This window comes from Pleurodeles waltl, chromosome 1_1 (assembly GCF_031143425.1).
Source record: "Pleurodeles waltl isolate 20211129_DDA chromosome 1_1, aPleWal1.hap1.20221129, whole genome shotgun sequence".
Lineage (NCBI taxonomy): Eukaryota > Metazoa > Chordata > Amphibia > Caudata > Salamandridae > Pleurodeles > Pleurodeles waltl.
Window position 1 is genome coordinate 249,271,747 of NC_090436.1, and position 71,752 is coordinate 249,343,498.

Consider the following 71,752-nt stretch of genomic DNA (forward strand, 5'->3'; position numbering starts at 1 on the left):
GAGAGGAGTCACAAATTTCCTTCCACCCAGCGTTCCCCCAAGTCTCCCGATAAAAATGATACCTCACTTGTGTGGGTAGGCCTAGCGCCCGCGACAGGAAACGCCCCAAAGCGCAACGTGGACACATCCAAATTTTTGGAAGAAAACAGAGGTGTTTTTTGCGAAGTGCCTACCTGTAGATTTTGGCCTCTAGCTCAGCCGGCACCTAGGGAAACCTACCAAACCTGTGCATTTCTGAAAACTAGAGACCTAGGGGAATCCAAGGAGGGGTGACTTGCGGGGCTCGGACCAGGTTCTGTTACCCAGAATCCTTTGCAAACCTTAAAATTTGGCTAAAAAACCACATGTTCCTCAAATTTCTGTGGCAGAAAGTTCGGGAATCTGAGAGGAGCCACAAATTTCCTTCCACGCAGCGTTCCCCCAAGTCTCCCGATAAAAATGATACCTCACTTGTGTGGGTAGGCCTAGAGCCCGCGACAGGAAACGCCCCAAAGCGCAACGTGGACACATCCAAATTTTGGGAAGAAAACAGAGGTGTTTTTTGCGAAGTGCCTACCTGTAGATTTTGGCCTCTAGCTCAGCCGGCACCTAGGGAAACCTACCAAACCTGTGCATTTCTGAAAACTAGAGACCTAGGGGAATCCAAGGAGGGGTGACTTGCGGGCCTCGGACCAGGTTCTGTTACCCAGAATCCTTTGCAAACCTCAAAATTTGGCTAAAAAACCACATGTTCCTCAAATTTCTGTGGCAGAAAGTTCGGGAATCTGAGAGGAGCCACAAATTTCCTTCCACCCAGCGTTCCCCCAAGTCTCCCGATAAAAATGATACCTCACTTGTGTGGGTAGGCCTAGCGCCCGCGACAGGAAACGCCCCAAAGCGCAACGTGGACACATCCAAATTTTTGGAAGAAAACAGAGGTGTTTTTTGCGAAGTGCCTACCTGTAGATTTTGGCATCTAGCTCAGCCGGCACCTAGGGAAACCTACCAAACCTGTGCATTTCTGAAAACTAGAGACCGAGGGGAATCCAAGTAGGGGTGACTTGCGGGGCTTGGACCAGGTTCTGTTACCCAGAATCCTTTGCAAACCTCAAAATTTGGCTAAAAAAACACATGTTCCTCATATTTCTGTGGCAGAAAGTTCTGGAATCTGAGAGGAGCCACAAATTTCCTTCCACCCAGCGTTCCCCCAAGTCTCCCGATAAAAATGATACCTCACTTGTGTGGGTAGGCCTAGCGCCCGCGACAGGAAACGCCCCAAAGCGCAACATGGACACATCCAAATTTTTGGAAGAAAACAGAGGTGTTTTTTGCGAAGTGCCTACCTGTAGATTTTGGCCTCTAGCTCAGCCGGCACCTAGGGAAACCTACCAAACCTGTGCATTTCTGAAAACTAGAGACCTAGGGGAATCCAAGGAGGGGTGCCTTGCGGAGCTCGTACCAGGGTCTGTTACCCAGAATCCTTTGCAAACCTCAAAATTTGGCTAAAAAACCACATGTTCCTCACATTTCTGTGGCAGAAAGTTCTGGAATCTGAGAGGAGCCACAAATTTCCATCCACCCAGCGTTCCCGCAAGTCTCCCGATAAAAATGATACTTCACTTGTGTGGGTAGGCCTAGCGCCTGCGACAGGAAACGACCCAAAGCGCAACGTGGACACATCCAAATTTTTGGAAGAAAACAGAGGTGTTTTTTGCGAAGTGCCTACCTGTAGATTTTGGCCTCTAGCTCAGCCGGCACCTAGGGAAACCTACCAAACCTGTGCATTTCTGAAAACTAGAGACCGAGGGGAATCCAAGGAGGGGTTACTTGCGGGGCTTGGACCAGGTTCTGTTACCCAGAATCCTTTGCAAACCTCAAAATTTGGCAAAAAAAACATATGTTCCTCATATTTCTGTGGCAGAAAGTTCTGGAATCAGAGAGGAGCCACAAATTTCCTTCCACCCAGCGTTCCCCCAAGTCTCCCGATAAAAATGATACCTCACTTGTGTGGGTAGGCCTAGCGCCCGCGACAGGAAACGCCCCAAAGCGCAACGTGGACACATCCAAATTTTTGAAAGAAAATAGAGGTGTTTTTTGCGAAGTGCCTACCTGTAGATTTTGGCCTCTAGCTCAGCCGGCACCTAGGGAAACCTACCAAACCTGTGCATTTCTGAAAACTAGAGACCTAGGGGAATCCAAGGAGGGGTGAATTGCGGAGCTCGGACCAGGGTCTGTTACCCAGAATCCTTTGCAAACCTCAAAATTTGGCTAAAAAACCACATGTTCCTCACATTTCTGTGGCAGAAAGTTCTGGAATCTGAGAGGAGCCACAAATTTCCTTCCACCCAGCGTTCCCCCAAGTCTCCCGATAAAAATGATACCTCACTTGTGTGGGTAGGCCTAGCGCCTGCGACAGGAAACGCCCCAAAGCGCAACGTGGACACATCCAAATTTTTGGAAGAAAACAGAGGTGTTTTTTGCGAAGTGCCTACCTGTAGATTTTGGCCTCTAGCTCAGCCGGCACCTAGGGAAACCTACCAAACCTGTGCATTTCTGAAAACTAGAGACCGAGGGGAATCCACGGAGGGGTGACTTGCGGGGCTTGGACCAGGTTCTGTTACCCAGAATCCTTTGCAAACCTCAAAATTTGGCTAAAAAAACACATGTTCCTCATATTTCTGTGGCAGAAAGTTCTGGAATCTGAGAGGAGCCACATATTCCCTTCCACCCAGCGTTCCCCCAAGTCTCCCGATAAAAATGATACCTCACTTGTGTGGGTAGGCCTAGCGCCCGTGACAGGAGACGCCCCAAAGCGCAACGTGGACACATCCAAATTTTTGGAAGAAAACAGAGGTGTTTCTTGCGAAGTGCCTACCTGTAGATTTTGGCCTCTAGCTCAGCCGGCACCTAGGGAAACCTACCAAACCTGTGCATTTCTGAAAACTAGAGACCTAGGGGAATCCAAGGAGGGGTGACTTGCGGGCCTCGGACCAGGTTCTGTTACCCAGAATCCTTTGCAAACCTCAAAATTTGGCTAAAAAACCACATGTTACTCATATTTCTGTGGCAGAAAGTTCTGGAATCTGAGAGGAGCCACAAATTTCCTTCCACCCAGCGTTCCCCCAAGTCTCCCGATAAAAATGATACCTCACTTGTGTGGGTAGGCCTAGCGCCCGCGACAGGAAACGCCCCAAAGCGCAACGTGGACACATCCAAATTTTTGGAAGAAAACAGAGGTGTTTCTTGCAAAGTGCCTACCTGTAGATTTTGGCCTCTAGCTCAGCCGGCACCTAGGGAAACCTACCAAACCTGTGCATTTCTGAAAACTAGAGACCTAGTGGAATCCAAGGAGGGGTGACTTGCGGGCCTCGGACCAGGTTCTGTTACCCAGAATCCTTTGCAAACCTCAAAATTTGGCTAAAAAACCACATGTTCCTCAAATTTCTGTGGCAGAAAGTTCTGGAATCTGAGAGGAGCCACAAATTTCCTGCCACCCAGCGTTCCCCCATGTCTCCCGATAAAAATGATACCTCACTTGTGTGGGTAGGCCTAGAGCCCGCGACAGGAAACGCCCCAAAGCGCAACGTGGACACATCCACATTTTTGGAAGAAAACAGAGGTGTTTTTTGCGAAGTGCCTACCTGTAGATTTTGGCCTCTAGCTCAGCCGGCACCTAGGGAAACCTACCAAACCTGTGCATTTCTGAAAACTAGAGACCGAGGGGAATCCAAAGAGGGGTGACTTGCGGGGCTTGGACCAGGTTCTGTTACCCAGAATCCTTTGCAAACCTCAAAATTTGGCTAAAAAAACACATGTTCCTCATATTTCTGTGGCAGAAAGTTCTGGAATCTGAGAGGAGCCACAAATTTCCTTCGACCCAGCGTTCCCCCAAGTCTCCCGATAAAAATGATACCTCACTTGTGTGGGTAGGCCTAGCGCCCGCGACAGGAAACGCCCCAAAGCGCAACGTGGACACATCCAAATTTTTGGAAGAAAACAGAGGTGTTTTTTGCGAAGTGCCTACCTGTAGATTTTGGCCTCTAGCTCAGCCGGCACCTAGGGAAACCTACAAAACCTGTGCATTTCTGAAAACTAGAGACCTAGGGGAATCCAAGGAGGGGTGACTTGCTGGGCTCGGACTAGGGTCTGTTACCCAGAATCCTTTGCAAACCTCAAAATTTTGCTAAAAAACCACATGTTCCTCACATTTCTGTGGCAGAAAGTTCTGGAATCTAGAGGAGCCACGGATTTCCTTCCACCCAGTGTTCGCCCAAGTCTCCCGATAAAAATGATACCTCACTTGTGTGGGTAGGCCTAGCGCCCGCGACAGGAAACGCCCCAAAGCGCAACGTGGACACATCCAAATTTTTGGAAGAAAACAGAGGTGTTTTTTACGAAGTGCCTACCTGTAGATTTTGGCCTCTAGCTCAGCCGGCACCTAGGGAAACCTACCAAACCTGTGCATTTCTGACAACTAGAGACCTAGGGAAATCCAAGGAGGGGTGACTTGCGGAGCTCGGACCAGGGTCTGTTACCCAGAATCCTTTGCAAACCTCAAAATTTGGCTAAAAAACCACATGTTCCTCACATTTCTGTGGCAGAAAGTTCTGGAATCTGAGAGGAGCCACAAATTTCCTTCCACCCAGCGTTCCCCTAAGTCTCCCAATAAAAATGATACCTCACTTGTGTGGGTAGGCCTAGCGCCTGCGACAGGAAACGCCCCAAAGCGCAACGTGGACACATCCAAATTTTTGGAAGAAAACAGAGGTGTTTTTTGCGAAGTGCCTACCTGTAGATTTTGGCCTCTAGCTCAGCCGGCACCTAGGGAAACCTACCAAACCTGTGCATTTCTGAAAACTAGAGACCGAGGGGAATCCAAGGAGGGGTGACTTGCGAGGCTTGGACCAGGTTCTGTTACCCAGAATCCTTTGCAAACCTCAAAATTTGGCTAAAAAAACACATGTTCCTCATATTTCTGTGGCAGAAAGTTCTGGAATCTGAGAGGAACCACCAATTTCCTTCCACCCAGCGTTCCCCCAAGTCTCCCGATAAAAATGATACCTCACTTGTGTGGGTAGGCCTAGCGCCCGCGACAGGAAACGCCCCAAAGCGCAACGTGGACACATCCAAATTTTTGGAAGAAAACAGAGGTGTTTTTTGCGAAGTGCCTACCTGTAGATTTTGGCCTCTAGCTCAGCCGGCACCTAGGGAAACCTACAAAACCTGTGCATTTCTGAAAACTAGAGACCTAGGGGAATCCAAGGAGGGGTGACTTGCTGGGCTCGGACTAGGGTCTGTTACCCAGAATCCTTTGCAAACCTCAAAATTTTGCTAAAAAACCACATGTTCCTCACATTTCTGTGGCAGAAAGTTCTGGAATCTAGAGGAGCCACGGATTTCCTTCCACCCAGTGTTCGCCCAAGTCTCCCGATAAAAATGATACCTCACTTGTGTGGGTAGGCCTAGCGCCCGCGACAGGAAATGCCCCAAAGCGCAACGTGGACACATCCAAATTTTTGGAAGAAAACAGAGGTGTTTTTTACGAAGTGCCTACCTGTAGATTTTGGCCTCTAGCTCAGCCGGCACCTAGGGAAACCTACCAAACCTGTGCATTTCTGACAACTAGAGACCTAGGGAAATCCAAGGAGGGGTGACTTGCGGAGCTCGGACCAGGGTCTGTTACCCAGAATCCTTTGCAAACCTCAAAATTTGGCTAAAAAACCACATGTTCCTCACATTTCTGTGGCAGAAAGTTCTGGAATCTGAGAGGAGCCACAAATTTCCTTCCACCCAGCGTTCCCCTAAGTCTCCCAATAAAAATGATACCTCACTTGTGTGGGTAGGCCTAGCGCCTGCGACAGGAAACGCCCCAAAGCGCAACGTGGACACATCCAAATTTTTGGAAGAAAACAGAGGTGTTTTTTGCGAAGTGCCTACCTGTAGATTTTGGCCTCTAGCTCAGCCGGCACCTAGGGAAACCTACCAAACCTGTGCATTTCTGAAAACTAGAGACCGAGGGGAATCCAAGGAGGGGTGACTTGCGAGGCTTGGACCAGGTTCTGTTACCCAGAATCCTTTGCAAACCTCAAAATTTGGCTAAAAAAACACATGTTCCTCATATTTCTGTGGCAGAAAGTTCTGGAATCTGAGAGGAACCACCAATTTCCTTCCACCCAGCGTTCCCCCAAGTCTCCCGATAAAAATGATACCTCATTTGTGTGGGTAGGCCTAGCGCCCGCGACAGGAAACGCCCCAAAGCGCAACGTGGACACATCCAAATTTTTGGAAGAAAACAGAGGTGTTTTTTGCGAAGTGCCTACCTGTAGATTTTGGCCTCTAGCTCAGCCGGCACCTAGGGAAACCTACCAAACCTGTGCATTTCTGAAAACTAGAGACCTAGGGGAATCCAAGGAGGGGTGACTTGCGGAGCTCGGACCAGGGTCTGTTACCCAGAATCCTTTGCAAACCTCAAAATTTGGCTAAAAAAACACATGTTCCTCAAATTTCTGTGGCAGAAAGTTTGGGAATCTGAGAGGAGCCACAAATTTCCTTCCACCCAGCGTTCCCCCAAGTCTCCCGATAAAAATGATACCTCACTTGTGTGGGTAGGCCTAGCGCCCGCGACAGGAAACGCCCCAAAGCGCAACGTGGACACATCCAAATTTTTGGAAGAAAACAGAGGTGTTTTTTGCGAAGTGCCTACCTGTAGATTTTGGCATCTAGCTCAGCCGGCACCTAGGGAAACCTACCAAACCTGTGCATTTCTGAAAACTAGAGACCGAGGGGAATCCAAAGAGGGGTGACTTGCGGGGCTTGGACCAGGTTCTGTTACCCAGAATCCTTTGCAAACCTCAAAATTTGGCTAAAAAAACACATGTTCCTCATATTTCTGTGGCAGAAAGTTCTGGAATCTGAGAGGAGCCACAAATTTCCTTCCACCCAGCGTTCCCCCAAGTCTCCCGATAAAAATGATACCTCACTTGTGTGGGTAGGCCTAGCGCCCGCGACAGGAAACGCCCCAAAGCGCAACGTGGACACATCCAAATTTTTGGAAGAAAACAGAGGTGTTTCTTGCGAAGTGCCTACCTGTAGATTTTGGCCTCTAGCTCAGCCGGCACCTAGGGAAACCTACCAAACCTGTGCATTTCTGAAAACTAGAGACCTAGGGGAATCCAAGGAGGGGTGACTTGCGGAGCTCGGACCAGGTTCTGTTACCCAGAATCCTTTGCAAACCTCAAAATTTGGCTAACAAAACACATGTTCCTCACATTTCTGTGGCAAAAACTTCTAGAATCTGAGAGGAGCCACAAATTTCCTTCCACCCAGCGTTCCCCCAAGTCTCCCGATAAAAATGATACCTCACTTGTGTGGGTAGGCCTAGCGCCCGCGACTGGAAACGCCCCAAAGCGCAACGTGGACACATCCAAATTTTTGGAAGAAAACAGAGGTGTTTTTTGCGAAGTGCCTACCTGTAGATTTTGGCCTCTAGCTCAGCCGGCACCTAGAGAAACCTACCAAACCTGTGCATTTCTGAAAACTAGAGACCTAGGGGAATCCAAGGAGGGGTGACTTGCGGGGCTCGGACCAGGTTCTGTTACCCAGAATCCTTTGCAAACCTCAAACTTTGGCTAAAAAAACACATGTTCCTCAAATTTCTGTGGCAGAAAGTTCTGCAATCTGAGAGGAGTCACAAATTTCCTTCCACCCAGCGTTCCCCCAAGTCTCCCGATAAAAATGATACCTCACTTGTGTGGGTAGGCCTAGCGCCCGCGACAGGAAACGCCCCAAAGCGCAACGTGGACACATCCAAATTTTTGGAAGAAAACAGAGGTGTTTTTTGCGAAGTGCCTACCTGTAGATTTTGGCCTCTAGCTCAGCCGGCACCTAGGGAAACCTACCAAACCTGTGCATTTCTGAAAACTAGAGACCTAGGGGAATCCAAGGAGGGGTGACTTGCGGGGCTCGGACCAGGTTCTGTTACCCAGAATCCTTTGCAAACCTTAAAATTTGGCTAAAAAACCACATGTTCCTCAAATTTCTGTGGCAGAAAGTTCGGGAATCTGAGAGGAGCCACAAATTTCCTTCCACGCAGCGTTCCCCCAAGTCTCCCGATAAAAATGATACCTCACTTGTGTGGGTAGGCCTAGAGCCCGCGACAGGAAACGCCCCAAAGCGCAACGTGGACACATCCAAATTTTGGGAAGAAAACAGAGGTGTTTTTTGCGAAGTGCCTACCTGTAGATTTTGGCCTCTAGCTCAGCCGGCACCTAGGGAAACCTACCAAACCTGTGCATTTCTGAAAACTAGAGACCTAGGGGAATCCAAGGAGGGGTGACTTGCGGGCCTCGGACCAGGTTCTGTTACCCAGAATCCTTTGCAAACCTCAAAATTTGGCTAAAAAACCACATGTTCCTCAAATTTCTGTGGCAGAAAGTTCGGGAATCTGAGAGGAGCCACAAATTTCCTTCCACCCAGCGTTCCCCCAAGTCTCCCGATAAAAATGATACCTCACTTGTGTGGGTAGGCCTAGCGCCCGCGACAGGAAACGCCCCAAAGCGCAACGTGGACACATCCAAATTTTTGGAAGAAAACAGAGGTGTTTTTTGCGAAGTGCCTACCTGTAGATTTTGGCATCTAGCTCAGCCGGCACCTAGGGAAACCTACCAAACCTGTGCATTTCTGAAAACTAGAGACCGAGGGGAATCCAAGTAGGGGTGACTTGCGGGGCTTGGACCAGGTTCTGTTACCCAGAATCCTTTGCAAACCTCAAAATTTGGCTAAAAAAACACATGTTCCTCATATTTCTGTGGCAGAAAGTTCTGGAATCTGAGAGGAGCCACAAATTTCCTTCCACCCAGCGTTCCCCCAAGTCTCCCGATAAAAATGATACCTCACTTGTGTGGGTAGGCCTAGCGCCCGCGACAGGAAACGCCCCAAAGCGCAACGTGGACACATCCACATTTTTGGAAGAAAACAGAGGTGTTTTTAGCGAAGTGCCTACCTGTAGATTTTGGCCTCTAGCTCAGCCGGCACCTAGGGAAACCTACCAAACCTGTGCATTTCTGAAAACTAGAGACCTAGGGGAATCCAAGGAGGGGTGACTTGCGGGGCTCGGACCAGGGTCTGTTACCCAGAATCCTTTGCAAACCTCAAAATTTTGCTAAAAAACCACATGTTCCTCACATTTCTGTGGCAGAAAGTTCTGGAATCTGAGAGGAGCCACAAATTTCCTTCCACCCAGTGTTCGCCCAAGTCTCCCGATAAAAATGATACCTCACTTGTGTGGGTAGGCCTAGCGCCCGCGACAGGAAACGCCCCAAAGCGCAACATGGACACATCCAAATTTTTGGAAGAAAACAGAGGTGTTTTTTGCGAAGTGCCTACCTGTAGATTTTGGCCTCTAGCTCAGCCGGCACCTAGGGAAACCTACCAAACCTGTGCATTTCTGAAAACTAGAGACCTAGGGGAATCCAAGGAGGGGTGCCTTGCGGAGCTCGTACCAGGGTCTGTTACCCAGAATCCTTTGCAAACCTCAAAATTTGGCTAAAAAACCACATGTTCCTCACATTTCTGTGGCAGAAAGTTCTGGAATCTGAGAGGAGCCACAAATTTCCATCCACCCAGCGTTCCCCCAAGTCTCCCGATAAAAATGATACTTCACTTGTGTGGGTAGGCCTAGCGCCTGCGACAGGAAACGACCCAAAGCGCAACGTGGACACATCCAAATTTTTGGAAGAAAACAGAGGTGTTTTTTGCGAAGTGCCTACCTGTAGATTTTGGCCTCTAGCTCAGCCGGCACCTAGGGAAACCTACCAAACCTGTGCATTTCTGAAAACTAGAGACCGAGGGGAATCCAAGGAGGGGTTACTTGCGGGGCTTGGACCAGGTTCTGTTACCCAGAATCCTTTGCAAACCTCAAAATTTGGCAAAAAAAACATATGTTCCTCAAATTTCTGTGGCAGAAAGTTCTGGAATCAGAGAGGAGCCACAAATTTCCTTCCACCCAGCGTTCCCCCAAGTCTCCCGATAAAAATGATACCTCACTTGTGTGGGTAGGCCTAGCGCCCGCGACAGGAAACGCCCCAAAGCGCAACGTGGACACATCCAAATTTTTGAAAGAAAATAGAGGTGTTTTTTGCGAAGTGCCTACCTGTAGATTTTGGCCTCTAGCTCAGCCGGCACCTAGGGAAACCTACCAAACCTGTGCATTTCTGAAAACTAGAGACCTAGGGGAATCCAAGGAGGGGTGAATTGCGGAGCTCGGACCAGGGTCTGTTACCCAGAATCCTTTGCAAACCTCAAAATTTGGCTAAAAAACCACATGTTCCTCACATTTCTGTGGCAGAAAGTTCTGGAATCTGAGAGGAGCCACAAATTTCCTTCCACCCAGCGTTCCCCCAAGTCTCCCGATAAAAATGATACCTCACTTGTGTGGGTAGGCCTAGCGCCTGCGACAGGAAACGCCCCAAAGCGCAACGTGGACACATCCAAATTTTTGGAAGAAAACAGAGGTGTTTTTTGCGAAGTGCCTACCTGTAGATTTTGGCCTCTAGCTCAGCCGGCACCTAGGGAAACCTACCAAACCTGTGCATTTCTGAAAACTAGAGACCGAGGGGAATCCACGGAGGGGTGACTTGCGGGGCTTGGACCAGGTTCTGTTACCCAGAATCCTTTGCAAACCTCAAAATTTGGCTAAAAAAACACATGTTCCTCATATTTCTGTGGCAGAAAGTTCTGGAATCTGAGAGGAGCCACATATTCCCTTCCACCCAGCGTTCCCCCAAGTCTCCCGATAAAAATGATACCTCACTTGTGTGGGTAGGCCTAGCGCCCGCGACAGGAGACGCCCCAAAGCGCAACGTGGACACATCCAAATTTTTGGAAGAAAACAGAGGTGTTTCTTGCGAAGTGCCTACCTGTAGATTTTGGCCTCTAGCTCAGCCGGCACCTAGGGAAACCTACCAAACCTGTGCATTTCTGAAAACTAGAGACCGAGGGGAATCCAAGGAGGGGTGACTTGCGGGGCTTGGACCAGGTTCTGTTACCCAGAATCCTTTGCAAACCTCAAAATTTGGCTAAAAAAACACATGTTCCTCATATTTCTGTGGCAGAAAGTTCTGGAATCTGAGAGGAGCCACAAATTTCCTTCCACCCAGCGTTCCCCCAAGTCTCCCGATAAAAATGATACCTCACTTGTGTGGGTAGGCCTAGCGCCCGCGACAGGAAACGCCCCAAAGCGCAACGTGGACACATCCAAATTTTTGGAAGAAAACAGAGGTGTTTCTTGCGAAGTGCCTACCTGTAGATTTTGGCCTCTAGCTCAGCCGGCACCTAGGGAAACCTACCAAACCTGTGCATTTCTGAAAACTAGAGACCTAGGGGAATCCAAGGAGGGGTGACTTGCGGAGCTCGGACCAGGTTCTGTTACCCAGAATCCTTTGCAAACCTCAAAATTTGGCTAACAAAACACATGTTCCTCACATTTCTGTGGCAAAAACTTCTAGAATCTGAGAGGAGCCACAAATTTCCTTCCACCCAGCGTTCCCCCAAGTCTCTCGATAAAAATGATACCTCACTTGTGTGGGTAGGCCTAGCGCCCGCGACTGGAAACGCCCCAAAGCGCAACGTGGACACATCCAAATTTTTGGAAGAAAACAGAGGTGTTTTTTGCGAAGTGCCTACCTGTAGATTTTGGCCTCTAGCTCAGCCGGCACCTAGAGAAACCTACCAAACCTGTGCATTTCTGAAAACTAGAGACCTAGGGGAATCCAAGGAGGGGTGACTTGCGGGGCTCGGACCAGGTTCTGTTACCCAGAATCCTTTGCAAACCTCAAACTTTGGCTAAAAAAACACATGTTCCTCAAATTTCTGTGGCAGAAAGTTCTGCAATCTGAGAGGAGTCACAAATTTCCTTCCACCCAGCGTTCCCCCAAGTCTCCCGATAAAAATGATACCTCACTTGTGTGGGTAGGCCTAGCGCCCGCGACAGGAAACGCCCCAAAGCGCAACGTGGACACATCCAAATTTTTGGAAGAAAACAGAGGTGTTTTTTGCGAAGTGCCTACCTGTAGATTTTGGCCTCTAGCTCAGCCGGCACCTAGGGAAACCTACCAAACCTGTGCATTTCTGAAAACTAGAGACCTAGGGGAATCCAAGGAGGGGTGACTTGCGGGGCTCGGACCAGGTTCTGTTACCCAGAATCCTTTGCAAACCTTAAAATTTGGCTAAAAAACCACATGTTCCTCAAATTTCTGTGGCAGAAAGTTCGGGAATCTGAGAGGAGCCACAAATTTCCTTCCACGCAGCGTTCCCCCAAGTCTCCCGATAAAAATGATACCTCACTTGTGTGGGTAGGCCTAGAGCCCGCGACAGGAAACGCCCCAAAGCGCAACGTGGACACATCCAAATTTTGGGAAGAAAACAGAGGTGTTTTTTGCGAAGTGCCTACCTGTAGATTTTGGCCTCTAGCTCAGCCGGCACCTAGGGAAACCTACCAAACCTGTGCATTTCTGAAAACTAGAGACCTAGGGGAATCCAAGGAGGGGTGACTTGCGGGCCTCGGACCAGGTTCTGTTACCCAGAATCCTTTGCAAACCTCAAAATTTGGCTAAAAAACCACATGTTCCTCAAATTTCTGTGGCAGAAAGTTCGGGAATCTGAGAGGAGCCACAAATTTCCTTCCACCCAGCGTTCCCCCAAGTCTCCCGATAAAAATGATACCTCACTTGTGTGGGTAGGCCTAGCGCCCGCGACAGGAAACGCCCCAAAGCGCAACGTGGACACATCCAAATTTTTGGAAGAAAACAGAGGTGTTTTTTGCGAAGTGCCTACCTGTAGATTTTGGCATCTAGCTCAGCCGGCACCTAGGGAAACCTACCAAACCTGTGCATTTCTGAAAACTAGAGACCGAGGGGAATCCAAGTAGGGGTGACTTGCGGGGCTTGGACCAGGTTCTGTTACCCAGAATCCTTTGCAAACCTCAAAATTTGGCTAAAAAAACACATGTTCCTCATATTTCTGTGGCAGAAAGTTCTGGAATCTGAGAGGAGCCACAAATTTCCTTCCACCCAGCGTTCCCCCAAGTCTCCCGATAAAAATGATACCTCACTTGTGTGGGTAGGCCTAGCGCCCGCGACAGGAAACGCCCCAAAGCGCAACATGGACACATCCAAATTTTTGGAAGAAAACAGAGGTGTTTTTTGCGAAGTGCCTACCTGTAGATTTTGGCCTCTAGCTCAGCCGGCACCTAGGGAAACCTACCAAACCTGTGCATTTCTGAAAACTAGAGACCTAGGGGAATCCAAGGAGGGGTGCCTTGCGGAGCTCGTACCAGGGTCTGTTACCCAGAATCCTTTGCAAACCTCAAAATTTGGCTAAAAAACCACATGTTCCTCACATTTCTGTGGCAGAAAGTTCTGGAATCTGAGAGGAGCCACAAATTTCCATCCACCCAGCGTTCCCGCAAGTCTCCCGATAAAAATGATACTTCACTTGTGTGGGTAGGCCTAGCGCCTGCGACAGGAAACGACCCAAAGCGCAACGTGGACACATCCAAATTTTGGGAAGAAAACAGAGGTGTTTTTTGCGAAGTGCCTACCTGTAGATTTTGGCCTCTAGCTCAGCCGGCACCTAGGGAAACCTACCAAACCTGTGCATTTCTGAAAACTAGAGACCGAGGGGAATCCAAGGAGGGGTTACTTGCGGGGCTTGGACCAGGTTCTGTTACCCAGAATCCTTTGCAAACCTCAAAATTTGGCAAAAAAAACATATGTTCCTCATATTTCTGTGGCAGAAAGTTCTGGAATCAGAGAGGAGCCACAAATTTCCTTCCACCCAGCGTTCCCCCAAGTCTCCCGATAAAAATGATACCTCACTTGTGTGGGTAGGCCTAGCGCCCGCGACAGGAAACGCCCCAAAGCGCAACGTGGACACATCCAAATTTTTGAAAGAAAATAGAGGTGTTTTTTGCGAAGTGCCTACCTGTAGATTTTGGCCTCTAGCTCAGCCGGCACCTAGGGAAACCTACCAAACCTGTGCATTTCTGAAAACTAGAGACCTAGGGGAATCCAAGGAGGGGTGAATTGCGGAGCTCGGACCAGGGTCTGTTACCCAGAATCCTTTGCAAACCTCAAAATTTGGCTAAAAAACCACATGTTCCTCACATTTCTGTGGCAGAAAGTTCTGGAATCTGAGAGGAGCCACAAATTTCCTTCCACCCAGCGTTCCCCCAAGTCTCCCGATAAAAATGATACCTCACTTGTGTGGGTAGGCCTAGCGCCTGCGACAGGAAACGCCCCAAAGCGCAACGTGGACACATCCAAATTTTTGGAAGAAAACAGAGGTGTTTTTTGCGAAGTGCCTACCTGTAGATTTTGGCCTCTAGCTCAGCCGGCACCTAGGGAAACCTACCAAACCTGTGCATTTCTGAAAACTAGAGACCGAGGGGAATCCACGGAGGGGTGACTTGCGGGGCTTGGACCAGGTTCTGTTACCCAGAATCCTTTGCAAACCTCAAAATTTGGCTAAAAAAACACATGTTCCTCATATTTCTGTGGCAGAAAGTTCTGGAATCTGAGAGGAGCCACATATTCCCTTCCACCCAGCGTTCCCCCAAGTCTCCCGATAAAAATGATACCTCACTTGTGTGGGTAGGCCTAGCGCCCGTGACAGGAGACGCCCCAAAGCGCAACGTGGACACATCCAAATTTTTGGAAGAAAACAGAGGTGTTTCTTGCGAAGTGCCTACCTGTAGATTTTGGCCTCTAGCTCAGCCGGCACCTAGGGAAACCTACCAAACCTGTGCATTTCTGAAAACTAGAGACCTAGGGGAATCCAAGGAGGGGTGACTTGCGGGCCTCGGACCAGGTTCTGTTACCCAGAATCCTTTGCAAACCTCAAAATTTGGCTAAAAAACCACATGTTACTCATATTTCTGTGGCAGAAAGTTCTGGAATCTGAGAGGAGCCACAAATTTCCTTCCACCCAGCGTTCCCCCAAGTCTCCCGATAAAAATGATACCTCACTTGTGTGGGTAGGCCTAGCGCCCGCGACAGGAAACGCCCCAAAGCGCAACGTGGACACATCCAAATTTTTGGAAGAAAACAGAGGTGTTTCTTGCAAAGTGCCTACCTGTAGATTTTGGCCTCTAGCTCAGCCGGCACCTAGGGAAACCTACCAAACCTGTGCATTTCTGAAAACTAGAGACCTAGTGGAATCCAAGGAGGGGTGACTTGCGGGCCTCGGACCAGGTTCTGTTACCCAGAATCCTTTGCAAACCTCAAAATTTGGCTAAAAAACCACATGTTCCTCAAATTTCTGTGGCAGAAAGTTCTGGAATCTGAGAGGAGCCACAAATTTCCTGCCACCCAGCGTTCCCCCATGTCTCCCGATAAAAATGATACCTCACTTGTGTGGGTAGGCCTAGAGCCCGCGACAGGAAACGCCCCAAAGCGCAACGTGGACACATCCACATTTTTGGAAGAAAACAGAGGTGTTTTTTGCGAAGTGCCTACCTGTAGATTTTGGCCTCTAGCTCAGCCGGCACCTAGGGAAACCTACCAAACCTGTGCATTTCTGAAAACTAGAGACCGAGGGGAATCCAAAGAGGGGTGACTTGCGGGGCTTGGACCAGGTTCTGTTACCCAGAATCCTTTGCAAACCTCAAAATTTGGCTAAAAAAACACATGTTCCTCATATTTCTGTGGCAGAAAGTTCTGGAATCTGAGAGGAGCCACAAATTTCCTTCGACCCAGCGTTCCCCCAAGTCTCCCGATAAAAATGATACCTCACTTGTGTGGGTAGGCCTAGCGCCCGCGACAGGAAACGCCCCAAAGCGCAACGTGGACACATCCAAATTTTTGGAAGAAAACAGAGGTGTTTTTTGCGAAGTGCCTACCTGTAGATTTTGGCCTCTAGCTCAGCCGGCACCTAGGGAAACCTACAAAACCTGTGCATTTCTGAAAACTAGAGACCTAGGGGAATCCAAGGAGGGGTGACTTGCTGGGCTCGGACTAGGGTCTGTTACCCAGAATCCTTTGCAAACCTCAAAATTTTGCTAAAAAACCACATGTTCCTCACATTTCTGTGGCAGAAAGTTCTGGAATCTAGAGGAGCCACGGATTTCCTTCCACCCAGTGTTCGCCCAAGTCTCCCGATAAAAATGATACCTCACTTGTGTGGGTAGGCCTAGCGCCCGCGACAGGAAACGCCCCAAAGCGCAACGTGGACACATCCAAATTTTTGGAAGAAAACAGAGGTGTTTTTTACGAAGTGCCTACCTGTAGATTTTGGCCTCTAGCTCAGCCGGCACCTAGGGAAACCTACCAAACCTGTGCATTTCTGACAACTAGAGACCTAGGGAAATCCAAGGAGGGGTGACTTGCGGAGCTCGGACCAGGGTCTGTTACCCAGAATCCTTTGCAAACCTCAAAATTTGGCTAAAAAACCACATGTTCCTCACATTTCTGTGGCAGAAAGTTCTGGAATCTGAGAGGAGCCACAAATTTCCTTCCACCCAGCGTTCCCCTAAGTCTCCCAATAAAAATGATACCTCACTTGTGTGGGTAGGCCTAGCGCCTGCGACAGGAAACGCCCCAAAGCGCAACGTGGACACATCCAAATTTTTGGAAGAAAACAGAGGTGTTTTTTGCGAAGTGCCTACCTGTAGATTTTGGCCTCTAGCTCAGCCGGCACCTAGGGAAACCTACCAAACCTGTGCATTTCTGAAAACTAGAGACCGAGGGGAATCCAAGGAGGGGTGACTTGCGAGGCTTGGACCAGGTTCTGTTACCCAGAATCCTTTGCAAACCTCAAAATTTGGCTAAAAAAACACATGTTCCTCATATTTCTGTGGCAGAAAGTTCTGGAATCTGAGAGGAACCACCAATTTCCTTCCACCCAGCGTTCCCCCAAGTCTCCCGATAAAAATGATACCTCACTTGTGTGGGTAGGCCTAGCGCCCGCGACAGGAAACGCCCCAAAGCGCAACGTGGACACATCCAAATTTTTGGAAGAAAACAGAGGTGTTTTTTGCGAAGTGCCTACCTGTAGATTTTGGCCTCTAGCTCAGCCGGCACCTAGGGAAACCTACAAAACCTGTGCATTTCTGAAAACTAGAGACCTAGGGGAATCCAAGGAGGGGTGACTTGCTGGGCTCGGACTAGGGTCTGTTACCCAGAATCCTTTGCAAACCTCAAAATTTTGCTAAAAAACCACATGTTCCTCACATTTCTGTGGCAGAAAGTTCTGGAATCTAGAGGAGCCACGGATTTCCTTCCACCCAGTGTTCGCCCAAGTCTCCCGATAAAAATGATACCTCACTTGTGTGGGTAGGCCTAGCGCCCGCGACAGGAAATGCCCCAAAGCGCAACGTGGACACATCCAAATTTTTGGAAGAAAACAGAGGTGTTTTTTACGAAGTGCCTACCTGTAGATTTTGGCCTCTAGCTCAGCCGGCACCTAGGGAAACCTACCAAACCTGTGCATTTCTGACAACTAGAGACCTAGGGAAATCCAAGGAGGGGTGACTTGCGGAGCTCGGACCAGGGTCTGTTACCCAGAATCCTTTGCAAACCTCAAAATTTGGCTAAAAAACCACATGTTCCTCACATTTCTGTGGCAGAAAGTTCTGGAATCTGAGAGGAGCCACAAATTTCCTTCCACCCAGCGTTCCCCTAAGTCTCCCAATAAAAATGATACCTCACTTGTGTGGGTAGGCCTAGCGCCTGCGACAGGAAACGCCCCAAAGCGCAACGTGGACACATCCAAATTTTTGGAAGAAAACAGAGGTGTTTTTTGCGAAGTGCCTACCTGTAGATTTTGGCCTCTAGCTCAGCCGGCACCTAGGGAAACCTACCAAACCTGTGCATTTCTGAAAACTAGAGACCGAGGGGAATCCAAGGAGGGGTGACTTGCGAGGCTTGGACCAGGTTCTGTTACCCAGAATCCTTTGCAAACCTCAAAATTTGGCTAAAAAAACACATGTTCCTCATATTTCTGTGGCAGAAAGTTCTGGAATCTGAGAGGAACCACCAATTTCCTTCCACCCAGCGTTCCCCCAAGTCTCCCGATAAAAATGATACCTCATTTGTGTGGGTAGGCCTAGCGCCCGCGACAGGAAACGCCCCAAAGCGCAACGTGGACACATCCAAATTTTTGGAAGAAAACAGAGGTGTTTTTTGCGAAGTGCCTACCTGTAGATTTTGGCCTCTAGCTCAGCCGGCACCTAGGGAAACCTACCAAACCTGTGCATTTCTGAAAACTAGAGACCTAGGGGAATCCAAGGAGGGGTGACTTGCGGAGCTCGGACCAGGGTCTGTTACCCAGAATCCTTTGCAAACCTCAAAATTTGGCTAAAAAACCAAATGTTCCTCAAATTTCTGTGGCAGAAAGTTTGGGAATCTGAGAGGAGCCACAAATTTCCTTCCACCCAGCGTTCCCCCAAGTCTCCCGATAAAAATGATACCTCACTTGTGTGGGTAGGCCTAGCGCCCGCGACAGGAAACGCCCCAAAGCGCAACGTGGACACATCCAAATTTTTGGAAGAAAACAGAGGTGTTTTTTGCGAAGTGCCTACCTGTAGATTTTGGCATCTAGCTCAGCCGGCACCTAGGGAAACCTACCAAACCTGTGCATTTCTGAAAACTAGAGACCGAGGGGAATCCAAAGAGGGGTGACTTGCGGGGCTTGGACCAGGTTCTGTTACCCAGAATCCTTTGCAAACCTCAAAATTTGGCTAAAAAAACACATGTTCCTCATATTTCTGTGGCAGAAAGTTCTGGAATCTGAGAGGAGCCACAAATTTCCTTCCACCCAGCGTTCCCCCAAGTCTCCCGATAAAAATGATACCTCACTTGTGTGGGTAGGCCTAGCGCCCGCGACAGGAAACGCCCCAAAGCGCAACGTGGACACATCCAAATTTTTGGAAGAAAACAGAGGTGTTTCTTGCGAAGTGCCTACCTGTAGATTTTGGCCTCTAGCTCAGCCGGCACCTAGGGAAACCTACCAAACCTGTGCATTTCTGAAAACTAGAGACCTAGGGGAATCCAAGGAGGGGTGACTTGCGGAGCTCGGACCAGGTTCTGTTACCCAGAATCCTTTGCAAACCTCAAAATTTGGCTAACAAAACACATGTTCCTCACATTTCTGTGGCAAAAACTTCTAGAATCTGAGAGGAGCCACAAATTTCCTTCCACCCAGCGTTCCCCCAAGTCTCCCGATAAAAATGATACCTCACTTGTGTGGGTAGGCCTAGCGCCCGCGACTGGAAACGCCCCAAAGCGCAACGTGGACACATCCAAATTTTTGGAAGAAAACAGAGGTGTTTTTTGCGAAGTGCCTACCTGTAGATTTTGGCCTCTAGCTCAGCCGGCACCTAGAGAAACCTACCAAACCTGTGCATTTCTGAAAACTAGAGACCTAGGGGAATCCAAGGAGGGGTGACTTGCGGGGCTCGGACCAGGTTCTGTTACCCAGAATCCTTTGCAAACCTCAAACTTTGGCTAAAAAAACACATGTTCCTCAAATTTCTGTGGCAGAAAGTTCTGCAATCTGAGAGGAGTCACAAATTTCCTTCCACCCAGCGTTCCCCCAAGTCTCCCGATAAAAATGATACCTCACTTGTGTGGGTAGGCCTAGCGCCCGCGACAGGAAACGCCCCAAAGCGCAACGTGGACACATCCAAATTTTTGGAAGAAAACAGAGGTGTTTTTTGCGAAGTGCCTACCTGTAGATTTTGGCCTCTAGCTCAGCCGGCACCTAGGGAAACCTACCAAACCTGTGCATTTCTGAAAACTAGAGACCTAGGGGAATCCAAGGAGGGGTGACTTGCGGGGCTCGGACCAGGTTCTGTTACCCAGAATCCTTTGCAAACCTTAAAATTTGGCTAAAAAACCACATGTTCCTCAAATTTCTGTGGCAGAAAGTTCGGGAATCTGAGAGGAGCCACAAATTTCCTTCCACGCAGCGTTCCCCCAAGTCTCCCGATAAAAATGATACCTCACTTGTGTGGGTAGGCCTAGAGCCCGCGACAGGAAACGCCCCAAAGCGCAACGTGGACACATCCAAATTTTGGGAAGAAAACAGAGGTGTTTTTTGCGAAGTGCCTACCTGTAGATTTTGGCCTCTAGCTCAGCCGGCACCTAGGGAAACCTACCAAACCTGTGCATTTCTGAAAACTAGAGACCTAGGGGAATCCAAGGAGGGGTGACTTGCGGGCCTCGGACCAGGTTCTGTTACCCAGAATCCTTTGCAAACCTCAAAATTTGGCTAAAAAACCACATGTTCCTCAAATTTCTGTGGCAGAAAGTTCGGGAATCTGAGAGGAGCCACAAATTTCCTTCCACCCAGCGTTCCCCCAAGTCTCCCGATAAAAATGATACCTCACTTGTGTGGGTAGGCCTAGCGCCCGCGACAGGAAACGCCCCAAAGCGCAACGTGGACACATCCAAATTTTTGGAAGAAAACAGAGGTGTTTTTTGCGAAGTGCCTACCTGTAGATTTTGGCATCTAGCTCAGCCGGCACCTAGGGAAACCTACCAAACCTGTGCATTTCTGAAAACTAGAGACCGAGGGGAATCCAAGTAGGGGTGACTTGCGGGGCTTGGACCAGGTTCTGTTACCCAGAATCCTTTGCAAACCTCAAAATTTGGCTAAAAAAACACATGTTCCTCATATTTCTGTGGCAGAAAGTTCTGGAATCTGAGAGGAGCCACAAATTTCCTTCCACCCAGCGTTCCCCCAAGTCTCCCGATAAAAATGATACCTCACTTGTGTGGGTAGGCCTAGCGCCCGCGACAGGAAACGCCCCAAAGCGCAACGTGGACACATCCACATTTTTGGAAGAAAACAGAGGTGTTTTTAGCGAAGTGCCTACCTGTAGATTTTGGCCTCTAGCTCAGCCGGCACCTAGGGAAACCTACCAAACCTGTGCATTTCTGAAAACTAGAGACCTAGGGGAATCCAAGGAGGGGTGACTTGCGGGGCTCGGACCAGGGTCTGTTACCCAGAATCCTTTGCAAACCTCAAAATTTTGCTAAAAAACCACATGTTCCTCACATTTCTGTGGCAGAAAGTTCTGGAATCTGAGAGGAGCCACAAATTTCCTTCCACCCAGTGTTCGCCCCAGTCTCCCGATAAAAATGATACCTCACTTGTGTGGGTAGGCCTAGCGCCCGCGACAGGAAACGCCCCAAAGCGCAACATGGACACATCCAAATTTTTGGAAGAAAACAGAGGTGTTTTTTGCGAAGTGCCTACCTGTAGATTTTGGCCTCTAGCTCAGCCGGCACCTAGGGAAACCTACCAAACCTGTGCATTTCTGAAAACTAGAGACCTAGGGGAATCCAAGGAGGGGTGCCTTGCGGAGCTCGTACCAGGGTCTGTTACCCAGAATCCTTTGCAAACCTCAAAATTTGGCTAAAAAACCACATGTTCCTCACATTTCTGTGGCAGAAAGTTCTGGAATCTGAGAGGAGCCACAAATTTCCATCCACCCAGCGTTCCCCCAAGTCTCCCGATAAAAATGATACTTCACTTGTGTGGGTAGGCCTAGCGCCTGCGACAGGAAACGACCCAAAGCGCAACGTGGACACATCCAAATTTTTGGAAGAAAACAGAGGTGTTTTTTGCGAAGTGCCTACCTGTAGATTTTGGCCTCTAGCTCAGCCGGCACCTAGGGAAACCTACCAAACCTGTGCATTTCTGAAAACTAGAGACCGAGGGGAATCCAAGGAGGGGTTACTTGCGGGGCTTGGACCAGGTTCTGTTACCCAGAATCCTTTGCAAACCTCAAAATTTGGCAAAAAAAACATATGTTCCTCATATTTCTGTGGCAGAAAGTTCTGGAATCAGAGAGGAGCCACAAATTTCCTTCCACCCAGCGTTCCCCCAAGTCTCCCGATAAAAATGATACCTCACTTGTGTGGGTAGGCCTAGCGCCCGCGACAGGAAACGCCCCAAAGCGCAACGTGGACACATCCAAATTTTTGAAAGAAAATAGAGGTGTTTTTTGCGAAGTGCCTACCTGTAGATTTTGGCCTCTAGCTCAGCCGGCACCTAGGGAAACCTACCAAACCTGTGCATTTCTGAAAACTAGAGACCTAGGGGAATCCAAGGAGGGGTGAATTGCGGAGCTCGGACCAGGGTCTGTTACCCAGAATCCTTTGCAAACCTCAAAATTTGGCTAAAAAACCACATGTTCCTCACATTTCTGTGGCAGAAAGTTCTGGAATCTGAGAGGAGCCACAAATTTCCTTCCACCCAGCGTTCCCCCAAGTCTCCCGATAAAAATGATACCTCACTTGTGTGGGTAGGCCTAGCGCCTGCGACAGGAAACGCCCCAAAGCGCAACGTGGACACATCCAAATTTTTGGAAGAAAACAGAGGTGTTTTTTGCGAAGTGCCTACCTGTAGATTTTGGCCTCTAGCTCAGCCGGCACCTAGGGAAACCTACCAAACCTGTGCATTTCTGAAAACTAGAGACCGAGGGGAATCCACGGAGGGGTGACTTGCGGGGCTTGGACCAGGTTCTGTTACCCAGAATCCTTTGCAAACCTCAAAATTTGGCTAAAAAAACACATGTTCCTCATATTTCTGTGGCAGAAAGTTCTGGAATCTGAGAGGAGCCACATATTCCCTTCCACCCAGCGTTCCCCCAAGTCTCCCGATAAAAATGATACCTCACTTGTGTGGGTAGGCCTAGCGCCCGCGACAGGAGACGCCCCAAAGCGCAACGTGGACACATCCAAATTTTTGGAAGAAAACAGAGGTGTTTCTTGCGAAGTGCCTACCTGTAGATTTTGGCCTCTAGCTCAGCCGGCACCTAGGGAAACCTACCAAACCTGTGCATTTCTGAAAACTAGAGACCTAGGGGAATCCAAGGAGGGGTGACTTGCGGGCCTCGGACCAGGTTCTGTTACCCAGAATCCTTTGCAAACCTCAAAATTTGGCTAAAAAACCACATGTTACTCATATTTCTGTGGCAGAAAGTTCTGGAATCTGAGAGGAGCCACAAATTTCCTTCCACCCAGCGTTCCCCCAAGTCTCCCGATAAAAATGATACCTCACTTGTGTGGGTAGGCCTAGCGCCCGCGACAGGAAACGCCCCAAAGCGCAACGTGGACACATCCAAATTTTTGGAAGAAAACAGAGGTGTTTCTTGCAAAGTGCCTACCTGTAGATTTTGGCCTCTAGCTCAGCCGGCACCTAGGGAAACCTACCAAACCTGTGCATTTCTGAAAACTAGAGACCTAGTGGAATCCAAGGAGGGGTGACTTGCGGGCCTCGGACCAGGTTCTGTTACCCAGAATCCTTTGCAAACCTCAAAATTTGGCTAAAAAACCACATGTTCCTCAAATTTCTGTGGCAGAAAGTTTGGGAATTTGAGAGGAGCCACAAATTTCCTTCCACCCAGCATTCCCCCAAGTCTCCCGATAAAAATGATACCTCACTTGTGTGGGTAGGCCTAGCGCCCGCGACAGGAAACGCCCCAAAGTGCAACGTGGACACATCCAAATTTTTGGAAGAAAACAGAGGTGTTTTTTGCGAAGTGCCTACCTGTAGATTTTGGCATCTAGCTCAGCCGGCACCTAGGGAAACCTACCAAACCTGTGCATTTCTGAAAACTAGAGACCGAGGGGAATCCAAAGAGGGGTGACTTGCGGGGCTTGGACCAGGTTCTGTTACCCAGAATCCTTTGCAAACCTCAAAATTTGGCTAAAAAAACACATGTTCCTCATATTTCTGTGGCAGAAAGTTCTGGAATCTGAGAGGAGCCACAAATTTCCTTCCACCCAGCGTTCCCCCATGTCTCCCGATAAAAATGATACCTCACTTGTGTGGGTAGGCCTAGAGCCCGCGACAGGAAACGCCCCAAAGCGCAACGTGGACAAATCCACATTTTTGGAAGAAAACAGAGGTGTTTTTTGCGAAGTGCCTACCTGTAGATTTTGGCCTCTAGCTCAGCCGGCACCTAGGGAAACCTACCAAACCTGTGCATTTCTGAAAACTAGAGACCGAGGGGAATCCAAAGAGGGGTGACTTGCGGGGCTTGGACCAGGTTCTGTTACCCAGAATCCTTTGCAAACCTCAAAATTTGGCTAAAAAAACACATGTTCCTCATATTTCTGTGGCAGAAAGTTCTGGAATCTGAGAGGAGCCACAAATTTCCTTCGACCCAGCGTTCCCCCAAGTCTCCCGATAAAAATGATACCTCACTTGTGTGGGTAGGCCTAGCGCCCGCGACAGGAAACGCCCCAAAGCGCAACGTGGACACATCCAAATTTTTGGAAGAAAACAGAGGTGTTTTTTGCGAAGTGCCTACCTGTAGATTTTGGCCTCTAGCTCAGCCGGCACCTAGGGAAACCTACAAAACCTGTGCATTTCTGAAAACTAGAGACCTAGGGGAATCCAAGGAGGGGTGACTTGCTGGGCTCGGACTAGGGTCTGTTACCCAGAATCCTTTGCAAACCTCAAAATTTTGCTAAAAAACCACATGTTCCTCACATTTCTGTGGCAGAAAGTTCTGGAATCTAGAGGAGCCACGGATTTCCTTCCACCCAGTGTTCGCCCAAGTCTCCCGATAAAAATGATACCTCACTTGTGTGGGTAGGCCTAGCGCCCGCGACAGGAAACGCCCCAAAGCGCAACGTGGACACATCCAAATTTTTGGAAGAAAACAGAGGTGTTTTTTACGAAGTGCCTACCTGTAGATTTTGGCCTCTAGCTCAGCCGGCACCTAGGGAAACCTACCAAACCTGTGCATTTCTGACAACTAGAGACCTAGGGAAATCCAAGGAGGGGTGACTTGCGGAGCTCGGACCAGGGTCTGTTACCCAGAATCCTTTGCAAACCTCAAAATTTGGCTAAAAAACCACATGTTCCTCACTTTCTGTGGCAGAAAGTTCTGGAATCTGAGAGGAGCCACAAATTTCCTTCCACCCAGCGTTCCCCTAAGTCTCCCAATTAAAATGATACCTCACTTGTGTGGGTAGGCCTAGCGCCTGCGACAGGAAACGCCCCAAAGCGCAACGTGGACACATCCAAATTTTTGGAAGAAAACAGAGGTGTTTTTTGCGAAGTGCCTACCTGTAGATTTTGGCCTCTAGCTCAGCCGGCACCTAGGGAAACCTACCAAACCTGTGCATTTCTGAAAACTAGAGACCGAGGGGAATCCAAGGAGGGGTGACTTGCGAGGCTTGGACCAGGTTCTGTTACCCAGAATCCTTTGCAAACCTCAAAATTTGGCTAAAAAAACACATGTTCCTCATATTTCTGTGGCAGAAAGTTCTGGAATCTGAGAGGAACCACCAATTTCCTTCCACCCAGCGTTCCCCCAAGTCTCCCGATAAAAATGATACCTCACTTGTGTGGGTAGGCCTAGCGCCCGCGACAGGAAACGCCCCAAAGCGCAACGTGGACACATCCAAATTTTTGGAAGAAAACAGAGGTGTTTTTTGCGAAGTGCCTACCTGTAGATTTTGGCCTCTAGCTCAGCCGGCACCTAGGGAAACCTACCAAACCTGTGCATTTCTGAAAACTAGAGACCTAGGGGAATCCAAGGAGGGGTGACTTGCGGAGCTCGGACCAGGGTCTGTTACCCAGAATCCTTTGCAAACCTCAAAATTTGGCTAAAAAACCACATGTTCCTCAAATTTCTGTGGCAGAAAGTTTGGGAATCTGAGAGGAGCCACAAATTTCCTTCCACCCAGCGTTCCCCCAAGTCTCCCGATAAAAATGATACCTCACTTGTGTGGGTAGGCCTAGCGCCCGCGACAGGAAACGCCCCAAAGCGCAACGTGGACACATCCAAATTTTTGGAAGAAAACAGAGGTGTTTTTTGCGAAGTGCCTACCTGTAGATTTTGGCATCTAGCTCAGCCGGCACCTAGGGAAACCTACCAAACCTGTGCATTTCTGAAAACTAGAGACCGAGGGGAATCCAAAGAGGGGTGACTTGCGGGGCTTGGACCAGGTTCTGTTACCCAGAATCCTTTGCAAACCTCAAAATTTGGCTAAAAAAACACATGTTCCTCATATTTCTGTGGCAGAAAGTTCTGGAATCTGAGAGGAGCCACAAATTTCCTTCCACCCAGTGTTCGCCCAAGTCTCCCGATAAAAATGATACCTCACTTGTGTGGGTAGGCCTAGCGCCCGCGACAGGAAACGCCCCAAAGCGCAACGTGGACACATCCAAATTTTTGGAAGAAAACAGAGGTGTTTTTTGCGAAGTGCCTACCTGTAGATTTTGGCATCTAGCTCAGCCGGCACCTAGGGAAACCTACCAAACCTGTGCATTTCTGAAAACTAGAGACCTAGGGGAATCCAAGGAGGGGTGACTTGCGGAGCTCGGACCAGGGTCTGTTACCCAGAATCCTTTGCAAACCTCAAAATTTGGCTAAAAAACCACATGTTCCTCACATTTCTGTGGCAGAAAGTTCTGGAATCTGAGAGGAGCCACAAATTTCCTTCCACCCAGCGTTCCCCCAAGTCTCCCGATAAAAATGATACCTCACTTGTGTGGTAGGCCTAGCGCCCGCGACAGGAAACGCCCCAAAGCGCAACGTGGACACATCCACATTTTTGGAAGAAAACAGAGGTGTTTCTTGCAAAGTGCCTACCTGTAGATTTTGGCCTCTAGCTCAGCCGGCACCTAGGGAAACCTACCAAACCTGTGCATTTCTGAAAACTAGAGACCTAGGGGAATCCAAGGAGGGGTGACTTGCGGGCCTCGGACCAGGTTCTGTTACCCAGAATCCTTTGCAAACCTCAAAATTTGGCTAAAAAACCACATGTTCCTCAAATTTCTGTGGCAGAAAGTTTGGGAATCTGAGAGGAGCCACAAATTTCCTTCCACCCAGCGTTCCCCCAAGTCTCCCGATAAAAATGATACCTCACTTGTGTGGGTAGGCCTAGCGCCCGCGACAGGAAACGCCCCAAAGCGCAACGTGGACACATCCAAATTTTTGGAAGAAAACAGAGGTGTTTTTTGCGAAGTGCCTACCTGTAGATTTTGGCATCTAGCTCAGCCGGCACCTAGGGAAACCTACCAAACCTGTGCATTTCTGACAACTAGAGACCTAGGGGAATCCAAGGAGGGGTGACTTGCGGAGCTCGGACCAGGGTCTGTTACCCAGAATCCTTTGCAAACCTCAAAATTTGGCTAAAAAACCACATGTTCCTCACATTTCTGTGGCAGAAAGTTCTGGAATCTGAGAGGAGCCACAAATTTCCTTCCACCCAGCGTTCCCCCAAGTCTCCCGATAAAAATGATACCTCACTTGTGTGGGTAGGCCTAGCGCCCGCGACAGGAAACGCCCCAAAGCGCAACGTGGACACATCCAAATTTTTGGAAGAAAACAGAGGTGTTTCTTGCAAAGTGCCTACCTGTAGATTTTGGCCTCTAGCTCAGCCGGCACCTAGGGAAACCTACCAAACCTGTGCATTTCTGAAAACTAGAGACCTAGGGGAATCCAAGGAGGGGTGACTTGCGGGCCTCGGACCAGGTTCTGTTACCCAGAATCCTTTGCAAACCTCAAAATTTGGCTAAAAAACCACATGTTCCTCAAATTTCTGTGGCAGAAAGTTTGGGAATCTGAGAGGAGCCACAAATTTCCTTCCACCCAGCGTTCCCCCAAGTCTCCCGATAAAAATGATACCTCACTTGTGTGGGTAGGCCTAGCGCCCGCGACAGGAAACGCCCCAAAGCGCAACGTGGACACATCCAAATTTTTGGAAGAAAACAGAGGTGTTTTTTGTGAAGTGCCTACCTGTAGATTTTGGCATCTAGCTCAGCCGGCACCTAGGGAAACCTACCAAACCTGTGCATTTCTGAAAACTAGAGACCGAGGGGAATCCAAAGAGGTGTGACTTGCGGGGCTTGGACCAGGTTCTGTTACCCAGAATCCTTTGCAAACCTCAAAATTTGGCTAAAAAAACACATGTTCCTCATATTTCTGTGGCAGAAAGTTCTGGAATCTGAGAGGAGCCACAAATTTCCTTCCACCCAGCGTTCCCCCAAGTCTCCCGATGAGAATGATACCTCACTTGTGTGGGTAGGCCTAGAGGCCGCGACAGGAAACGCCCCAAAGCGCAACGTGGACACATCCACATTTTTGGAAGAAAACAGAGGTGTTTTTTGCGAAGTGCCTACCTGTAGATTTTGGCCTCTAGCTCAGCCGGCACCTAGGGAAACCTACCAAACCTGTGCATTTCTGAAAACTAGAGACCTAGGGGAATCCAAGGAGGGGTGACTTGCTGGGCTCGGACCAGGGTCTGTTACCCAGAATCCTTTGCAAACCTCAAAATTTTGCTAAAAAACCACATGTTCCTCACATTTCTGTGGCAGAAAGTTCTGGAATCTGAGAGGAGCCACAGATTTCCTTCCACCCAGTGTTCGCCTAAGTCTTCCGATAAAAATGATACCTCACTTGTGTGGGTAGGCCTAGCACCCGCGACAGGAAACGCCCCAAAGCGCAACGTGGACACATCCAAATTTTTGGAAGAAAACAGAGGTGTTTTTTGCGAAGTGCCTACCTGTAGATTTTGGCCTCTAGCTCAGCCGGCACCTAGGGAAACCTACCAAACCTGTGCATTTCTGAAAACTAGAGACCTAGGGGAATCCAAGGAGGGGTGACTTGCGGAGCTCAGACCAGGGTCTGTTACCCAGAATCCTTTGCAAACCTCAAAATTTGGCTAAAAAACCACATGTTCCTCACATTTCTGTGGCAGAAAGTTCTGGAATCTGAGAGGAGCCACAAATTTCCTTCCACCCAGCGTTCCCCCCAGTCTCCCAATAAAAATGATACCTCACTTCTGTGGGTAGGCCTAGCGCCTGCGACAGGAAACGCCCCAAAGCGCAACGTGGACACATCCACATTTTTGGAAGAAAACAGAGGTGTTGTTTGCGAAGTGCCTACCTGTAGATTTTGGCCTCTAGCTCAGCCGGCACCTAGGGAAACCTACCAAACCTGTGCATTTCTGAAAACTAGAGACTGAGGGGAATCCACGGAGGGGTGACTTGTGGGGCTTGGACCAGGTTCTGTTACCCAGAATCCTTTGCAAACCTCAAAATTTGGCTAAAAAAACACATGTTCCTCATATTTCTGTGGCAGAAAGTTCTGGAATCTGAGAGGAGCCACAAATTTCCTTCCACCCAGCGTTCCCCCAAGTCTCCCGATAAAAATGATACCTCACTTGTGTGGGTAGGCCTAGCGCCCGCGACAGGAAACGCCCCAAAGCGCAACGTGGACACATCCAAATTTTTGGAAGAAAACAGAGGTGTTTCTTGCAAAGTGCCTACCTGTAGATTTTGGCCTCTAGCTCAGCCGGCACCTAGGGAAACCTACCAAACCTGTGCATTTCTGAAAACTAGAGACCTAGGGGAATCCAAGGAGGGGTGACTTGCGGGCCTCGGACCAGGTTCTGTTACCCAGAATCCTTTGCAAACCTCAAAATTTGGCTAAAAAACCACATGTTCCTCAAATTTCTGTGGCAGAAAGTTTGGGAATCTGAGAGGAGCCACAAATTTCCTTCCACCCAGCGTTCCCCCAAGTCTCCCGATAAAAATGATACCTCACTTGTGTGGGTAGGCCTAGCGCCCGCGACAGGAAACGCCCCAAAGCGCAACGTGGACACATCCAAATTTTTGGAAGAAAACAGAGGTGTTTTTTGTGAAGTGCCTACCTGTAGATTTTGGCATCTAGCTCAGCCGGCACCTAGGGAAACCTACCAAACCTGTGCATTTCTGAAAACTAGAGACCGAGGGGAATCCAAAGAGGTGTGACTTGCGGGGCTTGGACCAGGTTCTGTTACCCAGAATCCTTTGCAAACCTCAAAATTTGGCTAAAAAAACACATGTTCCTCATATTTCTGTGGCAGAAAGTTCTGGAATCTGAGAGGAGCCACAAATTTCCTTCCACCCAGCGTTCCCCCAAGTCTCCCGATGAGAATGATACCTCACTTGTGTGGGTAGGCCTAGAGGCCGCGACAGGAAACGCCCCAAAGCGCAACGTGGACACATCCACATTTTTGGAAGAAAACAGAGGTGTTTTTTGCGAAGTGCCTACCTGTAGATTTTGGCCTCTAGCTCAGCCGGCACCTAGGGAAACCTACCAAACCTGTGCATTTCTGAAAACTAGAGACCTAGGGGAATCCAAGGAGGGGTGACTTGCTGGGCTCGGACCAGGGTCTGTTACCCAGAATCCTTTGCAAACCTCAAAATTTTGCTAAAAAACCACATGTTCCTCACATTTCTGTGGCAGAAAGTTCTGGAATCTGAGAGGAGCCACAGATTTCCTTCCACCCAGTGTTCGCCTAAGTCTTCCGATAAAAATGATACCTCACTTGTGTGGGTAGGCCTAGCACCCGCGACAGGAAACGCCCCAAAGCGCAACGTGGACACATCCAAATTTTTGGAAGAAAACAGAGGTGTTTTTTGCGAAGTGCCTACCTGTAGATTTTGGCCTCTAGCTCAGCCGGCACCTAGGGAAACCTACCAAACCTGTGCATTTCTGAAAACTAGAGACCTAGGGGAATCCAAGGAGGGGTGACTTGCGGAGCTCAGACCAGGGTCTGTTACCCAGAATCCTTTGCAAACCTCAAAATTTGGCTAAAAAACCACATGTTCCTCACATTTCTGTGGCAGAAAGTTCTGGAATCTGAGAGGAGCCACAAATTTCCTTCCACCCAGCGTTCCCCCCAGTCTCCCAATAAAAATGATACCTCACTTCTGTGGGTAGGCCTAGCGCCTGCGACAGGAAACGCCCCAAAGCGCAACGTGGACACATCCACATTTTTGGAAGAAAACAGAGGTGTTGTTTGCGAAGTGCCTACCTGTAGATTTTGGCCTCTAGCTCAGCCGGCACCTAGGGAAACCTACCAAACCTGTGCATTTCTGAAAACTAGAGACTGAGGGGAATCCACGGAGGGGTGACTTGTGGGGCTTGGACCAGGTTCTGTTACCCAGAATCCTTTGCAAACCTCAAAATTTGGCTAAAAAAACACATGTTCCTCATATTTCTGTGGCAGAAAGTTCTGGAATCTGAGAGGAGCCACAAATTTCCTTCCACCCAACGTTCCCCCAAGTCTCCCGATAAAAATGATACCTCACTTGTGTGGGTAGGCCTAGCGCCCGCGACAGGAAACGCCCCAAAGCGCAACGTGGACACATCCAAATTTTTGGAAGAAAACAGAGGTGTTTCTTGCAAAGTGCCTACCTGTAGATTTTGGCCTCTAGCTCAGCCGGCACCTAGGGAAACCTACCAAACCTGTGCATTTCTGAAAACTAGAGACCTAGGGGAATCCAAGGAGGGGTGACTTGCGGGCCTCGGACCAGGTTCTGTTACCCAGAATCCTTTGCAAACCTTAAAATTTGGCTAAAAAAACACATGTTCCTCAAATTTCTGTGGCAGAAAGTTCGGGAATCTGAGAGGAGCCACAAATTTCCTTCCACCCAGCGTTCCCCCAAGTCTCCCGATAAAAATGATACCTCACTTGTGTGGGTAGGCCTAGCGCCCGCGACAGGAAACGCCCCAAAGCGCAACGTGGACACATCCACATTTTTGGAAGAAAACAGAGGTGTTTTTTGCGAAGTGCCTACCTGTAGATTTTGGCATCTAGCTCAGCCAGCACCTAGGGAAACCTACCATACCTGTGCATTTCTGAAAACTAGAGACCGAGGGGAATCCAAAGAGGGGTGACTTGTGGGGCTTGGACCAGGTTCTGTTACCCAGAATCCTTTGCAAACCTCAAAATTTGGCTAAAAAAACACATGTTCCTCATATTTCTGTGGCAGAAAGTTCTGGAATCTGAGAGGAGCCACAAATTTCCTTCGACCCAGCGTTCCCCCAAGTCTCCCAATTAAAATGATACCTCACTTGTGTGGGTAGGCCTAGCGCCCGCGACAGGAAACGCCCCAAAGCGCAACGTGGACACATCCAAATTTTTGGAAGAAAACAGAGGTGTTTTTTGCGAAGTGCCTACCTGTAGATTTTGGCCTCTAGCTCAGCCGGCACCTAGGGAAACCTACAAAACCTGTGCATTTCTGAAAACTAGAGACCTAGGGGAATCCAAGGAGGCGTGACTTGCTGGGCTCGGACTAGGGTCTGTTACCCAGAATCCTTTGCAAACCTCAAAATTTTGCTAAAAAACCACATGTTCCTCACATTTCTGTGGCAGAAAGTTCTGGAATCTGAGAGGAGCCACAGATTTCCTTCCACCCAGTGTTCGCCCAAGTCTCCCGATAAAAATGATACCTCACTTGTGTGGGTAGGCCTAGCGCCCGCGACAGGAAACGCCCCAAAGCGCAACGTGGACACATCCAAATTTTTGGAAGAAAACAGAGGTGTTTTTTACGAAGTGCCTACCTGTAGATTTTGGCCTCTAGCTCAGCCGGCACCTAGGGAAACCTACCAAACCTGTGCATTTCTGACTACTAGAGACCTAGGGAAATCCAAGGAGGGGTGACTTGCGGAGCTCGGACCAGGGTCTGTTACCCAGAATCCTTTGCAAACCTCAAAATTTGGCTAAAAAACCACATGTTCCCCTGTGGCAGAAAGTTCTGGAATCTGAGAGGAGCCACAAATTTCCTTCCACCCAGCGTTCCCCCCAGTCTCCCAATATAAATGATACCTCACTTGTGTGGGTAGGCCTAGCGCCTGCGACAGGAAACGCCCCAAAGCGCAACGTGGACACATCCAAATTTTTGGAAGAAAACAGAGGTGTTTTTTGCGAAGTGCCTACCTGTAGATTTTGGCCTCTAGCTCAGCCGGCACCTAGGGAAACCTACCAAACCTGTGCATTTCTGAAAACTAGAGACCGAGGGGAATCCACGGAGGGGTGACTTGCGGGGCTTGGACCAGGTTCTGTTACCCAGAATCCTTTGCAAACCTCAAAATTTGGCTAAAAAAACACATGTTCCTCATATTTCTGTGGCAGAAAGTTCTGGAATCTGAGAGGAGCCACAAATTTCCTTCCACCCAGCGTTCCCCCAAGTCTCCCGATAAAAATGATACCTCACTTGTGTGGGTAGGCCTAGCGCCCGCGACAGGAAACGCCCCAAAGCGCAACGTGGACACATCCAAATTTTTGGAAGAAAACAGAGGTGTTTCTTGCAAAGTGCCTACCTGTAGATTTTGGCCTCTAGCTCAGCCGGCACCTAGGGAAACCTACCAAACCTGTGCATTTCTGAAAACTAGAGACCTAGGGGAATCCAAGGAGGGGTGACTTGCGGGCCTCGGACCAGGTTCTGTTACCCAGAATCCTTTGCAAACCTTAAAATTTGGCTAAAAAAACACATGTTCCTCAAATTTCTGTGGCAGAAAGTTCGGGAATCTGAGAGGAGCCACAAATTTCCTTCCACCCAGCGTTCCCCCAAGTCTCCCGATAAAAATGATACCTCACTTGTGTGGGTAGGCCTAGCGCCCGCGACAGGAAACGCCCCAAAGCGCAACGTGGACACATCCACATTTTTGAAAGAAAACAGAGGTGTTTTTTGCGAAGTGCCTACCTGTAGATTTTGGCCTCTAGCTCAGCCGGCACCTAGGGAAACTTACGAAACCTGTGCATTTCTGAAAACTAGAGACCTAGGGGAATCCAAGGAGGGGCGACTTGCTGGGCTCGGACCAGGGTCTGTTACCCAGAATCCTTTGCAAACCTCAAAATTTTGCTAAAAAACCACATGTTCCTCACATTTCTGTGGCAGAAAGTTCTGGAATCTGAGAGGAGCCACAGATTTCCTTCCACCCAGTGTTCACCCAAGTCTCCCGATAAAAATGATACCTCACTTGTGTGGGTAGGCCTAGCGCCCGCGACAGGAAACGCCCCAAAGCGCAACGTGGACACATCCAAATTTTTGGAAGAAAACAGAGGTGTTTTTTACGAAGTGCCTACCTGTAGATTTTGGCCTCTAGCTCAGCCGGCACCTAGGGAAACCTACCAAACCTGTGCATTTCTGACAACTAGAGACCTAGGGAAATCCAAGGAGGGGTGACTTGCGGAGCTCGGACCAGGGTCTGTTACCCAGAATCCTTTGCAAACCTCAAAATTTGGCTAAAAAACCACATGTTCCTCACATTTCTGTGGCAGAAAGTTCTGGAATCTGAGAGGAGCCACAAATTTCCTTCCACCCAGCGTTCCCCTAAGTCTCCCAATAAAAATGATACCTCACTTGTGTGGGTAGGCCTAGCGCCTGCGACAGGAAACGCCCCAAAGCGCAACGTGGACACATCCAAATTTTTGGAAGAAAACAGAGGTGTTTTTTGCGAAGTGCCTACCTGTAGATTTTGGCCTCTAGCTCAGCCGGCACCTAGGGAAACCTACCAAACCTGTGCATTTCTGAAAACTAGAGACCGAGGGGAATCCAAGGAGGGGTGACTTGCGAGGCTTGGACCAGGTTCTGTTACCCAGAATCCTTTGCAAACCTCAAAATTTGGCTAAAAAAACACATGTTCCTCACATTTCTGTGGCAGAAAGTTCTGGAATCTGAGAGGAGCCACAAATTTCCTTCCACCCATCGTTCCCCCAAGTCTCCCGATAAAAATGATACCTCACTTGTGTGGGTAGGCCTAGCGCCCGCGACAGGAAACGCCCCAAAGCGCAACGTGGACACATCCAAATTTTTGGAAGAAAACAGAGGTGTTTCTTGCAAAGTGCCTACCTGTAGATTTTGGCCTCTAGCTCAGCCGGCACCTAGGGAAACCTACCAAACCTGTGCATTTCTGAAAACTAGAGACCTAGGGGAATCCAAGGAGGGGTGACTTGCGGGCCTCGGACCAGGTTCTGTTACCCAGAATCCTTTGCAAACCTCAAAATTTGGCTAAAAAACCACATGTTCCTCAAATTTCTGTGGCAGAAAGTTTGGGAATCTGAGAGTAGCCACAAATTTCCTTCCACCCAGCGTTCCCCCAAGTCTCCCGATAAAAATGATACCTCACTTGTGTGGGTAGGCCTAGCGCCCGCGACAGGAAACGCCCCAAAGCGCAACGTGGACACATCCAAATTTTTGGAAGAAAACAGAGGTGTTTTTTGCGAAGTGCCTACCTGTAGATTTTGGCATCTAGCTCAGCCGGCACCTAGGGAAACCTACCAAACCTGTGCATTTCTGAAAACTAGAGACCGAGGGGAATCCAAAGAGGTGTGACTTGCGGGGCTTGGACCAGGTTCTGTTACCCAGAATCCTTTGCAAACCTCAAAATTTGGCTAAAAAAACACATGTTCCTCATATTTCTGTGGCAGAAAGTTCTGGAATCTGAGAGGAGCCACAAATTTCCTTCCACCCAGCGTTCCCCCAAGTCTCCCGATAAGAATGATACCTCACTTGTGTGGGTAGGCCTAGAGCCCGCGACAGGAAACGCCCCAAAGCGCAACGTGGACACATCCACATTTTTGGAAGAAAACAGAGGTGTTTTTTGCGAAGTGCCTACCTGTAGATTTTGGCCTCTAGCTCAGCCGGCACCTAGGGAAACCTACCAAACCTGTGCATTTCTGAAAACTAGAGACCTAGGGGAATCCAAGGAGGGGTGACTTGCTGGGCTCGAACCAGGGTCTGTTACCCAGAATCCTTTGCAAACCTCAAAATTTTGCTAAAAAACCACATGTTCCTCACATTTCTGTGGCAGAAAGTTCTGGAATCTGAGAGGAGCCACAGATTTCCTTCCACCCAGTGTTCGCCTAAGTCTTCCGATAAAAATGATACCTCACTTGTGTGGGTAGGCCTAGCGCCCGCGACAGGAAACGCCCCAAAGCGCAACGTGGACACATCCAAATTTTTGGAAGAAAACAGAGGTGTTTTTTGCGAAGTGCCTACCTGTAGATTTTGGCCTCTAGCTCAGCCGGCACCTAGGGAAACCTACCAAACCTGTGCATTTCTGAAAACTAGAGACCTAGGGGAATCCAAGGAGGGGTGACTTGCGGAGCTCAGACCAGGGTCTGTTACCCAGAATCCTTTGCAAACCTCAAAATTTGGCTAAAAAACCACATGTTCCTCACATTTCTGTGGCAGAAAGTTCTGGAATCTGAGAGGAGCCACAAATTTCCTTCCACCCAGCGTTCCCCCCAGTCTCCCAGTAAAAATGATACCTCACTTCTGTGGGTAGGCCTAGCGCCTGCGACAGGAAACGCCCCAAAGCGCAACGTGGACACATCCACATTTTTGGAAGAAAACAGAGGTGTTGTTTGCGAAGTGCCTACCTGTAGATTTTGGCCTCTAGCTCAGCCGGCACCTAGGGAAACCTACCAAACCTGTGCATTTCTGAAAACTAGAGACCGAGGGGAATCCACGGAGGGGTGACTTGTGGGGCTTGGACCAGGTTCTGTTACCCAGAATCCTTTGCAAACCTCAAAATTTGGCTAAAAAAACACATGTTCCTCATATTTCTGTGGCAGAAAGTTCTGGAATCTGAGAGGAGCCACAAATTTCCTTCCACCCAGCGTTCCCCCAAGTCTCCCGATAAAAATGATACCTCACTTGTGTGGGTAGGCCTAGCGCCCGCGACAGGAAACGCCCCAAAGCGCAACGTGGACACATCCAAATTTTTGGAAGAAAACAGAGGTGTTTCTTGCAAAGTGCCTACCTGTAGATTTTGGCCTCTAGCTCAGCCGGCACCTAGGGAAACCTACCAAACCTGTGCATTTCTGAAAACTAGAGACCTAGGGGAATCCAAGGAGGGGTGACTTGCGGGCCTCGGACCAGGTTCTGTTACCCAGAATCCTTTGCAAACCTTAAAATTTGGCTAAAAAAACACATGTTCCTCAAATTTCTGTGGCAGAAAGTTCGGGAATCTGAGAGGAGCCACAAATTTCCTTCCACCCAGCGTTCCCCCAAGTCTCCCGATAAAAATGATACCTCACTTGTGTGGGTAGGCCTAGCGCCCGCGACAGGAAACGCCCCAAAGCGCAACGTGGACACATCCACATTTTTGGAAGAAAACAGAGGTGTTTTTTGCGAAGTGCCTACCTGTAGATTTTGGCATCTAGCTCAGCCAGCACCTAGGGAAACCTACCAAACCTGTGCATTTCTGAAAACTAGAGACCGAGGGGAATCCAAAGAGGGGTGACTTGTGGGGCTTGGACCAGGTTCTGTTACCCAGAATCCTTTGCAAACCTCAAAATTTGGCTAAAAAAACACATGTTCCTCATATTTCTGTGGCAGAAAGTTCTGGAATCTGAGAGGAGCCACAAATTTCCTTCGACCCAGCGTTCCCCCAAGTCTCCCAATTAAAATGATACCTCACTTGTGTGGGTAGGCCTAGCGCCCGCGACAGGAAACGCCCCAAAGCGCAACGTGGACACATCCAAATTTTTGGAAGAAAACAGAGGTGTTTTTTGCGAAGTGCCTACCTGTAGATTTTGGCCTCTAGCTCAGCCGGCACCTAGGGAAACCTACAAAACCTGTGCATTTCTGAAAACTAGAGACCTAGGGGAATCCAAGGAGGCGTGACTTGCTGGGCTCGGACTAGGGTCTGTTACCCAGAATCCTTTGCAAACCTCAAAATTTTGCTAAAAAACCACATGTTCCTCACATTTCTGTGGCAGAAAGTTCTGGAATCTGAGAGGAGCCACAGATTTCCTTCCACCCAGTGTTCGCCCAAGTCTCCCGATAAAAATGATACCTCACTTGTGTGGGTAGGCCTAGCGCCCGCGACAGGAAACGCCCCAAAGCGCAACGTGGACACATCCAAATTTTTGGAAGAAAACAGAGGTGTTTTTTACGAAGTGCCTACCTGTAGATTTTGGCCTCTAGCTCAGCCGGCACCTAGGGAAACCTACCAAACCTGTGCATTTCTGACAACTAGAGACCTAGGGAAATCCAAGGAGGGGTGACTTGTGGAGCTCGGACCAGGGTCTGTTACCCAGAATCCTTTGCAAACCTCAAAATTTGGCTAAAAAACCACATGTTCCCCTGTGGCAGAAAGTTCTGGAATCTGAGAGGAGCCACAAATTTCCTTCCACCCAGCGTTCCCCTAAGTCTCCCAATAAAAATGATACCTCACTTGCGTGGGTAGGCCTAGCGCCTGCGACAGGAAACGCCCCAAAGCGCAACGTGGACACATCCAAATTTTTGGAAGAAAACAGAGGTGTTTTTTGCGAAGTGCCTACCTGTAGATTTTGGCCTCTAGCTCAGCCGGCACCTAGGGAAACCTACCAAACCTGTGCATTTCTGAAAACTAGAGACCGAGGGGAATCCAAGGAGGGGTGACTTGCGAGGCTTGGACCAGGTTCTGTTACCCAGAATCCTTTGCAAACCTCAAAATTTGGCTAAAAAAACACATGTTCCTCATATTTCTGTGGCAGAAAGTTCTGGAATCTGAGAGGAGCCACAAATTTCCTTCCACCCAGCGTTCCCCCAAGTCTCCCGATAAAAATGATACCTCACTTGTGTGGGTAGGCCTAGCGCCCGCGACAGGAAACGCCCCAAAGCGCAACGTGGACACATCCAAATTTTTGGAAGAAAACAGAGGTGTTTTTTGCGAAGTGCCTACCTGTAGATTTTGGCCTCTAGCTCAGCCGGCACCTAGGGAAACCTACCAAACCTATGCATTTCTGAAAACTAGAGACCTAGGGGAATCCAAGGAGGGGTGACTTGCGGAGCTCGGACCAGGGTCTGTTACCCAGAATCCTTTGCAAACCTCAAAATTTGGCTAAAAAACCACATGTTCCTCAAATTTCTGTGGCAGAAAGTTCGGGAATCTGAGAGGAGCCACAAATTTCCTTCCACCCAGCGTTCCCCCAAGTCTCCTGATAAAAATGATACCTCACTTGTGTGGGTAGGCCTAGCGCCCGCGACAGGAAACGCCCCAAAGCGCAAAGTGGACACATCCAAATTTTTGGAAGAAAACAGAGGTGTTTTTTGCGAAGTGCCTACCTGTAGATTTTGGCATCTAGCTCAGCCGGCACCTAGGGAAACCTACCAAACCTGTGCATTTCTGAAAACTAGAGACCGAGGGAAATCCAAGGAGGGGTGACTTGCGGAGCTCGGACCAGGGTCTGTTACCCAGAATCCTTTGCAAACCTCAAAATTTGGCTAAAAAACCACATGTTCCTCAAATTTCTGTGGCAGAAAGTTCGGGAATCTGAGAGGAGCCACAAATTTCCTTCCACCCAGCGTTCCCCCAAGTCTCCTGATAAAAATGATACCTCACTTGTGTGGGTAGGCCTAGCGCCCGCGACAGGAAACGCCCCAAAGCGCAAAGTGGACACATCCAAATTTTTGGAAGAAAACAGAGGTGTTTTTTGCGAAGTGCCTACCTGTAGATTTTGGCATCTAGCTCAGCCGGCACCTAGGGAAACCTACCAAACCTGTGCATTTCTGAAAACTAGAGACCGAGGGGAATCCAAGGAGGGGTGACTTGCGAGGCTTGGACCAGGTTCTGTTACCCAGAATCCTTTGCAAACCTCAAAATTTGGCTAAAAAAACACATGTTACTCATATTTCTGTGGCAGAAAGTTCTGGAATCTGAGAGGAGCCACAAATTTCCTTCCACCCAGCGTTCCCCCAAGTCTCCCGATAAAAATGATACCTCACTTGTGTGGGTAGGCCTAGCGCCCGCGACAGGAAACGCCCCAAAGCGCAACGTGGACACATCCAAATTTTTGGAAGAAAACAGACGTGTTTCTTGCAAAGTGCCTACCTGTAGATTTTGGCCTCTAGCTCAGCCGGCACCTAGGGAAACCTACCAAACCTGTGCATTTCTGAAAACTAGAGACCTAGGGGAATCCAAGGAGGGGTGACTTGCGGGCCTCGGACCAGGTTCTGTTACCCGGAATCCTTTGCAAACCTTAAAATTTGGCTAAAAAAACACATGTTCCTCAAATTTCTGTGGCAGAAAGTTCGGGAATCTGAGAGGAGCCACAAATTTCCTTCCACCCAGCGTTCCCCCAAGTCTCCCAAGAAAAATGATACCTCACTTGTGTGGGTAGGCCTAGCGCCCGCGACAGGAAACGCCCCAAAGCGCAACGTGGACACATCCACATTTTTGGAAGAAAACAGAGGTGTTTTTTGCGAAGTGCCTACCTGTAGATTTTGGCCTCTAGCTCAGCCGGCACCTAGGGAAACTTACGAAACCTGTGCATTTCTGAAAACTAGAGACCTAGGGGAATCCAAGGAGGTGTGACTTGCTGGGCTCGGACTAGGGTCTGTTACCCAGAATCCTTTGCAAACCTCAAAATTTTGCTAAAAAACCACATGTTCCTCACATTTCTGTGGCAGAAAGTTCTGGAATCTGAGAGGAGCCACAGATTTCCTTCCACCCAGTGTTCACCCAAGTCTCCCGATAAAAATGATACCTCACTTGTGTGGGTAGGCCTAGCGCCCGCGACAGGAAACGCCCCAAAGCGCAACGTGGACACATCCAAATTTTTGGAAGAAAACAGAGGTGTTTTTTACGAAGTGCCTACCTGTAGATTTTGGCCTCTAGCTCAGCCGGCACCTAGGGAAACCTACCAAACCTGTGCATTTCTGACAACTAGAGACCTAGGGAAATCCAAGGAGGGGTGACTTGCGGAGCTCGGACCAGGGTCTGTTACCCAGAATCCTTTGCAAACCTCAAAATTTGGCTAAAAAACCACATGTTCCTCAAATTTCTGTGGCAGAAAGTTCTGGAATCTGAGAGGTGCCACAAATTTCCTTCCACCCAGCGTTCCCCTAAGTCTCCCAATAAAAATGATACCTCACTTGTGTGGGTAGGCCTAGCGCCTGCGACAGGAAACGCCCCAAAGCGCAACGTGGACACATCCAAATTTTTGGAAGAAAACAGAGGTGTTTTTTGCGAAGTGCCTACCTGTAGATTTTGGCCTCTAGCTCAGCCGGCACCTAGGGAAACCTACCAAACCTGTGCATTTCTGAAAACTAGAGACCGAGGGGAATCCAAGGAGGGGTGACTTGCGAGGCTTGGACCAGGTTCTGTTACCCAGAATCCTTTGCAAACCTCAAAATTTGGCTAAAAAAACACATGTTCCTCATATTTCTGTGGCAGAAAGTTCTGGAATCTGAGAGGAGCCACAAATTTCCTTCCACCCAGCGTCCCCCCAAGTCTCCCGATAAAAATGATACCTCACTTGTGTGGGTAGGCCTAGCGCCCGCGACAGGAAACGCCCCAAAGCGCAACGTGGACACATCCAAATTTTTGGAAGAAAACAGAGGTGTTTTTTGCGAAGTGCCTACCTGTAGATTTTGGCCTCTAGCTCAGCCGGCACCTAGGGAAACCTACCAAACCTGTGCATTTCTGAAACCTAGAGACCTAGGGGAATCCAAGGAGGGGAGACTTGCGGAGCTCGGACCAGGGTCTGTTACCCAGAATCCTTTGCAAACCTCAAAATTTGGCTAAAAAACCACATGTTCCTCACATTTCTGTGGCAGAAAGTTCTGGAATCTGAGAGGAGCCACAAATTTCCTTCCACCCAGCGTTCCCCCCAGTCTCCCAATAAAAATGATACCTCACTTGTGTGGGTAGGCCTAGCGCCTGCGACAGGAAACGCCCCAAAGCGCAACGTGGACACATCCACATTTTTGGAAGAAAACAGAGGTGTTTTTTGCGAAGTGCCTACCTGTAGATTTTGGCCTCTAGCTCAGCCGGCACCTAGGGAAACCTACCAAACCTGTGCATTTCTGAAAACTAGAGACCGAGGGGAATCCACGGAGGGGTGACTTGCGGGGCTTGGACCAGGTTCTGTTACCCAGAATCCTTTGCAAACCTCAAAATTTGGCTAAAAAAACTCATGTTCCTCATATTTCTGTGGCAGAAAGTTCTGGAATCTGAGAGGAGCCACAAATTTCCTTCCACCCAGCGTTCCCCCAAGTCTCCCGATAAAAATGATACCTCACTTGTGTGGGTAGGCCTAGCGCCCGCGACAGGAAACGCCCCAAAGCGCAACGTGGACACATCCAAATTTTTGGAAGAAAACAGAGGTGTTTCTTGCAAAGTGCCTACCTGTAGATTTTGGCCTCTAGCTCAGCCGGCACCTAGGGAAACCTACCAAACCTGTGCATTTCTGAAAACTAGAGACCTAGGGGAATCCAAGGAGGGGTGACTTGCGGGCCTCGGACCAGGTTCTGTTACCCAGAATCCTTTGCAAACCTTAAAATTTGGCTAAAAAAACACATGTTCCTCAAATTTCTGTGGCAGAAAGTTCGGGAATCTGAGAGAAGCCACAAATTTCCTTCCACCCAGCGTTCCCCCAAGTCTCCCGATAAAAATGATACCTCACTTGTGTGGGTAGGCCTAGCGCCCGCGACAGGAAACGCCCCAAAGCGCAACGTGGACACATCCACATTTTTGGAAGAAAACAGAGGTGTTTTTTGCGAAGTGCCTACCTGTAGATTTTGGCCTCTAGCTCAGCCGGCACCTAGGGAAACTTACGAAACCTGTGCATTTCTGAAAACTAGAGACCTAGGGGAATCCAAGGAGGGGTGACTTGCTGGGCTCGGACCAGGGTCTGTTACCCAGAATCCTTTGCAAACCTCAAAATTTTGCTAAAAAACCACATGTTCCTCACATTTCTGTGGCAGAAAGTTCTGGAATCTGAGAGGAGCCACAGATTTCCTTCCACCCAGTGTTCACCCAAGTCTCCCGATAAAAATGATACCTCACTTGTGTGGGTAGGCCTAGCGCCCGCGACAGGAAACGCCCCAAAGCGCAACGTGGACACATCCAAATTTTTGGAAGAAAACAGAGGTGTTTTTTACGAAGTGCCTACCTGTAGATTTTGGCCTCTAGCTCAGCCGGCACCTAGGGAAACCTACCAAACCTGTGCATTTCTGACAACTAGAGACCTAGGGAAATCCAAGGAGGGGTGACTTGCGGAGCTCGGACCAGGGTCTGTTACCCAGAATCCTTTGCAAACCTCAAAATTTGGCTAAAAAACCACATGTTCCTCACATTTCTGTGGCAGAAAGTTCTGGAATCTGAGAGGAGCCACAAATTTCCTTCCACCCAGCGTTCCCCTAAGTCTCCCAATAAAAATGATACCTCACTTGTGTGGGTAGGCCTAGCGCCTGCGACAGGAAACGCCCCAAAGCGCAACGTGGACACATCCAAATTTTTGGAAGAAAACAGAGGTGTTTTTTGCGAAGTGCCTACCTGTAGATTTTGGCCTCTAGCTCAGCCGGCACCTAGGGAAACCTACCAAACCTGTGCATTTCTGAAAACTAGAGACCGAGGGGAATCCAAGGAGGGGTGACTTGCGAGGCTTGGACCAGGTTCTGTTACCCAGAATCCTTTGCAAACCTCAAAATTTGGCTAAAAAAACACATGTTCCTCATATTTCTGTGGCAGAAAGTTCTGGAATCTGAGAGGAGCCACAAATTTCCTTCCACCCAGCGTCCCCCCAAGTCTCCCGATAAAAATGATACCTCACTTGTGTGGGTAGGCCTAGCGCCCGCGACAGGAAACGCCCCAAAGCGCAACGTGGACACATCCAAATTTTTGGAAGAAAACAGAGGTGTTTTTTGCGAAGTGCCTACCTGTAGATTTTGGCCTCTAGCTCAGCCGGCACCTAGGGAAACCTACCAAACCTGTGCATTTCTGAAAACTAGAGACCTAGGGGAATCCAAAGAGGGGTGACTTGCGGGGCTTGGACCAGGTTCTGTTACCCAGAATCCTTTGCAAACCTCAAAATTTGGCTAAAAAAACACATGTTCCTCATATTTCTGTGGCAGAAAGTTCTGGAATCTGAGAGGAGCCACAAATTTCCTTCGACCCAGCGTTCCCCCAAGTCTCCCGATAAAAATGATACCTCACTTGTGTGGGTAGGCCTAGCGCCCGCGACAGGAAACGCCCCAAAGCGCAACGTGGACACATCCAAATTTTTGGAAGAAAACAGAGGTGTTTTTTGCGAAGTGCCTACCTGTAGATTTTGGCCTCTAGCTCAGCCGGCACCTAGGGAAACCTACGAAACCTGTGCATTTCTGAAAACTAGAGACCTAGGGGAATCCAAGGAGGGGTGACTTGCTGGGCTCGGACCAGGGTCTGTTACCCAGAATCCTTTGCAAACCTCAAAATTTTGCTAAAAAACCACATGTTCCTCACATTTCTGTGGCAGAAAGTTCTGGAATCTGAGAGGAGCCACAGATTTCCTTCCACCCAGTGTTCGCCCAAGTCTCCCGATAAAAATGATACCTCACTTGTGTGGGTAGGCCTAGCGCCCGCGACAGGAAACGCCCCAAAGCGCAACGTGGACACATCCAAATTTTTGGAAGAAAACAGAGGTGTTTTTTGCGAAGTGCCTACCTGTAGATTTTGGCCTCTAGCTCAGCCGGCACCTAGGGAAACCTACCAAACCTGTGCATTTCTGAAAACTAGAGACCTAGGGGAATCCAAGGAGGGGTGACTTGCGGAGCTCGTACCAGGGTCTGTTACCCAGAATCCTTTGCAAACCTCAAAATTTGGCTAAAAAACCACATGTTCCTCAAATTTCTGTGGCAGAAAGTTCGGGAATCTGAGAGGAGCCACAAATTTCCTTCCACCCAGCGTTCCCCCAAGTCTCCCGATAAAAATGATACCTCACTTGTGTGGGTAGGCCTAGCGCCCGCGACAGGAAACGCCCCAAAGCGCAACGTGGACACATCCAAATTTTTGGAAGAAAACAGAGGTGTTTTTTGCGAAGTGCCTACCTGTAGATTTTGGCATCTAGCTCAGCCGGCACCTAGGGAAACCTACCAAACCTGTGCATTTCTGAAAACTAGAGACCGAGGGGAATCCAAAGAGGGGTGACTTGCGGGGCTTGGACCAGGTTCTGTTACCCAGAATCCTTTGCAAACCTCAAAATTTGGCTAAAAAAACACATGTTCCTCATATTTCTGTGGCAGAAAGTTCTGGAATCTGAGAGGAGCCACAAATTTCCTTCGACCCAGCGTTCCCCCAAGTCTCCCGATAAAAATGATACCTCACTTGTGTGGGTAGGCCTAGCGCCCGCGACAGGAAACGCCCCAAAGCGCAACGTGGACACATCCAAATTTTTGGAAGAAAACAGAGGTGTTTTTTTGCGAAGTGCCTACCTGTAGATTTTGGCCTCTAGCTCAGCCGGCACCTAGGGAAACCTACCAAACCTGTGCATTTCTGAAAACTAGAGACCTAGGGGAATCCAAGGAGGGGTGACTTGCGGAGCTCGTACCAGGGTCTGTTACCCAGAATCCTTTGCAAACCTCAAAATTTGGCTAAAAAACCACATGTTCCTCACATTTCTGTGGCAGAAAGTTCTGGAATCTGAGAGGAGCCACAAATTTCCATCCACCCAGCGTTCCCCCAAGTCTCCCGATAAAAATGATACTTCACTTGTGTGGGTAGGCCTAGCGCCTGCGACAGGAAACGACCCAAAGCGCAACGTGGACACATCCAAATTTTTGGAAGAAAACAGAGGTGTTTTTTGCGAAGTGCCTACCTGTAGATTTTGGCCTCTAGCTCAGCCGGCACCTAGGGAAACCTACCAAACCTGTGCATTCCTGAAAACTAGAGACCGAGGGGAATCCAAGGAGGGGTGACTTGCGGGGCTTGGACCAGGTTCTGTTACCCAGAATCCTTTGCAAACCTCAAAATTTGGCAAAAAAAACATATGTTCCTCATATTTCTGTGGCAGAAAGTTCTGGAATCAGAGAGGAGCCACAAATTTCCTTCCACCCAGCGTTCCCCCAAGTCTCCCGATAAAAATGATACCTCACTTCTGTGGGTAGGCCTAGCGCCCGCGACAGGAAACGCCCCAAAGCGCAACGTGGACACATCCAAATTTTTGGAAGAAAACAGAGGTGTTTTTTGCGAAGTGCCTACCTGTAGATTTTGGCCTCTAGCTCAGCTGGCACCTAGGGAAACCTACCAAACCTGTGCATTTCTGAAAACTAGAGACCTAGGGGAATCCAAGGAGGGGTGACTTGCGGAGCTCGGACCAGGGTCTGTTACCCAGAATCCTTTGCAAACCTCAAAATTTGGCTAAAAAACCACATGTTCCTCAAATTTCTGTGGCAGAAAGTTCGGGAATCTGAGAGGAGCCACAAATTTCCTTCCACCCAGCGTTCCCCCAAGTCTCCTGATAAAAATGATACCTCACTTGTGTGGGTAGGCCTAGCGCCCGCGACAGGAAACGCCCCAAAGCGCAACGTGGACACATCCAAATTTTTGGAAGAAAACAGAGGTGTTTTTTGCGAAGTGCCTACCTGTAGATTTTGGCATCTAGCTCAGCCGGCACCTAGGGACACCTACCAAACCTGTGCATTTCTGAAAACTAGAGACCGAGGGGAATCCAAAGAGGGGTGACTTGCGGGGCTTGGACCAGGTTCTGTTACCCAGAATCCTTTGCAAACCTCAAAATTTGGCTAAAAAAACACATGTTCCTCATATTTCTGTGGCAGAAAGTTCTGGAATCTGAGAGGAGCCACAAATTTCCTTCCACCCAGCGTTCCCCCAAGTCTCCCGATAAAAATGATACCTCACTTGTGTGGGTAGGCCTAGCGCCCGCGACAGGAAACGCCCCAAAGCGCAACGTGGACACATCCAAATTTTTCGAAGAAAACAGAGGTGTTTTTTGCGAAGTGCCTACCTGTAGATTTTGGCCTCTAGCTCAGCCGGCACCTAGGGAAACCTACCAAACCTGTGCATTTCTGAAACCTAGAGACCTAGGGGAATCCAAGGAGGGGAGACTTGCGGAGCTCGGACCAGGGTCTGTTACCCAGAATCCTTTGCAAACCTTAAAATTTGGCTAAAAAAACACATGTTCCTCAAATTTCTGTGGCAGAAAGTTCAGGAATCTGAGAGGAGCCACAAATTTCCTTCCACCCAGCGTTCCCCCAAGTCTCCCGATAAAAATGATACCTCACTTGTGTGGGTAGGCCTAGCGCCCGCGACAGGAAACGCCCCAAAGCGCAACGTGGACACATCCACATTTTTGGAAGAAAACAGAGGTGTTTTTTGCGAAGTGCCTACCTGTAGATTTTGGCCTCTAGCTCAGCCGGCACCTAGGGAAACTTACGAAACCTGTGCATTTCTGAAAACTAGAGACCTAGGGGAATCCAAGGAGGGGTGACTTGCTGGGCTCGGACCAGGGTCTGTTACCCAGAATCCTTTGCAAACCTCAAAATTTTGCTAAAAAACCACATGTTCCTCACATTTCTGTGGCAGAAAGTTCTGGAATCTGAGAGGAGCCACAGATTTCCTTCCACCCAGTGTTCACCCAAGTCTCCCGATAAAAATGATACCTCACTTGTGTGGGTAGGCCTAGCGCCCGCGACAGGAAACGCCCCAAAGCGCAACGTGGACACATCCAAATTTTTGGAAGAAAACAGAGGTGTTTTTTACGAAGTGCCTACCTGTAGATTTTGGCCTCTAGCTCAGCCGGCACCTAGGGAAACCTACCAAACCTGTGCATTTCTGACAACTAGAGACCTAGGGAAATCCAAGGAGGGGTGACTTGCAGAGCTCGGACCAGGGTCTGTTACCCAGAATCCTTTGCAAACCTCAAAATTTGGCTAAAAAACCACATGTTCCTCACATTTCTGTGGCAGAAAGTTCTGGAATCTGAGAGGAGCCACAAATTTCCTTCCACCCAGCGTTCCCCTAAGTCTCCCAATAAAAATGATACCTCACTTGTGTGGGTAGGCCTAGCGCCTGCGACAGGAAACGCCCCAAAGCGCAACGTGGACACATCCAAATTTTTGGAAGAAAACAGAGGTGTTTTTTGCGAAGTGCCTACCTGTAGATTTTGGCCTCTAGCTCAGCCGGCACCTAGGGAAACCTACCAAACCTGTGCATTTCTGAAAACTAGAGACCGAGGGGAATCCAAGGAGGGGTGACTTGCGAGGCTTGGACCAGGTTCTGTTACCCAGAATCCTTTGCAAACCTCAAAATTTGGCTAAAAAAACACATGTTCCTCATATTTCTGTGGCAGAAAGTTCTGGAATCTGAGAGGAGCCACAAATTTCCTTCCACCCAGCGTCCCCCCATGTCTCCCGATAAAAATGATACCTCACTTGTGTGGGTAGGCCTAGCGCCCGCGACAGGAAACGCCCCAAAGCGCAACGTGGACACATCCAAATTTTTGGAAGAAAACAGAGGTGTTTTTTGCGAAGTGCCTACCTGTAGATTTTGGCCTCTAGCTCAGCCGGCACCTAGGGAAACCTACCAAACCTGTGCATTTCTGAAAACTAGAGACCTAGGGGAATCCAAGGAGGGTTGACTTGCAGAGCTCGGACCAGGGTCTGTTACCCAGAATCCTTTGCAAACCTCAAAATTTGGCTAAAAAACCACATGTTCCTCAAATTTCTGTGGCAGAAAGTTCGGGAATCTGAGAGGAGCCACAAATTTCCTTCCACCCAGCGTTCCCCCAAGTCTCCCGATAAAAATGATACCTCACTTGTGTGGGTAGGCCTAGCGCCCGCGACAGGAAACGCCTCAAAGCGCAACGTGGACACATCCAAATTTTTGGAAGAAAACAGAGGTGTTTTTTGCGAAGTGCCTACCTGTAGATTTTGGCATCTAGCTCAGCCGGCACCTAGGGAAACCTACCAAACCTGTGCATTTCTGAAAACTAGAGACCGAGGGGAATCCAAAGAGGGGTGACTTGTGGGGCTTGGACCAGGTTCTGTTACCCAGAATCCTTTGCAAACCTCAAAATTTGGCTAAAAAAACACATGTTCCTCATATTTCTGTGGCAGAAAGTTCTGGAATCTGAGAGGAGCCACAAATTTCCTTCGACCCAGCGTTCCCCCAAGTCTCCCGATAAAAATGATACCTCACTTGTGTGGGTAGGCCTAGCGCCCGCGACAGGAAACGCCCCAAAGCGCAACGTGGACACATCCAAATTTTTGGAAGAAAACAGAGGTGTTTTTTGCGAAGTGCCTACCTGTAGATTTTGGCCTCTAGCTCAGCCGGCACCTAGGGAAACCTACGAAATCTGTGCATTTCTGAAAACTAGAGACCTAGGGGAATCCAAGGAGGGGTGACTTGCTGGGCTCGGACCAGGGTCTGTTACCCAGAATCCTTTGCAAACCTCAAAATTTTGCTAAAAAACCACATGTTCCTCACATTTCTGTGGCAGAAAGTTCTGGAATCTGAGAGGAGCCACAGATTTCCTTCCACCCAGTGTTCGCCCAAGTCTCCCGATAAAAATGATACCTCACTTGTGTGGGTAGGCCTAGCGCCCGCGACAGGAAACGCCCCAAAGCGCAACGTGGACACATCCAAATTTTTGGAAGAAAACAGAGGTGTTTTTTGCGAAGTGCCTACCTGTAGATTTTGGCCTCTAGCTCAGCCGGCACCTAGGGAAACCTACCAAACCTGTGCATTTCTGAAAACTAGAGACCTAGGGGAATCCAAGGATGGGTGACTTGCGGAGCTCGTACCAGGGTCTGTTAACCAGAATCCTTTGCAAACCTCAAAATTTGGCTAAAAAACCACATGTTCCTCAAATTTCTGTGGCAGAAAGTTCGGGAATCTGAGAGGAGCCACAAATTTCCTTCCACCCAGCGTTCCCCCAAGTCTCCCGATAAAAATGATACCTCACTTGTGTGGGTAGGCCTAGCGCCCGCGCCAGGAAATGCCCCAAAGCGCAACGTGGACACATCCAAATTTTTGGAAGAAAACAGAGGTGTTTTTTGCGAAGTGCCTACCTGTAGATTTTGGCATCTAGCTCAGCCGGCACCTAGGGAAACCTACCAAACCTGTGCATTTCTGAAAACTAGAGACCGAGGGGAATCCAAAGAGGGGTGACTTGTGGGGCTTGGACCAGGTTCTGTTACCCAGAATCCTTTGCAAACCTCAAAATTTGGCTAAAAAAACACATGTTCCTCATATTTCTGTGGCAGAAAGTTCTGGAATCTGAGAGGAGCCACAAATTTCCTTCGACCCAGCGTTCCCCCAAGTCTCCCGATAAAAATGATACCTCACTTGTGTGGGTAGGCCTAGCGCCCGCGACAGGAAACGCCCCAAAGCGCAACGTGGACACATCCAAATTTTTGGAAGAAAACAGAGGTGTTTTTTGCGAAGTGCCTACCTGTAGATTTTGGCCTCTAGCTCAGCCGGCACCTAGGGAAACCTACGAAACCTGTGCATTTCTGAAAACTAGAGACCTAGGGGAATCCAAGGAGGGGTGACTTGCTGGGCTCGGACCAGGGTCTGTTACCCAGAATCCTTTGCAAACCTCAAAATTTTGCTAAAAAACCACATGTTCCTCACATTTCTGTGGCAGAAAGTTCTGGAATCTGAGAGGAGCCACAGATTTCCTTCCACCCAGTGTTCGCCCAAGTCTCCCGATAAAAATGATACCTCACTTGTGTGGGTAGGCCTAGCGCCCGCGACAGGAAATGCCCCAAAGCGCAACGTGGACACATCCAAATTTTTGGAAGAAAACAGAGGTGTTTTTTGCGAAGTGCCTACCTGTAGATTTTGGCCTCTAGCTCAGCCGGCACCTAGGGAAACCTACCAAACCTGTGCATTTCTGAAAACTAGAGACCTAGGGGAATCCAAGGATGGGTGACTTGCGGAGCTCGTACCAGGGTCTGTTAACCAGAATCCTTTGCAAACCTCAAAATTTGGCTAAAAAACCACATGTTCCTCAAATTTCTGTGGCAGAAAGTTCGGGAATCTGAGAGGAGCCACAAATTTCCTTCCACCCAGCGTTCCCCCAAGTCTCCCGATAAAAATGATACCTCACTTGTGTGGGTAGGCCTAGCGCCCGCGACAGGAAATGCCCCAAAGCGCAACGTGGACACATCCAAATTTTTGGAAGAAAACAGAGGTGTTTTTTGCGAAGTGCCTACCTGTAGATTTTGGCATCTAGCTCAGCCGGCACCTAGGGAAACCTACCAAACCTGTGCATTTCTGAAAACTAGAGACCGAGGGGAATCCAAAGAGGGGTGACTTGTGGGGCTTGGACCAGGTTCTGTTACCCAGAATCCTTTGCAAACCTCAAAATTTGGCTAAAAAAACACATGTTCCTCATATTTCTGTGGCAGAAAGTTCTGGAATCTGAGAGGAGCCACAAATTTCCTTCGACCCAGCGTTCCCCCAAGTCTCCCGATAAAAATGATACCTCACTTGTGTGGGTAGGCCTAGCGCCCGCGACAGGAAACGCCCCAAAGCGCAACGTGGACACATCCAAATTTTTGGAAGAAAACAGAGGTGTTTTTTGCGAAGTGCCTACCTGTAGATTTTGGCCTCTAGCTCAGCCGGCACCTAGGGAAACCTACGAAACCTGTGCATTTCTGAAAACTAGAGACCTAGGGGAATCCAAGGAGGGGTGACTTGCTGGGCTCGGACCAGGGTCTGTTACCCAGAATCCTTTGCAAACCTCAAAATTTTGCTAAAAAACCACATGTTCCTCACATTTCTGTGGCAGAAAGTTCTGGAATCTGAGAGGAGCCACAGATTTCCTTCCACCCAGTGTTCGCCCAAGTCTCCCGATAAAAATGATACCTCACTTGTGTGGGTAGGCCTAGCGCCCGCGACAGGAAACGCCCCAAAGCGCAACGTGGACACATCCAAATTTTTGGAAGAAAACAGAGGTGTTTTTTGCGAAGTGCCTACCTGTAGATTTTGGCCTCTAGCTCAGCCGGCACCTAGGGAAACCTACCAAACCTGTGCATTTCTGAAAACTAGAGACCTAGGGGAATCCAAGGATGGGTGACTTGCGGAGCTCGTACCAGGGTCTGTTAACCAGAATCCTTTGCAAACCTCAAAATTTGGCTAAAAAACCACATGTTCCTCAAATTTCTGTGGCAGAAAGTTCGGGAATCTGAGAGGAGCCACAAATTTCCTTCCACCCAGCGTTCCCCCAAGTCTCCCGATAAAAATGATACCTCACTTGTGTGGGTAGGCCTAGCGCCCGCGACAGGAAATGCCCCAAAGCGCAACGTGGACACATCCAAATTTTTGGAAGAAAACAGAGGTGTTTTTTGCGAAGTGCCTACCTGTAGATTTTGGCCTCTAGCTCAGCCGGCACCTAGGGAAACCTACGAAACCTGTGCATTTCTGAAAACTAGAGACCTAGGGGAATCCAAGGAGGGGTGACTTGCTGGGCTCGGACCAGGGTCTGTTACCCAGAATCCTTTGCAAACCTCAAAATTTTGCTAAAAAACCACATGTTCCTCACATTTCTGTGGCAGAAAGTTCTGGAATCTGAGAGGAGCCACAGATTTCCTTCCACCCAGTGTTCGCCCAAGTCTCCCGATAAAAATGATACCTCACTTGTGTGGGTAGGCCTAGCGCCCGCGACAGGAAACGCCCCAAAGCGCAACGTGGACACATCCAAATTTTTGGAAGAAAACAGAGGTGTTTTTTGCGAAGTGCCTACCTGTAGATTTTGGCCTCTAGCTCAGCCGGCACCTAGGGAAACCTACCAAACCTGTGCATTTCTGAAAACTAGAGACCTAGGGGAATCCAAGGATGGGTGACTTGCGGAGCTCGTACCAGGGTCTGTTAACCAGAATCCTTTGCAAACCTCAAAATTTGGCTAAAAAACCACATGTTCCTCAAATTTCTGTGGCAGAAAGTTCGGGAATCTGAGAGGAGCCACAAATTTCCTTCCACCCAGCGTTCCCCCAAGTCTCCCGATAAAAATGATACCTCACTTGTGTGGGTAGGCCTAGCGCCCGCGACAGGAAACGCCCCAAAGCGCAACGTGGACACATCCAAATTTTTGGAAGAAAACAGAGGTGTTTTTTGCGAAGTGCCTACCTGTAGATTTTGGCATCTAGCTCAGCCGGCACCTAGGGAAACCTACCAAACCTGTGCATTTCTGAAAACTAGAGACCGAGGGGAATCCAAAGAGGGGTGACTTGCGGGGCTTGGACCAGGTTCTGTTACCCAGAATCCTTTGCAAACCTCAAAATTTGGCTAAAAAAACACATGTTCCTCATATTTCTGTGGCAGAAAGTTCTGGAATCTGAGAGGAGCCACAAATTTCCTTCGACCCAGCGTTCCCCCAAGTCTCCCGATAAAAATGATACCTCACTTGTGTGGGTAGGCCTAGCGCCCGCGACAGGAAACGCCCCAAAGCGCAACGTGGACACATCCAAATTTTTGGAAGAAAACAGAGGTGTTTTTTGCGAAGTGCCTACCTGTAGATTTTGGCCTCTAGCTCAGCCGGCACCTAGGGAAACCTACCAAACCTGTGCATTTCTGAAAACTAGAGACCTAGGGGAATCCAAGGAGGGGTGACTTGCGGAGCTCGTACCAGGGTCTGTTACCCAGAATCCTTTGCAAACCTCAAAATTTGGCTAAAAAACCACATGTTCCTCACATTTCTGTGGCAGAAAGTTCTGGAATCTGAGAGGAGCCACAAATTTCCATCCACCCAGCGTTCCCCCAAGTCTCCCGATAAAAATGATACTTCACTTGTGTGGGTAGGCCTAGCGCCTGCGACAGGAAACGACCCAAAGCGCAACGTGGACACATCCAAATTTTTGGAAGAAAACAGAGGTGTTTTTTGCGAAGTGCCTACCTGTAGATTTTGGCCTCTAGCTCAGCCGGCACCTAGGGAAACCTACCAAACCTGTGCATTCCTGAAAACTAGAGACCGAGGGGAATCCAAGGAGGGGTGACTTGCGGGGCTTGGACCAGGTTCTGTTACCCAGAATCCTTTGCAAACCTCAAAATTTGGCAAAAAAAACATATGTTCCTCATATTTCTGTGGCAGAAAGTTCTGGAATCAGAGAGGAGCCACAAATTTCCTTCCACCCAGCGTTCCCCCAAGTCTCCCGATAAAAATGATACCTCACTTGTGTGGGTAGGCCTAGCGCCCGCGATAGGAAACGCCCCAAAGCGCAACGTGGACACATCCAAATTTTTGGAAGAAAACAGAGGTGTTTTTTGCGAAGTGCCTACCTGTAGATTTTGGCCTCTAGCTCAGCCGGCACCTAGGGAAACCTACCAAACCTGTGCATTTCTGAAAACTAGAGACCTAGGGGAATCCAAGGAGGGGTGACTTGCGGAGCTCGGACCAGGGTCTGTTACCCAGAATCCTTTGCAAACCTCAAAATTTGGCTAAAAAACCACATGTTCCCCTGTGGCAGATAGTTCTGGAATCTGAGAGGAGCCACAAATTTCCTTCCACCCAGCGTTCCCCTAAGTCTCCCAATAAAAATGATACCTCACTTGTGTGGGTAGGCCTAGCGCCTGCGACAGGAAACGCCCCAAAGCGCAACGTGGACACATCCACATTTTTGGAAGAAAACAGAGGTGTTTTTTGCGAAGTGCCTACCTGTAGATTTTGGCCTCTAGCTCAGCCGGCACCTAGGGAAACCTACCAAACCTGTGCATTTGTGAAAACTAGAGACCGAGGGGAATCCAAGGAGGGGTGACTTGCGAGGCTTGGACCAGGTTCTGTTACCCAGAATCCTTTGCAAACCTCAAAATGTGGCTAAAAAAACACATGTTCCTCATATTTCTGTGGCAGAAAGTTCTGGAATCTGAGAGGAGCCACAAATTTCCTTCCACCCAGCGTTCCCCCAAGTCTCCCGATAAAAATGATACCTCACTTGTGTGGGTAGGCCTAGCGCCCGCGACAGGAAACGCCCCAAAGCGCAACGTGGACACATCCAAATTTTTGGAAGAAAACAGAGGTGTTTTTTGCGAAGTGCCTACCTGTAGATTTTGGCCTCTAGCTCAGCCGGCACCTAGGGAAACCTACCAAACCTGTGCATTTCTGAAAACTAGAGACCTAGGGGAATCCAAGGAGGGGTGACTTGCGGAGCTCGGACCAGGGTCTGTTACCCAGAATCCTTTGCAAACCTCAAAATTTGGCTAAAAAACCACATGTTCCTCAAATTTCTGTGGCAGAAAGTTCGGGAATCTGAGAGGAGCCACAAATTTCCTTCCACCCAGCGTTCCCCCAAGTCTCCTGATAAAAATGATACCTCACTTGTGTGGGTAGGCCAAGCGCCCGCGACAGGAAACGCCCCAAAGCGCAACGTGGACACATCCAAATTTTTGGAAGAAAACAGAGGTGTTTTTTGCGAAGTGCCTACCTGTAGATTTTGGCATCTAGCTCAGCCGGCACCTAGGGAAACCTACCAAACCTGTGCATTTCTGAAAACTAGAGACCGAGGGGAATCCAAAGAGGGGTGACTTGCGGGGCTTGGACCAGGTTCTGTTACCCAGAATCCTTTGCAAACCTCAAAATTTGGCTAAAAAAACACATGTTCCTCATATTTCTGTGGCAGAAAGTTCTGGAATCTGAGAGGAGCCACAAATTTTCTTCCACCCAGCGTTCCCCCAAGTCTCCCGATAAAAATGATACCTCACTTGTGTGGGTAGGCCTAGCGCCCGCGACAAGAAACGCCCCAAAGCGCAACGTGGACACATCCAAATTTTTGGAAGAAAACAGAGGTGTTTTTTGCGAAGTGCCTACCTGTAGATTTTGGCCTCTAGCTCAGCCGGCACCTAGGGAAACCTACCAAACCTGTGCATTTCTGAAACCTAGAGACCTAGGGGAATCCAAGGAGGGGAGACTTGCGGAGCTCGGACCAGGGTCTGTTACCCAGAATCCTTTGCAAACCTCAAAATTTTGCTAAAAAACCACATGTTCCTCACATTTCTGTGGCAGAAAGTTCTGGAATCTGAGAGGAGCCACAGATTTCCTTCCACCCAGTGTTCGCCCAAGTCTCCCGATAAAAATGATACCTCACTTGTGTGGGTAGGCCTAGCGCCCGCGACAGGAAACGCCCCAAAGCGCAACGTGGACACATCCAAATTTTTGGAAGAAAACAGAGGTGTTTTTTGCGAAGTGCCTACCTGTAGATTTTGGCCTCTAGCTCAGCCGGCACCTAGGGAAACCTACGAAACCTGTGCATTTCTGAAAACTAGAGACCTAGGGGAATCCAAGGAGGGGTGACTTGCTGGGCTCGGACCAGGGTCTGTTACCCAGAATCCTTTGCAAACCTCAAAATTTTGCTAAAAAACCACATGTTCCTCACATTTCTGTGGCAGAAAGTTCTGGAATCTGAGAGGAGCCACAGATTTCCTTCCACCCAGTGTTCGCCCAAGTCTCCCGATAAAAATGATACCTCACTTGTGTGGGTAGGCCTAGCGCCCGCGACAGGAAACGCCCCAAAGCGCAACGTGGACACATCCAAATTTTTGGAAGAAAACAGAGGTGTTTTTTGCGAAGTGCCTACCTGTAGATTTTGGCCTCTAGCTCAGCCGGCACCTAGGGAAACCTACCAAACCTGTGCATTTCTGAAAACTAGAGACCTAGGGGAATCCAAGGAGGGGTGACTTGCGGAGCTCGTACCAGGGTCTGTTACCCAGAATCCTTTGCAAACCTCAAAATTTGGCTAAAAAACCACATGTTCCTCAAATTTCTGTGGCAGAAAGTTCGGGAATCTGAGAGGAGCCACAAATTTCCTTCCACCCAGCGTTCCCCCAAGTCTCCCGATAAAAATGATACCTCACTTGTGTGGGTAGGCCTAGCGCCCGCGACAGGAAACGCCCCAAAGCGCAACGTGGACACATCCAAATTTTTGGAAGAAAACAGAGGTGTTTTTTGCGAAGTGCCTACCTGTAGATTTTGGCATCTAGCTCAGCCGGCACCTAGGGAAACCTACCAAACCTGTGCATTTCTGAAAACTAGAGACCGAGGGGAATCCAAAGAGGGGTGACTTGCGGGGCTTGGACCAGGTTCTGTTACCCAGAATCCTTTGCAAACCTCAAAATTTGGCTAAAAAAACACATGTTCCTCATATTTCTGTGGCAGAAAGTTCTGGAATCTGAGAGGAGCCACAAATTTCCTTCGACCCAGCGTTCCCCCAAGTCTCCCGATAAAAATGATACCTCACTTGTGTGGGTAGGCCTAGCGCCCGCGACAGGAAACGCCCCAAAGCGCAACGTGGACACATCCAAATTTTTGGAAGAAAACAGAGGTGTTTTTTGCGAAGTGCCTACCTGTAGATTTTGGCCTCTAGCTCAGCCGGCACCTAGGGAAACCTACCAAACCTGTGCATTTCTGAAAACTAGAGACCTAGGGGAATCCAAGGAGGGGTGACTTGCGGAGCTCGTACCAGGGTCTGTTACCCAGAATCCTTTGCAAACCTCAAAATGTGGCTAAAAAAACACATGTTCCTCATATTTCTGTGGCAGAAAGTTCTGGAATCTGAGAGGAGCCACAAATTTCCTTCGACCCAGCGTTCCCCCAAGTCTCCCGATAAAAATGATACCTCACTTGTGTGGGTAGGCCTAGCGCCCGCGACAGGAAACGCCCCAAAGCGCAACGTGGACACATCCAAATTTTTGGAAGAAAACAGAGGTGTTTTTTGCGAAGTGCCTACCTGTAGATTTTGGCCTCTAGCTCAGCCGGCACCTAGGGACACCTACCAAACCTGTGCATTTCTGAAAAGTAGAGACCTAGGGGAATCCAAGGAGGGGTGACTTGCGGAGCTCGGACCAGGGTCTGTTACCCAGAATCCTTTGCAAACCTCAAAATTTGGCTAAAAAACCACATGTTCCTCAAATTTCTGTGGCAGAAAGTTCGGGAATCTGAGAGGAGCCACAAATTTCCTTCCACCCAGCGTTCCCCCAAGTCTCCTGATAAAAATGATACCTCACTTGTGTGGGTAGGCCAAGCGCCCGCGACAGGAAACGCCCCAAAGCGCAACGTGGACACATCCAAATTTTTGGAAGAAAACAGAGGTGTTTTTTGCGAAGTGCCTACCTGTAGATTTTGGCATCTAGCTCAGCCGGCACCTAGGGAAACCTACCAAACCTGTGCATTTCTGAAAACTAGAGACCGAGGGGAATCCAAAGAGGGGTGACTTGCGGGGCTTGGACCAGGTTCTGTTACCCAGAATCCTTTGCAAACCTCAAAATTTGGCTAAAAAAACACATGTTCCTCATATTTCTGTGGCAGAAAGTTCTGGAATCTGAGAGGAGCCACAAATTTTCTTCCACCCAGCGTTCCCCCAAGTCTCCCGATAAAAATGATACCTCACTTGTGTGGGTAGCCCTAGCGCCCGCGACAAGAAACGCCCCAAAGCGCAACGTGGACACATCCAAATTTTTGGAAGAAAACAGAGGTGTTTTTTGCGAAGTGCCTACCTGTAGATTTTGGCCTCTAGCTCAGCCGGCACCTAGGGAAACCTACCAAACCTGTGCATTTCTGAAACCTAGAGACCTAGGGGAATCCAAGGAGGGGAGACTTGCGGAGCTCGGACCAGGGTCTGTTACCCAGAATCCTTTGCAAACCTCAAAATTTTGCTAAAAAACCACATGTTCCTCACATTTCTGTGGCAGAAAGTTCTGGAATCTGAGAGGAGCCACAGATTTCCTTCCACCCAGTGTTCGCCCAAGTCTCCCGATAAAAATGATACCTCACTTGTGTGGGTAGGCCTAGCGCCCGCGACAGGAAACGCCCCAAAGCGCAACGTGGACACATCCAAATTTTTGGAAGAAAACAGAGGTGTTTTTTGCGAAGTGCCTACCTGTAGATTTTGGCCTCTAGCTCAGCCGGCACCTAGGGAAACCTACGAAACCTGTGCATTTCTGAAAACTAGAGACCTAGGGGAATCCAAGGAGGGGTGACTTGCTGGGCTCGGACCAGGGTCTGTTACCCAGAATCCTTTGCAAACCTCAAAATTTTGCTAAAAAACCACATGTTCCTCACATTTCTGTGGCAGAAAGTTCTGGAATCTGAGAGGAGCCACAGATTTCCTTCCACCCAGTGTTCGCCCAAGTCTCCCGATAAAAATGATACCTCACTTGTGTGGGTAGGCCTAGCGCCCGCGACAGGAAACGCCCCAAAGCGCAACGTGGACACATCCAAATTTTTGGAAGAAAACAGAGGTGTTTTTTGCGAAGTGCCTACCTGTAGATTTTGGCCTCTAGCTCAGCCGGCACCTAGGGAAACCTACCAAACCTGTGCATTTCTGAAAACTAGAGACCTAGGGGAATCCAAGGAGGGGTGACTTGCGGAGCTCGTACCAGGGTCTGTTACCCAGAATCCTTTGCAAACCTCAAAATTTGGCTAAAAAACCACATGTTCCTCAAATTTCTGTGGCAGAAAGTTCGGGAATCTGAGAGGAGCCACAAATTTCCTTCCACCCAGCGTTCCCCCAAGTCTCCCGATAAAAATGATACCTCACTTGTGTGGGTAGGCCTAGCGCCCGCGACAGGAAACGCCCCAAAGCGCAACGTGGACACATCCAAATTTTTGGAAGAAAACAGAGGTGTTTTTTGCGAAGTGCCTACCTGTAGATTTTGGCATCTAGCTCAGCCGGCACCTAGGGAAACCTACCAAACCTGTGCATTTCTGAAAACTAGAGACCGAGGGGAATCCAAAGAGGGGTGACTTGCGGGGCTTGGACCAGGTTCTGTTACCCAGAATCCTTTGCAAACCTCAAAATTTGGCTAAAAAAACACATGTTCCTCATATTTCTGTGGCAGAAAGTTCTGGAATCTGAGAGGAGCCACAAATTTCCTTCGACCCAGCGTTCCCCCAAGTCTCCCGATAAAAATGATACCTCACTTGTGTGGGTAGGCCTAGCGCCCGCGACAGGAAACGCCCCAAAGCGCAACGTGGACACATCCAAATTTTTGGAAGAAAACAGAGGTGTTTTTTGCGAAGTGCCTACCTGTAGATTTTGGCCTCTAGCTCAGCCGGCACCTAGGGAAACCTACCAAACCTGTGCATTTCTGAAAACTAGAGACCTAGGGGAATCCAAGGAGGGGTGACTTGCGGAGCTCGTACCAGGGTCTGTTACCCAGAATCCTTTGCAAACCTCAAAATTTGGCTAAAAAACCACATGTTCCTCACATTTCTGTGGCAGAAAGTTCTGGAATCTGAGAGGAGCCACAAATTTCCATCCACCCAGCGTTCCCCCAAGTCTCCCGATAAAAATGATACTTCACTTGTGTGGGTAGGCCTAGCGCCTGCGACAGGAAACGACCCAAAGCGCAACGTGGACACATCCAAATTTTTGGAAGAAAACAGAGGTGTTTTTTGCGAAGTGCCTACCTGTAGATTTTGGCCTCTAGCTCGGCCGGCACCTAGGGAAACCTACCAAACCTGTGCATTCCTGAAAACTAGAGACCGAGGGGAATCCAAGGAGGGGTGACTTGCGGGGCTTGGACCAGGTTCTGTTACCCAGAATCCTTTGCAAACCCGTAAAATTTGGCAAAAAAAACATATGTTCCTCATATTTCTGTGGCAGAAAGTTCTGGAATCAGAGAGGAGCCACAAATTTCCTTCCACCCAGCGTTCCCCCAAGTCTCCCGATAAAAATGATACCTCACTTGTGTGGGTAGGCCTAGCGCCCGCGACAGGAAACGCCCCAAAGCGCAACGTGGACACATCCAAATTTTTGAAAGAAAATAGAGGTGTTTTTTGCGAAGTGCCTACCTGTAGATTTTGGCCTCTAGCTCAGCCGGCACCTAGGGAAACCTACCAAACCTGTGCATTTCTGAAAACTAGAGACCTAGGGGAATCCAAGGAGGGGTGACTTGCGGAGCTCGGACCAGGGTCTGTTACCCAGAATCCTTTGCAAACCTCAAAATTTGGCTAAAAAACCACATGTTCCTCACATTTCTGTGGCAGAAAGTTCTGGAATCTGAGAGGAGCCACAAATTTCCTTCCACCCAGCGTTCCCCCAAGTCTCCCGATAAAAATGATACCTCACTTGTGTGGGTAGGCCTAGCGCCTGCGACAGGAAACGCCCCAAAGCGCAACGTGGACACATCCAAATTTTTGGAAGAAAACAGAGGTGTTTTTTGCGAAGTGCCTACCTGTAGATTTTGGCCTCTAGCTCAGCCGGCACCTAGGGAAACCTACCAAACCTGTGCATTTCTGAAAACTAGAGACCGAGGGGAATCCACGGAGGGGTGACTTGCGGGGCTTGGACCAGGTTCTGTTACCCAGAATCCTTTGCAAACCTCAAAATTTGGCTAAAAAACCACATGTTCCTCAAATTTCTGTGGCAGAAAGTTCGGGAATCTGAGAGGAGCCACATATTTCCTTCCACCCAGCGTTCCCCCAAGTCTCCCGATAAAAATGATACCTCACTTGTGTGGGTAGGCCTAGCGCCCGCGACAGGAAACGCCCCAAAGCGCAACGTGGACACATCCAAATTTTTGGAAGAAAACAGAGGTGTTTTTTACGAAGTGCCTACCTGTAGATTTTGGCCTCTAGCTCAGCCGGCACCTAGGGAAACCTACCAAACCTGTGCATTTCTGAAAACTAGAGACCGAGGGGAATCCAAAGAGGGGTGACTTGCGGGGCTTGGACCAGGTTCTGTTACCCAGAATCCTTTGCAAACCTCAAAATTTGGCTAAAAAAACACATGTTCCTCATATTTCTGTGGCAGAAAGTTCTGGAATCTGAGAGGAGCCACAAATTTCCTTCCACCCAGCGTTCCCCCAAGTCTCCCGATAAAAATGATACCTCACTTGTGTGGGTAGGCCTAGCGCCCGCGACAGGAAACGCCCCAAAGCGCAACGTGGACACATCCAAATTTTTGGAAGAAAACAGAGGTGTTTTTTGCGAAGTGCCTACCTGTAGATTTTGGCCTCTAGCTCAGCCGGCACCTAGGGAAACCTACGAAACCTGTGCATTTCTGAAAACTAGAGACCTAGGGGAATCCAAGGAGGGGTGACTTGCTGGGCTCGGACCAGGGTCTGTTACCCAGAATCCTTTGCAAACCTCAAAATTTGGCTAAAAAAACACATGTTCCTCACATTTCTGTGGCAGAAAGTTCTGGAATCTGAGAGGAGCCACAGATTTCCTTCCACCCAGTGTTCGCCCAAGTCTCCCGATAAAAATGATACCTCACTTGTGTGGGTAGGCCTAGCGCCCGCGACAGGAAACGCCCCAAAGCGCAACGTGGACACATCCAAATTTTTGGAAGAAAACAGAGGTGTTTTTTGCGAAGTGCCTACCTGTAGATTTTGGCCTCTAGCTCAGCCGGCACCTAGGGAAACCTACCAAACCTGTGCATTTCTGAAAACTAGAGACCTAGGGGAATCCAAGGAGGGGTGACTTGCGGAGCTCGTACCAGGGTCTGTTACCCAGAATCCTTTGCAAACCTCAAAATTTGGCTAAAAAACCACATGTTCCTCAAATTTCTGTGGCAGAAAGTTCGGGAATCTGAGAGGAGCCACAAATTTCCTTCCACCCAGCGTTCCCCCAAGTCTCCCGATAAAAATGATACCTCACTTGTGTGGGTAGGCCTAGCGCCCGCGACAGGAAACGCCCCAAAGCGCAACGTGGACACATCCAAATTTTTGGAAGAAAACAGAGGTGTTTTTTGCGAAGTGCCTACCTGTAGATTTTGGCATCTAGCTCAGCCGGCACCTAGGGAAACCTACCAAACCTGTGCATTTCTGAAAACTAGAGACCGAGGGGAATCCAAAGAGGGGTGACTTGCGGGGCTTGGACCAGGTTCTGTTACCCAGAATCCTTTGCAAACCTCAAAATTTGGCTAAAAAAACACATGTTCCTCATATTTCTGTGGCAGAAAGTTCTGGAATCTGAGAGGAGCCACAAATTTCCTTCGACCCAGCGTTCCCCCAAGTCTCCCGATAAAAATGATACCTCACTTGTGTGGGTAGGCCTAGCGCCCGCGACAGGAAACGCCCCAAAGCGCAACGTGGACACATCCAAATTTTTGGAAGAAAACAGAGGTGTTTTTTGCGAAGTGCCTACCTGTAGATTTTGGCCTCTAGCTCAGCCGGCACCTAGGGAAACCTACCAAACCTGTGCATTTCTGAAAACTAGAGACCTAGGGGAATCCAAGGAGGGGTGACTTGCGGAGCTCGTACCAGGGTCTGTTACCCAGAATCCTTTGCAAACCTCAAAATTTGGCTAAAAAACCACATGTTCCTCACATTTCTGTGGCAGAAAGTTCTGGAATCTGAGAGGAGCCACAAATTTCCATCCACCCAGCGTTCCCCCAAGTCTCCCGATAAAAATGATACTTCACTTGTGTGGGTAGGCCTAGCGCCTGCGACAGGAAACGACCCAAAGCGCAACGTGGACACATCCAAATTTTTGGAAGAAAACAGAGGTGTTTTTTGCGAAGTGCCTACCTGTAGATTTTGGCCTCTAGCTCAGCCGGCACCTAGGGAAACCTACCAAACCTGTGCATTCCTGAAAACTAGAGACCGAGGGGAATCCAAGGAGGGGTGACTTGCGGGGCTTGGACCAGGTTCTGTTACCCAGAATCCTTTGCAAACCTCAAAATTTGGCAAAAAAAACATATGTTCCTCATATTTCTGTGGCAGAAAGTTCTGGAATCAGAGAGGAGCCACAAATTTCCTTCCACCCAGCGTTCCCCCAAGTCTCCCGATAAAAATGATACCTCACTTGTGTGGGTAGGCCTAGCGCCCGCGACAGGAAACGCCCCAAAGCGCAACGTGGACACATCCAAATTTTTGAAAGAAAATAGAGGTGTTTTTTGCGAAGTGCCTACCTGTAGATTTTGGACTCTAGCTCAGCCGGCACCTAGGGAAACCTACCAAACCTGTGCATTTCTGAAAACTAGAGACCTAGGGGAATCCAAGGAGGGGTGACTTGCGGAGCTCGGACCAGGGTCTGTTACCCAGAATCCTTTGCAAACCTCAAAATTTGGCTAAAAAACCACATGTTCCTCACATTTCTGTGGCAGAAAGTTCTGGAATCTGAGAGGAGCCACAAATTTCCTTCCACCCAGCGTTCCCCCAAGTCTCCCGATAAAAATGATACCTCACTTGTGTGGGTAGGCCTAGCGCCTGCGACAGGAAACGCCCCAAAGCGCAACGTGGACACATCCAAATTTTTGGAAGAAAACAGAGGTGTTTTTTGCGAAGTGCCTACCTGTAGATTTTGGCCTCTAGCTCAGCCGGCACCTAGGGAAACCTACCAAACCTGTGCATTTCTGAAAACTAGAGACCGAGGGGAATCCACGGAGGGGTGACTTGCGGGGCTTGGACCAGGTTCTGTTACCCAGAATCCTTTGCAAACCTCAAAATTTGGCTAAAAAAACACATGTTCCTCATATTTCTGTGGCAGAAAGTTCTGGAATCTGAGAGGAGCCACATATTTCCTTCCACCCAGCGTTCCCCCAAGTCTCCCGATAAAAATGATACCTCACTTGTGTGGGTAGGCCTAGCGCCCGCGACAGGAAACGCCCCAAAGCGCAACGTGGACACATCCAAATTTTTGGAAGAAAACAGAGGTGTTTTTTACGAAGTGCCTACATGTAGATTTTGGCCTCTAGCTCAGCCGGCACCTAGGGAAACCTACCAAACCTGTGCATTTCTGACAACTAGAGACCTAGGGAAATCCAAGGAGGGGTGACTTGCGGAGCTCGGACCAGGGTCTGTTACCCAGAATCCTTTGCAAACCTCAAAATTTGGCTAAAAAACCACATGTTCCTCACATTTCTGTGGCAGAAAGTTCTGGAATCTGAGAGGAGCCACAAATTTCCTTCCACCCAGCGTTCCCCTAAGTCTTTCAATAAAAATGATACCTCACTTGTGTGGGTAGGCCTAGCGCCTGTGACAGGAAACGCCCCAAAGCGCAACGTGGACACATCCAAATTTTTGGAAGAAAACAGAGGTGTTTTTTGCGAAGTGCCTACCTGTAGATTTTGGCCTCTAGCTCAGCCGGCACCTAGGGAAACCTACCAAACCTGTGCATTTCTGAAAACTAGAGACCGAGGGGAATCCAAGGAGGGGTGACTTGCGAGGCTTGGACCAGGTTCTGTTACCCAGAATCCTTTGCAAACCTCAAAATTTGGCTAAAAAAACACATGTTCCTCATATTTCTGTGGCAGAAAGTTCTGGAATCTGAGAGGAGCCACAAATTTCCTTCCACCCAGCGTCCCCCCAAGTCTCCCGATAAAAATGATACCTCACTTGTGTGGGTAGGCCTAGCGCCCGCGACAGGAAACGCCCCAAAGCGCAACGTGGACACATCCAAATTTTTGGAAGAAAACAGAGGTGTTTTTTGCGAAGTGCCTACCTGTAGATTTTGGCCTCTAGCTCAGCCGGCACCTAGGGAAACCTACCAAACCTGTGCATTTCTGAAAACTAGAGACCTAGGGGAATCCAAGGAGGGGTGACTTGCAGAGCTCGGACCAGGGTCTGTTACCCAGAATCCTTTGCAAACCTCAAAATTTGGCTAAAAAACCACATGTTCCTCAAATTTCTGTGACAGAAAGTTCGGGAATCTGAGAGGAGCCACAAATTTCCTTCCACCCAGCGTTCCCCCAAGTCTCCCGATAAAAATGATACCTCACTTGTGTGGGTAGGCCTAGCGCCCGCGACAGGAAACGCCCCAAAGCGCAACGTGGACACATCCAAATTTTTGGAAGAAAACAGAGGTGTTTTTTGCGAAGTGCCTACCTGTAGATTTTGGCATCTAGCTCAGCCGGCACCTAGGGAAACCTACCAAACCTGTGCATTTCTGAAAACTAGAGACCGAGGGGAATCCAAGGAGGGGTGACTTGCGGAGCTCGGACCAGGGTCTGTTACCCAGAATCCTTTGCAAACCTCAAAATTTGGCTAAAAAACCACATGTTCCTCACATTTCTGTGGCAGAAAGTTCTGGAATCTGAGAGGAGCCACAAATTTCCTTCCACCCAGCGTTCCCCCAAGTCTCCCGATAAAAATGATACCTCACTTGTGTGGGTAGGCCTAGCGCCTGCGACAGGAAACGCCCCAAAGCGCAACGTGGACACATCCAAATTTTTGGAAGAAAACAGAGGTGTTTTTTGCGAAGTGCCTACCTGTAGATTTTGGCCTCTAGCTCAGCCGGCACCTAGGGAAACCTACCAAACCTGTGCATTTCTGAAAACTAGAGACCGAGGGGAATCCACGGAGGGGTGACTTGCGGGGCTTGGACCAGGTTCTGTTACCCAGAATCCTTTGCAAACCTCAAAATTTGGCTAAAAAAACACATGTTCCTCATATTTCTGTGGCAGAAAGTTCTGGAATCTGAGAGGAGCCACATATTTCCTTCCACCCAGCGTTCCCCCAAGTCTCCCGATAAAAATGATACCTCACTTGTGTGGGTAGGCCTAGCGCCCGCGACAGGAAACGCCCCAAAGCGCAACGTGGACACATCCAAATTTTTGGAAGAAAACAGAGGTGTTTTTTACGAAGTGCCTACATGTAGATTTTGGCCTCTAGCTCAGCCGGCACCTAGGGAAACCTACCAAACCTGTGCATTTCTGACAACTAGAGACCTAGGGAAATCCAAGGAGGGGTGACTTGCGGAGCTCGGACCAGGGTCTGTTACCCAGAATCCTTTGCAAACCTCAAAATTTGGCTAAAAAACCACATGTTCCTCACATTTCTGTGGCAGAAAGTTCTGGAATCTGAGAGGAGCCACAAATTTCCTTCCACCCAGCGTTCCCCTAAGTCTTTCAATAAAAATGATACCTCACTTGTGTGGGTAGGCCTAGCGCCTGTGACAGGAAACGCCCCAAAGCGCAACGTGGACACATCCAAATTTTTGGAAGAAAACAGAGGTGTTTTTTGCGAAGTGCCTACCTGTAGATTTTGGCCTCTAGCTCAGCCGGCACCTAGGGAAACCTACCAAACCTGTGCATTTCTGAAAACTAGAGACCGAGGGGAATCCAAGGAGGGGTGACTTGCGAGGCTTGGACCAGGTTCTGTTACCCAGAATCCTTTGCAAACCTCAAAATTTGGCTAAAAAAACACATGTTCCTCATATTTCTGTGGCAGAAAGTTCTGGAATCTGAGAGGAGCCACAAATTTCCTTCCACCCAGCGTCCCCCCAAGTCTCCCGATAAAAATGATACCTCACTTGTGTGGGTAGGCCTAGCGCCCGCGACAGGAAACGCCCCAAAGCGCAACGTGGACACATCCAAATTTTTGGAAGAAAACAGAGGTGTTTTTTGCGAAGTGCCTACCTGTAGATTTTGGCCTCTAGCTCAGCCGGCACCTAGGGAAACCTACCAAACCTGTGCATTTCTGAAAACTAGAGACCTAGGGGAATCCAAGGAGGGGTGACTTGCAGAGCTCGGACCAGGGTCTGTTACCCAGAATCCTTTGCAAACCTCAAAATTTGGCTAAAAAACCACATGTTCCTCAAATTTCTGTGACAGAAAGTTCGGGAATCTGAGAGGAGCCACAAATTTCCTTCCACCCAGCGTTCCCCCAAGTCTCCCGATAAAAATGATACCTCACTTGTGTGGGTAGGCCTAGCGCCCGCGACAGGAAACGCCCCAAAGCGCAACGTGGACACATCCAAATTTTTGGAAGAAAACAGAGGTGTTTTTTGCGAAGTGCCTACCTGTAGATTTTGGCATCTAGCTCAGCCGGCACCTAGGGAAACCTACCAAACCTGTGCATTTCTGAAAACTAGAGACCGAGGGGAATCCAAAGAGGGGTGACTTGCGGGGCTTGGACCAGGTTCTGTTACCCAGAATCCTTTGCAAACCTCAAAATTTGGCTAAAAAAACACATGTTCCTCATATTTCTGTGGCAGAAAGTTCTGGAATCTGAGAGGAGCCACAAATTTCCTTCGACCCAGCGTTCCCCCAAGTCTCCCGATAAAAATGATACCTCACTTGTGTGGGTAGGCCTAGCGCCCGCGACAGGAAACGCCCCAAAGCGCAACGTGGACACATCCAAATTTTTGGAAGAAAACAGAGGTGTTTTTTGCGAAGTGCCTACCTGTAGATTTTGGCCTCTAGCTCAGCCGGCACCTAGGGAAACCTACGAAACCTGTGCATTTCTGAAAACTAGAGACCTAGGGGAATCCAAGGAGGGGTGACTTGCTGGGCTCGGACCAGGGTCTGTTACCCAGAATCCTTTGCAAACCTCAAAATTTTGCTAAAAAACCACATGTTCCTCACATTTCTGTGGCAGAAAGTTCTGGAATCTGAGAGGAGCCACAGATTTCCTTCCACCCAGTGTTCGCCCAAGTCTCCCGATAAAAATGATACCTCACTTGTGTGGGTAGGCCTAGCGCCCGCGACAGGAAACGCCCCAAAGCGCAACGTGGACACATCCACATTTTTGGAAGAAAACAGAGGTGTTTTTTGCGAAGTGCCTACCTGTAGATTTTGGCCTCTAGCTCAGCCGGCACCTAGGGAAACCTACCAAACCTGTGCATTTCTGAAAACTAGAGACCTAGGGGAATCCAAGGAGGGGTGACTTGCGGAGCTCGTACCAGGGTCTGTTACCCAGAATCCTTTGCAAACCTCAAAATTTGGCTAAAAAACCACATGTTCCTCAAATTTCTGTGGCAGAAAGTTCAGGAATCTGAGAGGAGCCACAAATTTCCTTCCACCCAGCGTTCCCCCAAGTCTCCCGATAAAAATGATACCTCACTTGTGTGGGTAGGCCTAGCGCCCGCGACAGGAAACGCCCCAAAGCGCAACGTGGACACATCCAAATTTTTGGAAGAAAACAGAGGTGTTTTTTGCGAAGTGCCTACCTGTAGATTTTGGCATCTAGCTCAGCCGGCACCTAGGGAAACCTACCAAACCTGTGCATTTCTGAAAACTAGAGACCGAGGGGAATCCAAAGAGGGGTGACTTGCGGGGCTTGGAGCAGGTTCTGTTACCCAGAATCCTTTGCAAACCTCAAAATTTGGCTAAAAAAACACATGTTCCTCATATTTCTGTGGCAGAAAGTTCTGGAATCTGAGAGGAGCCACAAATTTCCTTCGACCCAGCGTTCCCCCAAGTCTCCCGATAAAAATGATACCTCACTTGTGTGAGTAGGCCTAGCGCCCGCGACAGGAAACGCCCCAAAGCGCAACGTGGACACATCCAAATTTTGGGAAGAAAACAGAGGTGTTTTTTGCGAAGTGCCTACCTGTAGATTTTGGCCTCTAGCTCAGCCGGCACCTAGGGAAACCTACGAAACCTGTGCATTTCTGAAAACTAGAGACCTAGGGGAATCCAAGGAGGGGTGACTTGCTGGGCTCGGACCAGGGTCTGTTACCCAGAATCCTTTGCAAACCTCAAAATTTTGCTAAAAAACCACATGTTCCTCACATTTCTGTGGCAGAAAGTTCTGGAATCTGAGAGGAGCCACAGATTTCCTTCCACCCAGTGTTCGCCCAAGTCTCCCGATAAAAATGATACCTCACTTGTGTGGGTAGGCCTAGCGCCCGCGACAGGAAACGCCCCAAAGCGCAACGTGGACACATCCAAATTTTTGGAAGAAAACAGAGGTGTTTTTTGCGAAGTGCCTACCTGTAGATTTTGGCCTCTAGCTCAGCCGGCACCTAGGGAAACCTACCAAACCTGTGCATTTCTGAAAACTAGAGACCTAGGGGAATCCAAGGAGGGGTGACTTGCGGAGCTCGTACCAGGGTCTGTTACCCAGAATCCTTTGCAAACCTCAAAATTTGGCTAAAAAAACACATGTTCCTCACATTTCTGTGGCAGAAAGTTCTGGAATCTGAGAGGAGCCACAAATTTCCATCCACCCAGCGTTCCCCCAAGTCTCCCGATAAAAATGATACTTCACTTGTGTGGGTAGGCCTAGCGCCTGCGACAGGAAACGACCCAAAGCGCAACGTGGACACATCCAAATTTTTGGAAGAAAACAGAGGTGTTTTTTGCGAAGTGCCTACCTGTAGATTTTGGCCTCTAGCTCGGCCGGCACCTAGGGAAACCTACCAAACCTGTGCATTCCTGAAAACTAGAGACCGAGGGGAATCCAAGGAGGGGTGACTTGCGGGGCTTGGACCAGGTTCTGTTACCCAGAATCCTTTGCAAACCCGTAAAATTTGGCAAAAAAAACATATGTTCCTCATATTTCTGTGGCAGAAAGTTCTGGAATCAGAGAGGAGCCACAAATTTCCTTCCACCCAGCGTTCCCCCAAGTCTCCCGATAAAAATGATACCTCACTTGTGTGGGTAGGCCTAGCGCCCGCGACAGGAAACGCCCCAAAGCGCAACGTGGACACATCCAAATTTTTGAAAGAAAATAGAGGTGTTTTTTGCGAAGTGCCTACCTGTAGATTTTGGCCTCTAGCTCAGCCGGCACCTAGGGAAACCTACCAAACCTGTGCATTTCTGAAAACTAGAGACCTAGGGGAATCCAAGGAGGGGTGACTTGCGGAGCTCGGACCAGGGTCTGTTACCCAGAATCCTTTGCAAACCTCAAAATTTGGCTAAAAAACCACATGTTCCTCACATTTCTGTGGCAGAAAGTTCTGGAATCTGAGAGGAGCCACAAATTTCCTTCCACCCAGCGTTCCCCCAAGTCTCCCGATAAAAATGATACCTCACTTGTGTGGGTAGGCCTAGCGCCTGCGACAGGAAACGCCCCAAAGCGCAACGTGGACACATCCAAATTTTTGGAAGAAAACAGAGGTGTTTTTTGCGAAGTGCCTACCTGTAGATTTTGGCCTCTAGCTCAGCCGGCACCTAGGGAAACCTACCAAACCTGTGCATTTCTGAAAACTAGAGACCGAGGGGAATCCACGGAGGGGTGACTTGCGGGGCTTGGACCAGGTTCTGTTACCCAGAATCCTTTGCAAACCTCAAAATTTGGCTAAAAAACCACATGTTCCTCAAATTTCTGTGGCAGAAAGTTCGGGAATCTGAGAGGAGCCACATATTTCCTTCCACCCAGCGTTCCCCCAAGTCTCCCGATAAAAATGATACCTCACTTGTGTGGGTAGGCCTAGCGCCCGCGACAGGAAACGCCCCAAAGCGCAACGTGGACACATCCAAATTTTTGGAAGAAAACAGAGGTGTTTTTTACGAAGTGCCTACCTGTAGATTTTGGCCTCTAGCTCAGCCGGCACCTAGGGAAACCTACCAAACCTGTGCATTTCTGAAAACTAGAGACCGAGGGGAATCCAAAGAGGGGTGACTTGCGGGGCTTGGACCAGGTTCTGTTACCCAGAATCCTTTGCAAACCTCAAAATTTGGCTAAAAAAACACATGTTCCTCATATTTCTGTGGCAGAAAGTTCTGGAATCTGAGAGGAGCCACAAATTTCCTTCCACCCAGCGTTCCCCCAAGTCTCCCGATAAAAATGATACCTCACTTGTGTGGGTAGGCCTAGCGCCCGCGACAGGAAACGCCCCAAAGCGCAACGTGGACACATCCAAATTTTTGGAAGAAAACAGAGGTGTTTTTTGCGAAGTGCCTACCTGTAGATTTTGGCCTCTAGCTCAGCCGGCACCTAGGGAAACCTACGAAACCTGTGCATTTCTGAAAACTAGAGACCTAGGGGAATCCAAGGAGGGGTGACTTGCTGGGCTCGGACCAGGGTCTGTTACCCAGAATCCTTTGCAAACCTCAAAATTTGGCTAAAAAAACACATGTTCCTCACATTTCTGTGGCAGAAAGTTCTGGAATCTGAGAGGAGCCACAGATTTCCTTCCACCCAGTGTTCGCCCAAGTCTCCCGATAAAAATGATACCTCACTTGTGTGGGTAGGCCTAGCGCCCGCGACAGGAAACGCCCCAAAGCGCAACGTGGACACATCCAAATTTTTGGAAGAAAACAGAGGTGTTTTTTGCGAAGTGCCTACCTGTAGATTTTGGCCTCTAGCTCAGCCGGCACCTAGGGAAACCTACCAAACCTGTGCATTTCTGAAAACTAGAGACCTAGGGGAATCCAAGGAGGGGTGACTTGCGGAGCTCGTACCAGGGTCTGTTACCCAGAATCCTTTGCAAACCTCAAAATTTGGCTAAAAAACCACATGTTCCTCAAATTTCTGTGGCAGAAAGTTCGGGAATCTGAGAGGAGCCACAAATTTCCTTCCACCCAGCGTTCCCCCAAGTCTCCCGATAAAAATGATACCTCACTTGTGTGGGTAGGCCTAGCGCCCGCGACAGGAAACGCCCCAAAGCGCAACGTGGACACATCCAAATTTTTGGAAGAAAACAGAGGTGTT